Here is a 72,089-nt window from a genome sequence, read left to right as displayed (position 1 = left end):
CATATTCTTGAATTTTAGAAAGAAATTACGAATAGCTCAGATCGACTATGATTAGCGTATGTTTGACAACTTGGATTATATGGGGGGTATTTTCTGATATAATCCAAGTTGTGTAGCCCAAACCCAAAGTTAATTAGGGTTTGTCATGTTAGTTACTTAGTACTCAAGTTACTTAGTTATATATAAATAGATACTTTGTAATTCAGTTTTGTAACACAATCGTAATTCAATAATATCAATCTGTATTCTCTCTCTCTCTCTCTCTCTCTCTCTCTCTCTCTCTCTCTCTCTCTCTCTCTCTCTCTCTCTCTCTCCTCACTAAAAGTGTCTCATGCACTAACATTGTCACCTAGAACAATGAATGTAGTTTTTAAGATGATTGATTTTATCATGCAAAAAGGAATCGCGGGGCAGCTTGTTGTCCGTCTGCCTGCTATTTCTGCATAATCTTAATTATATATAACTTTATACAAAACACCAGTTATTACAAATATAATATATTAAAAGCTCAAGCATTTATATTCATTTTTTATAACACAAAAGATATTTCTGCCTTTTTTAATATTTATAAAAAATGTAGATATTACAGAGAATATGTTGTTAGACGAGTCACATAGTGCTACATTATACCATGTCCCTCCATATGCATTATCTGGATACATTGTACCTGGTTATTAGCTACACAAATCATATGTAATTAGAGTATATGATTTTGTCTTTATTAGTTTCCTCATTGATAGCTTGTACATTAAGTTAGCTTGATTCTTGGTTCATGACTGCTTATCTTTCTCTTGTATATGTATTGTCACTTGTAATGTGAATAGAGATCCTTTTGACCATTCTATTTGTCTTTCTAACTTATGCCAAAACCTGAAGTAATCACTAATGACAAAAACTATGTTTGTCTTATTAAAACACTTGACGGTAATGTAATAGAATTTTTCATGAAGAAAAAAACCTGAGTATAGAATAAAAGGAAATAAAAAAAGTAAAAAACATCAAAGGTAAACATTCTAAAATAAAAAATGAGAAATCATATTTACACAATGATTTTTCTCTATAAAAAAAGAGAAATAATAAAAACACAAATATTTTTAATTAACTCAATATAATACATCAACGTGTTTTTTAACCTAAAAAAATCAAAATAATAACTCTTAGAAACAGAGAGTGATGAACTGAGAATGTGTTTCACACTAAAGAGATATTCAATTCTTTTTTAAAGTTATTTAAATATAAAAAATTATTGATAAAAATATCCCTAATAATTATTTTACATTTTAGAAAAATAAACTTCGTAAATAAGACCTGTAAATTTAAATTCTTACTATTCATGCAAAACAAATGCTTTAATTATAACCCTACTAATGAACGGTAGAATTGATCATCCAAATTAATAAGTCATGTCTAAGATGATTTTTTTTTCAAATAAGAAAATTATTACCACCCAGTAACAATTGAAAGATGAATCCACCAAAACCAGAAAAGAGTGATATCTATCAGAATGTGATTGAGTCGATGATGCACTGTTTGTTGCAGTATTGCATTGCTTTTTGACCTGAATCTCTCCATTTTTGATATTATTCTATCATCTTTCTCCAATAACTACTTTCTTCATTCAATGGACTTGTCTAAGAACTGATAAGCCGATCAAAACCATTATAAAAAAGACACCTATAATAGAAAAAACCAACAATTTTTTTGCACAAGTAGGGAATAATATTTGTGATATCCCCTTAGCCAACTTCCAAAAATATGTGTGAAGGGTGACATGATCACTATCTCCATTTTGGAGGATGAATATCAACTTGGTCGCAAAGCTTATAAACATAACATATATGGTCGGGTCATTTGTCAAAAGGTTTATACTCCTGTAATGGTCACTACCTTCTGTCTCAAGCTTTCAAACTCTGGAAATTCATTGGGTGCAAGACCCTAATTTTGACCATAAGATCCCTTATGGCATCATATCATTGCTCAATGCATTTGCCTTAAGGATCATAGCATGTGTGGCTCCTTAACCCTAGGTTTGGGACTTGTGTGAGATGGTTTGAGACCACCAAGCATGCTTTTATTGTATATTATTGCTTTTCTTATTTGTTTAACTAACCAAAAATACAAAAATATGTCACTAACCTCTTTTGTTTTGAAGCTCAAGTGATTATGTGATCCCCTGCTCCTAGGAGGCTCCTATGCTCAATAAAGTGGCCATATGAAGATAAGGAAAAGCATGACAATGGTCCACAAAGCTCCCAATCATCATATATGTCCCCCAAGGATCTCAGTTTGCCAATTTGATTAAGATAACCCTAAGGGGTTGAGGATTGTTTCTCAAGGAAACCTTAATTCAGTTGTGCATTAACTTTGCCTTGCTCATAAAGCAACCTCAAACTATGATCAAATTCAATCAAGGGAAGTTATTTCATTCATTATTTTATGCATACATGAGCCTATTTGAGTATCCTCAATCATTCATTCATTAAGATTTGAAGTTTGGCCATGAGAAGTTGACCAGTCAAGTCATCTGACTAAACTGAGGATCACTGAGACACAAATTTTGATGTGTTTGTCAAATGAATATGACCCCAAGAGAAACAATGTTATTAAGAACTATATGAACAAATTTCATGTTCATCAAAAATCCATTTGAAACTTGGAAGGTCATCATTCATTTCAAAACATTATAGGTCATTTTGACTGAAACCCTAATTTTTAGTCAACTTCCCAAAGACCTAACTTCCTTATTTTTTATTATTTTGAGATGATACCAATTTCATTGGAAATATTAAGATGTCTACTTCAAATGTTATGTTAGACAAAATTTCATAATCCTAAAAGAAACACATGTGATAATACAAAGCATTATAGGTCACTTTGGACCAAAACCATTGAATTTGAAAAATGTCCAACTTCAAGTGCCCATAGCTTTCTCATTAAAAATCCAAATGATTCAAACTTTAAGTCCAAATTGATCATCTTGAAACTATCTACAACTTTGATGTGGGAGGTGTTTCCATTTGAGGCTTGCATCATTGAAATAGAAGGGCTTGAAGTTGATCACTTTTGGTAAAGAAATTCTAAGGAAACCTAGACATGTTTTGTACCTCAAACTTCAAAGCCAGTTTTCATAAATTTTCAAACTCCAAATGGATTTTTGCCCAACATAGCCTTTGTTCCTTATGTCAAGAGCTTTCCAACCATTACTCACATGACCATGTTTGGATTTCCCATGTGTGATTTTCGAAGGGCTTAATGTTTACGATCAATTATGCAATTCACTTTGTAACTTGAAATGCAAGAAAATGACAGGCCTTGTGCACGTCCAATTCACTTCAAAATGATCTCAGCATGCAATTCCGTTCAATTTTGGGCCTCACATGCGCCTGTACAGGCCCATGCATGGAGGATCCAAAATTCATGCACACGAGCATTACACCTCGATGGGAAAATAGCAAGTGTACTATTTTTCTCACTGTAGAAATAAAAGGGAAATTCCCCGTTTGTCGATCTCAAGGACTGCTTGACGACACAGAGTTTATAGATTGTTTCAATTAGACAAAAGCCTTTGGTTTTTGTGTTGTGATTAATTATACTACCAATTGCAGATAAATAAAACAAGTAAAAAGGTTGAGCGAGATACAAATGAGAGAAGATTGCTAGGGTTTGGTGAATGAAACTTCTTGCAACAGATATAATTTATGAAGGTTTAGACAATATTCCTATCCAATTAAGTCCGGTCCTCCAGATTATCTATTCCTAATTCCTTAGTGAAAAGACCTTTGATTATGTAACCTAATTACTATGTCCATAAATAATTAAGTTCATACTCAAGCATTCAAATATCAAGAATTACCGGTCAGATAGAGAATCCCTAGTCCTAGGTTATTTTTACTATCCAAAGTTCTTATCCAGATCAATGAATAATCGCTGTCCAGCTTAAACTATTCATATTAATCATCATTCGTTGGTCCGACGAATAAAGCATAAAGAACAGTAATAAGAACAAATCAATGGAAAAGAAGAAATAATCAATGCATTCATAAACATCAAATCTGTCACATTCAGAATCAGGGTCACCCCCCTAGCAATGGGGGGTTTAGCTACTCATAATCGAAATAAAAACAAAGATTAACATTGTTGTCATTACAGAATTTCGTGAGGAATCAATCTTCAATCGTCGGAAAACTCTTGAACATATGAATCCTTTGATAATCGTAGAGTCTCCAGCTCTCAAAACGCGTCTCTTTTCTCTCCAATTCGTCCAACCCCCGGAAAATCGTGTTCTGCCCTCTTAATAGCTATTCAGTTGGACTTTTCCTGATTTTGTGCTCCATACGCGTACTGAGCTGTCCCATACGCGTATTGCACGTAAGACAGCCTCTGATACGCGTATTGCCCAGGCTGGTACGCGTATTGCCCAGTCTGGTACGCGTACTGCCCAGTCTCATACGCGTATCACCAGAAGCTTGCTATTTTGCTTGATTTTCCATCCCTCTGGTCATATGCGTATGCTACGTGTACTGGGCAGGTCCATACGCGTATCATGTAAGGCCATACGCGTATGGACAGCAGGTTCTCCAAAAATTGATTTTTTTCTTCCGTTTTCTTGCTCGGGCTCAATTTCGCATCTGACGTTTGATTCCCTGAGCTTCCAAACTAGTTTTTTACCTGCTAACATACCAAAAAGTGTAAAATATCCTCAAGAAACTCATAAGTAACAACACACTTAATATTATAGAATTGAGCTTATATCCAACTAAAAATGCTTCAGTTTACCTGACTTATTTACGGTTAAATAGTGGAATGTCTAGCATAAATGGTGACTGATCACAACCCCAAACTTAGCTTGTTGCTTGTCCTCAAGTAACATTTTATTACCATCAAAGATCATGTCACCCCAAACTTACTGTAAAACAGTTCGTACCACAATACTGCTGAAATCTTTCGCACTGGACCTCTTGATGTTTTTCAGGTTTTCTGATTCTTCCACATAACCAACGAGCTAGAAACTCTTTCCCTCAGAGATATGACTTTACCTGTCAGCTTATATCACACTCTCACCAAGTCTCTCTGGGTTAAAGTGTTATCACTCTCAAATCACAATATGCAATATCAAATCAGAAGTTTGAATAAATTCTCTCATCCTATCAACATGTACAATCACACACACTTTTTGAGGTCTTTTAGGGTTGTAACGGGGCTTTGGTTTAGGTAGGGTATGAAATTGGAACAAGGTTTTTTTTTTTTTTTTTTTTTTTGGGTTGTAACGGGGTTTTGGTTTAGGTAGGCTATGAAATTTGAACAAAGGTTTTTGGGTTCAGAGTACATGAAATCATTCTCTCACTACGTTTCTTTTCTATTATTCCTGTAGGGTTATGCAATCCTCTTTTCCTTTTATATATAGTGAATGTAGCATCTTTCAAAAGCTGTTCTTTTATTGTTTTTCGCTTTTCTCTTTCTTTCTTTTCATGTTGTTGTTGTTTTTTTCTTCTTCTTTTTTTTTCTTTTTTTTTTCCTTCTTTTATACTACATTCACTTACTATTCACGTATGCAAAGCTACCCCAAACTTAAAGGTTGTTATTCCAACAGCAACCCCAAACTTAGATAGAAACGTAGAGATGAAATCAATCCTCACATACTCTGAACAGGGTAGGATAGGTACAAGGTCATGGCTTTTAGAAAAAAAAACGGGTATATCAGAAATAAATGATTAACAGGCTCAACAGGGTAAAACAATGGATAATAATAATAATAAAGGGATGGCTAGAAAGGCTCTAGGTGATAAACAAAAACATGCCTCAGTGTGTGTATTCGTACAACTAATAATAACAAAAGAACGTACGCAAACCAAGATTGATAAAGACATACCTGATATCTCTCATATGATGATAAGTGTTTGGCTTTTTATGATCTCACCAGGACGGGTTAAGCTGACTTGTTCTATCATACCTCTGAGTTCAAAGTTCATGCTCGTGGTTCTGATGTTAATCTTAACCAGTGCGTCCAATCATAAACAACAGTATCTACAGTCAGGGGACTGAAAGAGAGGACGCCCCAAGTATTTGGTGTAAGTGATCAAGAAACCCAATAGCCAGACATAGTCACGTATCTAACGAAATAAATAGGAAAATGGAGGTAAACCAAATCAAATTCATTAGATTAAGACAACCTATAATAGGTGATTACATCAAAGCAAAATAAAATAAAAACTGAATAAACCTAAAAAACAAAAATACATAGAGAAAAACAAAAGTACAAAAAAAAAAAACATAATCAATCACCCAGTCCACCGTCCTGCATATGGGTATCAAAGTCAATCTCATATGTCGGATCCAACATAGTGTGCCCTCGTGCGAAGGCAGAGATAGGTGTCAACGTCTCTGTGTGACCCGACGGAGTATGCTGCTGCTGAGGTGGTGTCTGGTGCGATGGCTGCTGCGGAATCTCTCCCCCTATCTGAACTGGCTGGTTCCACCAAGGAAAGGTGAACTGGCCAAAGTGAGGTGCTGGAGGCGGTCCGGAGAATCTATCTCTAAAGCGCTGTGCCTCCTCCCAAAGATCTGTCTGATGAGTAAGCACTCTCCCTGACAGTCCATACTGAAAGCAGAAGTCCTGCATAACACAAAACTGTTACATCTGCATCCGGTACTCTCTGGAGTTCTCATCAATCGGAGGAGGCTGAGGTGGCTGTGTCTCTGCTGCAGTCGGCTGAGCCTCCTGGGGCGGAGCACTGGTGCTTTCAACCCTGTCTCGTGGTCGCCTCAGAGGTCGGGGTGGATCATCTGTGACCGTCCTCTCCTTCATCTAATGGGCGTTCAGCGGTGCAGCCGATCGCAACATCAGTGAATCAGAGAAATCCGGAACCCCAGCTTTCTTGCACAGCAGGTAAATCACAGTCGCATGGCCTAAGGATTTCTTTGGCGACTGAGCGATGTCATCCATATCAGCAGCGATGATCTGTCCAATATTCACTTGTTTCTGATGCAGGATCTAATGAAGAAGTAGGGCACGCTCTGATATCAATTCCGACCCGCTCCGATTAGTGCTCAAATTATGATGAATGAAATATGCCAATGCCTTAGGAATCGGAGCTAGATCAACTACCATAATCTTCGTCGGAGAGATTTTTGAAGTGGGTGCCCAATCGTGACCTGGCCTAATCAGTGAGTTTTTCATATCAGTGTATGGCCAGTAGTTCTTGTCAGACCGTTTCATTTCGGTAAACGGGCAAACAGAATCATAGAATTTGCATTTCAGCACACTATTAATCGTCTTCCCATCATATTTGATTACTTTGCCCCTTACCAATGAAACGAACGTTGCATTCCTTGTGGGGTCTTCTTCATCAGATGTTACCCGTAGTGCATTAGCGTAGAACTCCCAGATCAGATCAAGTGAAACCGGTTGGATTTTGTCATTGAAGTAGATTAACTTCTGCTTTTTGAGAATATTAGTGACCTCTGGAAACGTATCATTCTGATACATCCAGTGTTTTTCTTCGACCATGCTTCGACTCTTGATTTGCTCATATCTATCTTCATGGTATGTGGTACGGAATTGGTTGACCTCGTTTGGTGATTGAGACATGATATGGATCTGTAGCCTGAATGAAAAAGAAGAAAACAGAGAAAAAACAAAGCAATACGCACAAAACACGTAACGAAAATAGTGAGAAAATGAAGTCCGTACGGACAAAAACTATATAAGCATGCCCACAAAATGATATGCGTATGATACGCAGCCAATACGCGTATCTGGCTCCCATACGCGTACCATACGCGTATTGATCTGCCATACGCGTATCATACGCTGCTCAAACCAGTGCAAAACGTGATCTGCGTAACAGATCACGTATCAGAATGTGATACGCGTATGGCCTGGTCCAATACGTGTATCATACGCGTATTCTTCTCTTTTACGCGTATCATACGCGTTTCACCAGAGGGGCGCATTTTTGTTGTCCAATACGCGTATCAGGAGATCCATACGCGTATTGGCAGATTCTCATTTTCATTTTCAACAAATTTTTTTTCTATTTTAATAAAAAAAATTCTTTTTCTTAAAAAAACTGACTCGGGAAAAATAAAATGACAAAACCAATCAAACCTCCCTTGGGTTGCCTCCCAAGCAGCGCTTCGTTTAACGTCGCATGGCTCGACGGGACACCTCATACTCAGATGAGTTTAACAGTTTCAATTGGTCCCCCTTCACCGGGATTGTATGGTTTCAACCTCTGACCATTAACTTTGAAGGTGTCGCCATTCTTCTCATTTTTAAGCTCTATTGCTCCATAAGGAAGTACTTTGTTAATGACGAACGGTCCAGACCATCTTGACCTCAATTTCCCTTGGAACAGCTTCAACCTGGAATTAAACAGCAGTACAAGTTGTCCCTCCCAAAATTCCCTCTTCTGGATCTTTTGATCATGCCACTTTTTTGTTTGTTCTTTGTAAATTTTGGCATTTTCATAAGCTTGATTCCTGAATTCTTCCAACTCATGAAGTTGAAGAATTCGGGATTCACCAGCTTTGAGAAGATCACAGTTGAGGAATTTGGAGGCCCAGAAGGCTCTGTGCTCGAGTTCGAGTGGTAAATGACAAGCCTCACCGTAAACTAATTGATAGGGGGGACATACCTATTGGTGTTTTAAATGCAGTCCTGTATGCCCACAATGCATCATCCAGCTTTACTGACCAATCTTTCCGAGAAGCACTTACCGTCTTTTCTAAGATCTGCTTTATTTGACGGTTGGATACTTCCACTTGCCCACTCGTCTGGGGGTGATATGGTGTGGCTATCTTATGTTTGACATTATACTTCTTCAACAGATTCTCCAAGAGTTTATTTATAAAATGCGTACCTTGGTCACTAATTAAAGCCCGTGGTACCCCAAACCTAGAGAAGATGTTATGCCTCAAGAACTTCACCACCACTTTAGCATCATTTGTTGGTAATGCCACAGCCTCTACCCGCTTTGACACATAATCGACCGCAACCAATATGTAATTCTTACCAGATGATGGCGGAAACGGTCCCATAAAATCAATACCCCAAACATCAAACAGCTCCACTTCTAGCATGGAGTTTTGCGGCATCTGATTCCGCTTTGTAATGTTACCTATTCGTTGGCACCTATCACATTCTCGGACTATAGAATTTGCATCCTTGAAGAGCGACGGCCAATACAAACCCGATTGGAGGACTTTTGCTGCAGTTCTATCTCCACTGAAATGTCCACCATACTCCGAATTATGACAAGCTTTCAGAATGTCGGCTTGCTCTCTTTCTGGAACACATCTTCTGATCAAACCATCCACTCCCTTTTTATAGAGAAATGGATCATCCCATAGGTATAACCTGCAATCATAAAGAAACTTTTTCTTTTGGTGAGAATTAAAGTCATCAGGTATAACCCCACCTACCACATAGTTGGCATAGTCAGCAAACCATGGTCTCTCCTGAACAACAAGTATTTTCTCATCAGCGAATGTGTCCTGAATAGGTTGTTCCTCCTCCGTTTCTTTGATTGGGGACATGCGAGATAAGTGGTCCGCGACCGTGTTCTCGCACCCCTTTTTGTCTTTGATTTCCAAATCAAACTCCTGAAGGAGGAGGATCCATCTCAAAAGTCTCGGCTTTGATTCCTGCTTAGCAAACAAATACTTTAAAGCAGCATGATCAGTATACACAATAACTTTTGAACCAAGCAAATACGATCTAAATTTGTCAAAAGCATAAACCACGGCCAACAACTCCTTTTCGGTAGTTGCATAATTCATTTGGGCCGGGTTAAGGACATGACTAGCATAATAAATCACATGCAATAATTTGTCCTTTCTTTGTCCTAGGACAGCCCCCACGGCAAGGTCACTTGCATCACACATTATTTCGAAAGGCAAGGACCAATCGGGGGCGATTACAACAGGTGCACTGATCAACTTACTTTTTAAAGTTTCGAAAGCTACCATGCAGTTTTTATCAAAATTAAATTGCTTGTCCTTGACTAGCAAATCAGTCAATGGTTTGGCCACTTTTGAGAAGTCCCTGATAAACCTGCGATAAAAACCTGCATGACCCAAAAAACTCCTTATCCCTTTTTCATTCACCGGAGGTGGGAGGTTAGCTATAACCTCCACTTTGGCTTTGTCCACTTCAATTCCTTTGTGGGAAATTTTGTGTCCTAGCACAATTCCTTCCTGCACCATGAAATGACATTTCTCCCAATTGAGAATAAGGTTAGTTTCCTGACATCTTTGCAAAACAAGAGACAAGTTAGCTAAACAATTATCAAAAGAAGAACCAAACACAGAGAAATCATCCATAAACACCTCCATATACTTTTCAAGCATGTCGGAGAATATAGATGTCATACACCTCTGAAAAGTAGTTGGGGCATTGCATAGCCCAAATGGCATCCGTCTGTAAGCGAAAATACCATAAGGACATGTAAATACAATTTTTTCCTGATCTTCCGGGGCTACAGCAATTTGATTGTATCCCGAATATCCATCCAGAAAGCAATAATACTCATGACCTGCAAGTCTTTCTAACATTTGATCAATAAAAGGGAGAGGAAAATGATCCTTTCTTGTTGCTGTGTTCAGTCTTCTGTAATCGATGCATACTCGCCACCCTGTCACTGTGCGAGTTGGGATCAGTTCATTCTTTTCATTTAAAATTACTGTGGTTCCTCCTTTCTTTGGTACCACGTGCACTGGACTTACCCACGAGCTGTCAGAAATGGGGTAAATCATTCCCGAATCTAACAACTTTACAACCTCTTTCCTTACCACTTCTTTCATTGCTGGATTTAACCTCCTTTGTGGTTGTACTACTGGTTTTTGATTATCCTCCATCAGTATCTTATGCATGCATACTGTGGGGCTAATACCTTTTAAATCCTCAATAGTCCACCCAATAACACTTTTATGTTTCTTTAGTACCTGTATCAACTTTTCCTCATCTATTGCATTTAGCTCAGAACTGATAATAGCAGGATAATTTGTTCCAGATCCTAGAAAGACATATTTAAGATTTACAGGTAATTGTTTTAATTCAAAATTTATACCTGGTTTACATACCTTTTCATTTTCTGATTCTGGTGAAGATCTCAGATCCTCCCACCGGCGTGGTTTGGATTTCATCCAAAGAGGTTGTGTATCCAGCATGGCAAGCACTTCTTTTTCTTTTTCATCATCATTCTTTTCAATCTCTCTGACCGACAGACTAAGAACTCTTTCCAATGGTAATTCAGGAAACTTCCTTTGCATTGTGCTAGTTACCATTTGATCAATTACTTCCACAGAGTGGTTTGTACACATATCCTTTTTATGTTTCATAGTGTCTCGGACATCAATTATGAGCTCTTCATCATATACCTTTAGGGTCAAGGTACCTCCCTCAATGTCTATCATGCATCTACCTGTTTCTAAGAAAGGTCTGCCCAGAATCAGAGGTATCTCTTCATCTTCTGGCATTTCCAAAATTACAAAATCAACAGGAAAAACAAATTTATCAACTTTGACCAGAACATCCTCAACTACCCCAAAAGGTCTCTTCACTGAGTGGTCAGCAAATTGAAGTGTCATTCTGGTATCTTGAACATTTCCAATTCCTAGCTTCCTGTAAATAGACAAAGGCATAAGGCTAACACTAGCCCCCAAATCGATCAGCGCCCTTTTAAAAGACCTATCTCCAATGGTACACGGGATGGTCACAGAACCTCTATCTGGCTTCTTTACTGGAATCTTCATACCCTGCAAAATAGCACTACAAGTTTCAGTTAATATAACAGGGTCAGTGTCAGTGGTGCGCTTCTTGGAGATGATGTCTTTCATGAACTTCGCATAGATAGGCATCTGCTCGAGTGCCTCAGAGAATGGAATATTGATTTCTAATTTCCTGAACAACTCCATGAATTTCTGAAAAATTTTCTCATCTTGCTTCTTCTTTTTGTTTCTTTGTGGGAATGGAAGCTTAATGATGGGTTTTGGTTCTGGTAGCTTTTCTTGTACCACCGGCAGTGTCACACTTTCTTCCTCAGGTGGTGTCTTGTTTTCTAAGATTTCCAGGTCCACTTCAAGCAATTGATCTTCTTCTTCATCCTTCTTCTTAAGATCTTCAACAGATTTCCCGCTTCTTGTTGTTACCGCACTTACATTATTGTGCTCCCTCGGATTTGTCACTGTTGCACTAGGTAATGCGCCTGGTGTTTGGGAATTTGTTATCTGTTGTGCTATCTGACCCAATTGAATCTCCAGATTTTTAATGGATGCATTGGTGCTCTTCTGATTATTCCTGGTTTCTTCCTGAAATTGCATACTCTGAGTTGCCATCTTCTCTATAGCAATCTCCCAATCCGCTTTCTTAGGTACTTGTTGCTGATAAGGTTGCTGTTGGTACGGTGGTTGTTGTTGTGGAGGTCCTTGGTTCTGAATATTACCTTGCTGATCTTTCCAAGAGAAATTAGGATGATTTTTCCACCCCGGATTATAAGTATTTGAGTAGGGATTATTCTGCCTCAGGTAATTTATTGCTTGCACCTGTTCTGCGGTTGCAACACAATGCATGGTAAAGTGTGGTCCACTACAAATCTCACAAATCATGGTCGGAACCGGTTGCACTTGAGCAACAATCTGGGTACCTAAATTCATAGCTTTCAATCTTCTTTCAACCTCAGCAGCAACCTGGTCTTCCATTTTCACTACCTGATTTGCTAATTTCAAGTCAATTTTTCCCTCCGGCTGATTCACAGTACGGTCATATAATTCCAAATGCTCATTCGCTGCAATAGCTTCGATGATCTTTTTGATACCGGTTGCTGTTGAAAAATTAGATGAGCCACCAGCAGCTGTATCAATGAGTTGCTTAGTCTTCATCTTCAGCCCGTTTACAAAATTCTGCATTTGTTCAGTTTCATCTAGATTATGTGTAGGACATGCAACTAAACATCTCTTGAATCTTTTGTATGCATCTCCAAGTGTCTCTCCGTCTTTCTGTTTAAAATTCACAATGTCATACCTCTTACGGATATACACAGAAGCAGGAAAATACTCATTCAAGAATGTTGTTTCCATTTGTTGCCAAGTAGTAATGCTTCCTGCGGGTAGGGAATAGAACCATTCCTCAGCGTCCTCAGATAACGTGAATGGGAACATGACCAATCTCTTTGCCTCTTCAGAATGCCCATCAATTTTTAATGATGTAGTCATAGTCAGAAACCTCTGCAGATGCTTGTTTGCATCCTCATTGATCTTTCCTGCAAAAGGTTTGCTTTCTAACTGACGGATAGTTGAGGGGTGTAACTGGAAGTGAGCAACATTAACAGGTTGGTTAACAATGGTCAACCGCACTGCTGGGTTATTCTGTCTGCCATAGTCACCTAAAAGTCTTTCCGCTGGGGGTGGGTCTGCAGCCATGTTTACAGTGTCTGGATGTGAATCTGTGTCTGACTCAGATTTTTCGAAGTGAACAGAGACTGGTGTGCCAGGTGTGACCGGTTCTTCGGTGTCAGAGTTTGCCAGTTTCTTTCTTCTAGCTTCTCTGAGCTTTGCACGCAATGTTCTCTCTGGTTCTGCGTCAAAATGAAAATCAGCTGAGGCCTTACCTCGCATACACAGATTAGGAAGAAATTAGTTATAATAACAATAAAAATAAAAATAAAATTAGTAGTAAATAAAATTTTGGATGCAGAGCAACAAAATTCTAATTGAAAATAAATTAATAAACTCTATTATCTTTGGCAGTCCCCGGCAACGGCGCCAAAAACTCGACGGGAAAATAGCAAGTGTACTATTTTTCTCACTGTAGAAATAAAAGGGAAATTCCCCGTTTGTCGATCTCAAGGACTGCTTGACGACACAGAGTTTATAGATTGTTTCAATTAGACAAAAGCCTTTGGTTTTTGTGTTGTGATTAATTATACTACCAATTGCAGATAAATAAAACAAGTAAAAAGGTTGAGCGAGATACAAATGAGAGAAGATTGCTAGGGTTTGGTGAATGAAACTTCTTGCAACAGATATAATTTATGAAGGTTTAGACAATATTCCTATCCAATTAAGTCCGGTCCTCCAGATTATCTATTCCTAATTCCTTAGTGAAAAGACCTTTGATTATGTAACCTAATTACTATGTCCATAAATAATTAAGTTCATACTCAAGCATTCAAATATCAAGAATTACCGGTCAGATAGAGAATCCCTAGTCCTAGGTTATTTTTACTATCCAAAGTTCTTATCCAGATCAATGAATAATCGCTGTCCAGCTTAAACTATTCATATTAATCATCATTCGTTGGTCCGACGAATAAAGCATAAAGAACAGTAATAAGAACAAATCAATGGAAAAGAAGAAATAATCAATGCATTCATAAACATCAAATCTGTCACATTCAGAATCAGGGTCACCCCCCTAGCAATGGGGGGTTTAGCTACTCATAATCGAAATAAAAACAAAGATTAACATTGTTGTCATTACAGAATTTCGTGAGGAATCAATCTTCAATCGTCGGAAAACTCTTGAACATATGAATCCTTTGATAATCGTAGAGTCTCCAGCTCTCAAAACGCGTCTCTTTTCTCTCCAATTCGTCCAACCCCCGGAAAATCGTGTTTTGCCCTCTTAATAGCTATTCAGTTGGACTTTTCCTGATTTTGTGCTCCATACGCGTACTGAGCTGTCCCATACGCGTACTGCACGTAAGACAGCCTCTGATACGCGTATTGCCCAGGCTGGTACGCGTATTGCCCAGTCTGGTACGCGTACTGCCCAGTCCCATACGCGTATCACCAGAAGCTTGCTATTTTGCTTGATTTTCCATCCCTCTGGTCATATGCGTATGCTACGCGTACTGGGCAGGTCCATACGCGTATCATGTAAGGCCATACGCGTATGGACAGCAGGTTCTCCAAAAATTGATTTTTTTCTTCCGTTTTCTTGCTCAGGCTCAATTTCGCATCTGACGTTTGATTCCCTGAGCTTCCAAACTAGTTTTTTACCTGCTAACATACCAAAAAGTGTAAAATATCCTCAAGAAACTCATAAGTAACAACACACTTAATATTATAGAATTGAGCTTATATCCAACTAAAAATGCTTCAGTTTACACAGTTTACCTGACTTATTTACGGTTAAATAGTGGAATGTCTAGCATAAATGGTGACTGATCAGCTGCTGAAGTGAAAACCCAACCTCACTTGAAGGAATTTCAGTTTTCATTTTTCAAATTCAAGCTTGAATTTCAACATCATTAGTTGATCTTCAAGTCTTAATTCCTTAGCCTTGCATCCTCATTACATCTCCAAATCAAAATTGGATCAATAACTTGAGCAAATCGTGCTGTTCAAAGTTGCATTTCAGAGGTATATCACTAAACTTGTTTGATCTGGATCTTGAAATACAATGTGAATTGCTTGAGTTTGAACTGTTTTCTGAAGTCCTCGAGCAAGAGGCAGGCCATTGGTGGTCTTAATTTCATGAATCGTGCCATTTCAGTTTCTGCACCTTGATTTTCAAGCTCTAATTTCTCATTAAATAGAAACATGGAGGAAGATCCAAGGTTACAGGGGTGATTGTCGCATCTCGAAAAATACGGTTCCTCGCGATGGTCGCGGAAAAATTTATGTTCGAACAGAGTCGCCACCGAACTTTATTTATCCCAATGAAGGGATAGGAAAATATCGATAAAACCTTTAGGAAATATAATAATGGTCATCGCAACCATATTCGGGTTCGGGAGTGGATTACGTAAGGGGAAGGTATTAGCACCCCTTACGTCCGTTGTACTCAACGGGAACCTTTTAGTTCTAATGTGTGTTTCGAGTGTTAATTTATGTTTGTTTATTATCTTTGGGTTATAAAATATTGAAAATAGAAATGGATGAGAACCTCAGAAAGGGAAAAGGGGAGGTTTTTTATTCGTGTGCTCGCGAAGATACAACAATCTCCTGCCTACGTATCCTTATGGTGCAATAAGGAAGTCAGAGCATTCGTAGTTCGGGGAACTACGGTTGGTTGGTGTCTTTTAGTGAACAACTGTTTAGATCGCATCTTAAAGGCTAAACGTTGGCTTGTCTACTCTTGACGGAGGCTTAAGCACTAGTTTGTTGTGCGCATTAGAAAGGATTAAACAGTGTTCTTTATGAAAAGAGTTTTGATCACACGAGGGTGACAAGTTGGATTAATATGTTGGATATTTTGTTTGACTGGTTATGTTGAGATGTTTTTGGTTGGATGACGATTACTCGGATAGTCGAGTAAGACAACTCGTATCCTAACAGTCGGGAAAGGGAGTAGAAGACTCTAAACCACTTTCTTTTTCATCCTTAATTATAAAAAGATTTGATAGTAGTTAAAGTATTTTGAAAGGATGACGAATACTCGGATAATCGAGTAAGGCAACTCGTATCCTAATAATCGAGAAAGGGAATAGAAGACTCTAAACCGCTTTCTGTTTCATCTGAATATTTATGAAAATAAGATTTATGTATGGTTAACGTTTTTAGAATAAACGAAAAGTACTTGAACGAATGAGTAAAATGACTCACATCCAAGCATTTGAGAAGAGGAATTGAAAACTCAAGACCATCTCCCTTTTCGTATAGCTTTGATTGATTTATTAATTTGTGGAAAAATGACAATTGTTCGACTGACCGAGTAAGAGAACTCATATTCAAACAATTGAGGAGAGAAGTTGAAAACTCAAAGTCATCTCCCTTTTCATTTAGCTTATTATGAAAATAATTTGATTTTATCGGGTTTATAAGTTTGCGGAAGAACAACGATTATTTAACTAACCAAATAAGAGAACTTGTATCCAAATAATCGAGGAGAAAAATTGAAGACTCGAAGTTATCTCCCTTTTCGTTTCTTATTATAAAATGATTTGATTTGATTGTTTAGGCGAATTAGAAATGACAATTATCTGACTAACCGAGTAAGAGAACTCATATTCAAATAATCGAGGAGAGGAGTTGAAAACTCAAAACCATCCCCCTTTTCATTTCTAAATAAAATGGTGTTTAATCGGAGTAGGTATTTTTAAATTAATTTGAATAAAAATACTCGATATTGGATCGAGATTTGAATTTGTGTTTGTAAACAAATTATATTTTAGTGAATTAATCACCTAATCGATCATCTAATAACCGAATAGGTCTCATTGTAAGAAAGCCCAAGAGTAAGCTATGTGAGGTTGATGGTGATGCTTAAAGTGATTGACTTACAAAGGTATTTGAAACCGGATTCAACATTGAATTGAGAATTGTTTGATTTTGGAAATTTGGTTTTATTTAGGTGGACCAATCTAAAAATAAAGAAAGTTATATTCTATTAAAATAAGTTAGCTGCACTCATGTTAGGAACCTTTCTCTTGGTATATGGAAATAATTCTATAAAATTGGACAAAATTGAGTAGATAATCAAATATTTACATCCTAATAATTTTACTCAATACTTTTCAAGGTGAAAAGACACTACAACGAGTCCTAAGTAGCCAACATCCCACATTGAAAGATCTCATAAAATATTCTCATAAAATACTTTTTCAGTCAAAAAGAAAAACAACATAATGCAATTGGCCCTAACTATAACATGTGAGTTTACTTATTAGAATATTCATGGCTAACTTCAACATATTTTATTACAGTTAAAATTCCTTATGTTCATTTCTAGTTTTCATTAACACTTACAAAAGTAACCACCTTATTTTCATTGCACTCCCTATTTCAAATACTGGTGTTTGTATATGAAACAATGAAAGCCTTTTAATTATTTTTGAAAACAATGAAGTAATAATTTTGTAGAAACTTGTAATTATTGGTAAACACAAGAAACATTATCTCAAACCAAACAAGTCCTAAATAACTTATATCAATAACATTTTCTCATGCCATGACTAATATTAAACTCAAAGGAGGTTTCTAGCTGAAAAAGTGAGTGTACTATTTTCTTAGTATGAAAAATGACGACATATGAAGATTCATAACAAAACTGTCAAACGTAAAGTCTAAGCATACCAATATATAAGCATGTTATAAATTTAAGATGGTGTTAACACAAGAGAGTGATTGTAATTTACATGCAAGTCAAACTAGCATCAACACAGAATATATTCTCAACATTGCATAAGTGTCACACCATCATTATTATAGCATCAAAATCCAGTGCAAACATGGAATAATTAGACCGCAATAGATAACCGAAATACGCACATCAATACAAACACTAACCCAATCTGAATTGACCCAAATAAATATCACCACCTTAGCTCAACAGAAGCCCCTATCAAGATTAATATGAAACTGAGCAAAACCGAAACCTGTACATTCGAGAATCATAACATGTTGAAAACAACAACAACACTCTTAAACCAGTGACATACATATCAAACACTAAAAGAATGAAACGAAAAATGCCGACATGATACGCACAAACAGCAAATGAAAAATAAATTAGAACATGGTAAACAGAGATAATCAAATTGAAAAAACCACTTGAACCTCGATGGATGACGCTGATCTTGCTGCAGATCCAGTTGTTTTCCGTATTGAGCTCGAGACATTGAGCATCGTTACACACAATAATGACGATGAAGACGGAGTAACTTACCGTTGAAGAGAGGTTGACAGCGTGAGATGCAGATTCAATACCGTTGGTGGTGCGGTTGAGTTCGGAAACAGAAACAATGTTGTTGTGCGAGTTTAAATGATAGTTTGATTCATTGGTAGGTTGAGTGTCTAAAACACATGCAACTCTCTCTATTAGATAATAAACTAACTATATTTTCATTGACTCCCTTGAAAATGAGGGAGAGGATTGAATGTATATGCGCCGCTCAGCTCTTCTGAGTTTCTCCTCCTCTTTCTCAAGCTAATGAAACTAATATTATATACTAGGGTTTATAAAATTAACAAATGTCGAAACTAACCTTAGTCTAGATATTTTAGGAGATAAAAATGAGTTTCAATAATAAAATCAAATCAAATTTAAAAAAAAAGTTAAAATAAACAAAATAAAATCAAACTAATTAATTACTTAATGCTATTTAAATTTACTAATTATTTTAACTAAAAACAAAAAATAAAATAATCAAAAATGAATAAATGTCGGGCGCGAAAATTTGCTCGAAAAATTAAATCGGATGCACTAAAATGATCAGCACAAAATATACTTACTGAAAAAATACAGCGTTTCTTTAATTTTTGAAATAAATTTTCACCGGTTAAAAGGGCTCAGACGGGTCAAAACGCAACTGAAACAGCCGCTGAAAAATACAACGAGCACACCAGGTTAAACTACATGAATCGTAGATTAATAATACTGGCGTCTGTAATTTTAATTTCGAAACTTTTTATCCGCTGATTTTGTCCGTACTTGAGGAATGATTCAATCGAATTGTCTGTATTTTCAATAAATTTATCCTGACTGATATTTCAGGTATTATTAATGATAAAATGCATGTTATGATGTACATATGATGTAAAATGAAAATTAAATCGAATTTATGAAAATTTAAAATGCCAGGACAAAATTGGGGTATGACAGTGATGTACATCACCCCAACTTCATTTTGATACCTTGCTTGTTTATTTTTATTAAGTTTTAAAAACCCGCGCGTGGTGGTCGGAGTTGGTTCTCTGGCCGGAGAAGATGGTGTTTTCCACCACCATCCCCACTGGGGAGCCTCTGAGTCCTTGGATGATGCTCAAATGATCTAATCATGGCCTTTGCTTTTGTTGACTTATTTTAATTCATTGTGTAACGCGCTTGACCAAGGCATATGGTATAACCGCGCCTCTGAGCCGTGTGATGATGCCACGTCAATTAATGAAACAAATCCAATGGCAGCGCATTTTTGCTATTTTCTATTTTCTGTTTTAATTTCTTTTAATTCCTTTTATTTTCAAAAATTCATAAATATTTTATTTGAAGTCACAAAAATATGAGACCAACACCAAAAAATTTCTTGAAAAATCTAGTTTCATATTTTGATTTTTATTTATTTTTGTGACTTCATTTAATATTTTTTGTGAATTATTTTGTTTTTAATAGTTTTTAATTCATTTTAAATACTTTTTGATATCTGAAAATTCCAAAAATATTTTCTTAACACATATGGATCATGATAAGCCAATGAAAAATAGTCTCATCAATTTTTTAATTGATTTGAGATTTATTTGAGATTTTAATTCATTTGTGTTATTTTTCATTGTTTTTAATTGTTTTAAAATAGTTTTTGATTTCAAAAATTGTTGAGAAAATTTGTCAAACCTTGTTTGACCATGTTAGACCTATGAGAATTCTACTGGACTTGTTGAAGTTTATTTGAATTGAATTTGATGTTTGACCATATTTTGTCCATTTTTATTTTGCATTTATTTTAATTCCAAAAATACAAAAAAAATATGTTTGACTTGTTGACTTCTAATCTTCATTTCTCTTCTATTTTACATTGGTTGATGATGATTTGATTCACTTTTGACCAATTGTGTTTGATATTTGATTGCTCTTTTATCCATTTCATCTTCATCTCATTTCTTCTTTTTATTTTGGCCAATGAGTTAATGTCTTATGGTTGGTCTTGACATATGAGAGGTTTAACTTTCTTTGATCCAAATCAAACTCAACTTGATCCATGATCAAGTGAGTTGCTTTGTGTCCAAGATGGGTTGCTTCTTGGTCAAGCAAAAAGCCTAAAGTCCATACAAGGCCTTTCTCTTTTCTTTTTGGCATGGCAAGTTTTCGGAGCTTGGCTTACTAGTCATGATATCTAACTTGTGTTTATTTGCCTATAGTTTTATTGACCGACCTCAGATAGGTGTGACTACTACATTAGTCCACTTACGATTGCTTAACATAGCGCTAAATTGTCTTATGACACACTAACATACGTAACCACTAATTACTAACTTTAATTTGAGCATTTAATTTCTTGCAATTTACTTTAATGCACTTTATTTCTTGCTCATCTATTCATATTGCTTTTTACTTTGCTCACTTTAGCACGTATTTTATGTTTATGTCATTTTCTTTTTGCTCATTTGAGCTCATTATTGTATATAAATATATTGTTGCTTTGTATTTATTTTGTCTTTGTTTGTGTGAACCCAATGCAAAAAGGAGAAAGGACTTAGAATTAGGACCTTACCTATGCTTAAAGGAGTTCAAGAGAAACTAGGCCTCATGCCTTTAGAATTCTAAATTGGTTGAATAGCAACTAGGCCTCATGCCTTTAGAATGCTAAAATCTAAGAGTTGACTTCAAAGGACTTCCTTTCCAAAACTTATTCTTTGTCCATTCCTCTTATTGTGTTGTGAACTTTTTTATGTTTTCTCTTGTGTGATAGGGATTCCACCTTGAGATAGTAAGAAGGACCATTGTCATGGGTAGCCAAGTTATGAGAGACAAGCCAATTGGAGATCCTAGGAGCTTGAATGTATATTTGTTTTGATTGCTTGTTGCTTGCTAAGTCCAAAGGAAAGGAGCATCTTGAATCATCTCCATGATTTCAAGAAAAAGGAATTCCAAGGGTTTTATCTTTTCTCTTATCTTTGTATGCTTTAGGACTAACCCTTCTCTTCTTCTCTCCACTCTAACCCAAGCCAAACTCATTTTGTGCAATCATTGACGTTGTTTTCAAATTAGAAACCTAGGCCTTATGCCTTTGACTTTTCAAAATCATTTCATTAATACTCATTGTGAATGAATCTTAATTCAACTTTGACTTCATTTTGTAAGTACTTCTAACTTGTAAATACAACTCACTTTAAGTTGTTTTTGTGGTTCCAATGGCCACCTTTGTTAAAACATTTTTTCATAAACATTAGCCATAAGTTTGAGTTATCATAGTGGTTGATGTAAACCTCACCTTATCCTTAGTGATTGGACTATAAGTTTTCCATACTTATTATAGGGTTAACCCCTCACTAGTATGTTGAAGTCCTCCTCACATGGTGGATTGTTGGTTTAGGTTGAGTTTTCTCCCTTTGATAGCAAAAGACCTCAAGGCTTTTGGTCAAATCAATTCACCAATCTTTTTGAGATTTCTACCCCGAACTACGAGGTTTTGATCCTACCTTTTGTGATGGTACGTAGGAAATGGGTTCATCCATTCAAATAACAAATTTGTAAATATAATCTATTCTCTTCTCATCCCTCCAATCTTGTTTGCACAAATATTTTCACAAATACCAACCTACAAAACACATTTGCAAAAAGGGCTCCCTTAGAGTACTAAGGATGTTTTGGGTGCTTAAAACCTTCCCATTTCATAACCAACCCCCTTACCTAGATCTCTGACATTTTTATTATTTTTTGATTTGATAAAACTTCTTACTTGATAAATCTAAAGGTAACGAATACCCCGCTACATTGGGAAATAAGGTATTCCTTTGCTATGGAATGACTACTTAGAGTTCTCTGTCTCCGTTTTAAAATATGTCAGAAGAGTTAAATTTGTTAAATCTTGGACTCTATCCCCTAGTTTGTTGAAACTATTTTCTTAGACTAGAGATTTTATTCCTCCAACCCTTAAACAAACATCGACACAAGTGTGGGTTAGGATTCATGGTTTGTCCCAGGAATACTAGAGACCTAAAATCCTTTTTTCTATAGCTAGTAGCAATAAACTCCATTGTGTATTGACTCGAAAGCTAATAAGCCTTACTCTGATAGGCCATTTGGAAGCTTCATGAGAGTGCTTATTGGTATTGACCTTACCATGTTAATTACATATAAAGTGTTAGTTGAAAGAGTGGGATTTTGTTTCTTCGTTGAAGTTGAATATGAAAATTTACCTGAATTTTATAGTTTATGTAATTGCACGGGTCATGTTAGGGTTCATTGTAATAACAAAACCCTTCTAATTAAGCCGATTGCTGACAAATATGGTCCAAGAAATAAAAATGTGCCACCCAAAACGTATGTGCAGGTTGAGCATAAAGGCAGAAATGTGGTCTCTGAGCCTGACACAAAAGTGATTGAAAAGTAAAATAACATAAAACTCTTTTTTGGGGGAATATAATTGAGGGTCACTAATTTGGTTTGTAGTGACCCTCATAAGGGGTCAACTATTGAGGTTGTCTCTAAGACCTAAGTTGACAATGAAACTTAGTTTACACCTACTGCAAATATTGTTGCATTCCTTAAGGCTATGGAGTTCCTTAAACACTCATGGCCAACATGGTAGACTTGGAAGTTAAGGACTCCCACATTTGCAAAATTACGATCACCACTACAAATTATATTTTTAATGACAAAGTTTTCACTTCGACCAACCAAAAACCGAGGTATATGTCCAGGGAGCGCCATGTTTAAATTTTTAAAAATATATATACAACCTATACCTTCAGTTTTGCCCAAAACCGAGGGAATATAACTACCAGGGATCACACTTCGAATCTTAGATATTGCATTCTATGTTTTTTTTTAATTTTTAAATTGGTTTAGGGTCACTATTTCTCACTTGGCGCATTTCCCTTGTCCTTTTTATTTATTCAGTTACATGCCCCAACCGAGGGATGATATCTTTTGCATCAATATTTTTAAATTAATATTTTCAAATGCCATTTTTATTTTATATTATTTTTAATTATTAAATGATCTACTCCCTCAGTTTTGTATAAAAATCGACGTGATAGTTCTTTTACTTGAATTCCCAAAATATGACGCTTTTCTATTTTTTAAATTTCTAATTAATTTATTCCCCCGATTTTCCTAAAAACTGACGTGTGTGTTCTTTTGCATATATATTTCACAAAACTAGACTTTAACTTTTCATTTACCTATCGTGTTTCATCATTATTATTTCAACAAAAATCCTAGGCAATTTTCATCAAAACTCGTATTCCATCATCTCTTTTGAATATCAACTATTCCAACATCAACTCGAACATCAACTCTTCCAACCTTACTCGTTGAAGCTTCGTCATCACGTTTGAGGTGTGTAATTCACCACTTAGATGTTGTTTATCACTGAAATGGTGTTAGTTTTATAAATATTCATAGAAATGGTGTTATTTTTATAAATGTTCATAGAAATGGTGTTAGTTTTAGAAATGTTCATAGAGATGTTGTTATGCACTATGGTGTTATATACTAACTGAAATTGTGTTAGTTTTAGAAATGTTCATAGAAATGGTAATACTGTTGAAATGCAATATCCGTATATTTTATTTTTCTTGAAATGATTCATCATAACTTATTGTTTTAATATTTAATCATGTTCATGCAATGTGTTTGTAACTTGTCTCGGAAATAGTCATTGCAACTTGTGTTATAAATGTGTTAGAAATAGTAACGTTGTGTTTTATTATTACCTTATCACTTGTGTTTAAATTTGTGTTAGAAATAAATCTTGTGTTGTGTTATTATTTATGTGTTAGAACTTAGAAATATTCATTATTGTGTCTTCTTATAACTTAAATTTGTGAATCATTTTACATGAAGTGTGGTGTATATTTCTAGTTAGTATGTTTCTATGGTCTCTCTCTCTCTCTCTCTCTCTCTCTCTCTCTCTCTCTCTCTCTCTCTCTCTCTCTCTCTCTCTCTCTCTCTCTCTCTCTCTCTCTCTCTCTCTCTCTCTCTCTCTCTCTCTCTCTACTGTATATTTCTAGTTAGTTTGTTTCTATTGTCTGAATCATTTTGGATAAAGTGTTGTGTGATGTGGCTTTGAAGTTCATGTTAGTGTCTCTGTTATATGTTGTTATTTTTCTTAATTTACACAAACATGTGAGATTCGACAAGAAGCTCTCATACAACCTCTGTTAATACAAAAAGTAAATGAAAAACTAGAGGTGTCACGATATTGACTAAGGTGAAAAAAGCCCATGAAAGAGGTGTTCTCTTCCCGGTTAATTTTAATGTAAGAACCCTAAGGCTTATGGTGAACATGCTGGTGACTCTAGGGGTTACTTAGCATTACAAGGTAGAAGCAAAGTGAGTATTTTGATAGATAATTGGCAGGAAGTTGATGGTGATTTGAAAGATATCATATGGACCGATATTACGGTATTTATTATGAATTTTATTATTTGTTTCACAAGTATAGATGACCAATTATTTTTTTGGTTTAATGTTAATATCAATTATATTATGTAAACATATGAAGTGTTTATTATTCCAGATGATAAAATGCTGAAAAAGAAATGGCTTGGATATGGTGGTGAGTGTTGGATGGGCTTTAAGACACATCTCACACATGATTATATTAAATATCCAAGTGATTCCATACGTGAAGTGTCCATTTATTGATAAAATTTTTTGGGAGGATTTTGAAAAATATCGCATCACTCCTGATTTCTTGGCTAAGAGCCAAAAAGGAGAGAAGAATAGAGCTAAAAATATCTATCCACATAGATTGTCTCGTGGATGATGTGATAAACTTGAACAAAAAATGATTAATGAAAAAAGAAAATAAATAGAATTAGAGTTGGGAGATCCTTATAGAAGCCTTGATCATAATCCATCTCCATCATGCCATAAGAAATGGAAGAGGAAGCCTCAAAGACCACATCGTGAGTTCACATCAGAGGCTACATGGAAAGTGGCTGAAAAGATTGTAAGTAGATACTTTTTTCAACATTACTTGTTTTATTTAATTAAATTGGGTAAAGATGAAATTTTATATATGTTGTAGGATGTATTGGTTAAACAATCCAAAGTTGATATCTTCATTCCACGAGATCGTCATGACATCTTGGTATAAGTGATTGGAACCAAGGAGCATGTAGGGCACGTTCGTTGTCTTGGAAGACGCGTCGGCTTGAAGTTATCTTTTAGACCATCACAATCAATTAACGAAGTAAATCATAAGAGATAAATTGAAGAGATAGTTGCTCAAAAGTTGGGAAGGTATTAGAACAGGAGCGACAAAAGTGGACTCATGAGGCGACGAAGAAGTGAACTTATGAGGAACATGGGAGGGTGAATCTGGATGAGCGAGAGAGGATGTTATAGGAGGTGAGAGAGAGAGTCCAGGAAGAGTGAGAGAGGTTGGCTAAGGAGGAGCGAGAGAATTTGTCTGAGGAAGTGCGAGAGAAGTTGTCTGAGGAAGTGAGGGAGAAGTGTACCCGTGATGTGATTGAGGCATACGTATAAGTTAAAAAAATTGTGTTGTATGTTGTTGTTATTGTTTGTGTATTTTAATTTTGTATTGTGTTTTGGTTGTTTTTATGATGCGGCTATTGAAATCAATGTGTGTACTCAACCACCCAATTCCATATCAGTTGGACTTACCTGAGAAAGTAGTTGAGAAAGTTATTATGGATGGTTAAGCATGAAAGATAGTTATTCTACCCCAATTCATAATATTGAGAGAACACCATCTCAACTAGATAATACTCAGAGACTATCAAGAATGATAGTGAAGACTCCAGACATCTACAAGTCTATTATATTAAAACATGAACCATAACAAGCTTATATGATTCCTAAGAGTTGTATTATAGAATTTTTAAAGGATGATGATTGGTTGGACATAATCGTACTATAATTGTGGTGCTCGTAAGTATAATTTTTACACTGATTTCAATTTATATTCATTTGATCTCATACTTTAGCATGAAGATTTGACTTTTGCATTAACTTTTAATTAGGTTCATGCATGAGATGTGTGTTGAAAGAAAATTAAGAAAATATTGTTTCTTAGATCCATTGAACATTCAATTTCAAGATATGGTAGCAAACACTATGTAGATTTACATACAAAATAAGTTGGTTAATGAGAATAAAGAATGTCACTTAAGACCGTTTTACCATGCATGAGTATATATTAATTTGTGTTTTCTTTTATAAATCAATTATGTACACATTATTAATTATTCTAAATGTTTATGCAGTATGTATTGACAGCTATTTATTATATGTCTGAAGCAAAATGTTGTAGTTATGTTATGTTCGTCACACTATAAAATTAATGAAAAGATGCATGATATTTTGAGAGGGTAAGTGGTATTATTTGTAATACTCAAATTTTACCTTTAGTTTTGAATAATTTTTATTCATCTTTAACTTTTTGTGATATGTAGAGCTATGGAGGGATACAATTTTGTGAAACGTGATCTACAAGGTAAAAAGTCAAGGTTCCTTTTTCCAAAAGTAAGTACTACTTGTGATTTTTGACATTATTTTATTTTTGCTAATGTATTACTTGTGTTTTTTGTGTATTAATTAGTAAATTTATTAAAATTATTTATAGTCACAAAAACAATTTGACAGCTTCTTTTGTGGATACTATGTTATGAGAAATGTGTTAAACATTATCTTCGGAGGCATTATCAATTCATGCCTTAAGGTATTAACTTTATCTATATACATGTAATGCATTTATATTTGTTAAGTTAATGTTGTTGTTGTTAGCTTATCATAATTTAAATTTTACTCAAATTATAGGCATTTAGCAATGAAACATCATTCTCACAAGAGGATATAAATGACATCCGATCATATTGGGACGGTACCTTCCTATTTTATTATGAATCTAAACAAAACTAATTTTTCTTGGTTGTTGTAAGCACTGTATAGAGGTTTTGTCATTTTAGGTGCAAATATGTATATGTTCAAATATATATGTATAAGTTCTCTTGGTAGAGGTTTTGTGTATCCCAAATGTCATTATAGGTATTGTAAGCATTATATGATTCTGCTTTCAAATATGTATAGGTTCTCTTGGTGAACCATTTTGAATATGTGTACATTTGGTTTTGTAAATTTGGTTTTCTATGTTTATGTTCTATATAAAATAAAATCATCTGATTTTGTAACAAAATTTATAGTTTTTATGTATAAAAATGACACAGGCCAGCCAAAATGAGATTTAAAATAAATTATAAATGACAACAATATGTTATGCCCATCGATTATTATACCAAATTGGCGTAAATAATGACTCGTTCCCCTCGGTTATTAACAAAAACCGAGAGGTATGTGGCGTGCGCTACATAGTTTTGAAAATAAAAAAATGTTATTGTTGAGGATTGAATCAATGACCATTTCAACTATCCCCTAAGTTATTTCAAAACTGAGGGGTAAGGTGACAAGTTTTCATGTCGCCCTTCGTTACCTTGCTTGTATAATCGAGGTAAAATCTCTTTCGCGTCCAAGTGTCAAACCCTAAATTTTTCCCTTAATATTCTTCACTTGTTGATTGCATGTAGTTCATATTCATCATCATTATATTATGACCATTTCATTGGTCATTAAGTTCCATTTTTATTGATAATTTGGTACCCATTTAGGTGTCATTTTAGAGTAAAAAAAGAAGATCTATTTGCTTGTTTTCATTTGTTTTTGTCTTTGTGCATTTGCATTGTCTTACACTATAAGTATTTAGTCCTTCATCATATGATTATCACTTTTAATTTGAAAAAAGTTATTGTTAAAATTAACTCACTTATGTTGTCACATAGCATTATCATCATCATATCACCATCATCTAATTTTAAATAAAGACAAAGTAATGTTAAGTTTAAATCATTCTATTGTTTTTGTTTTTTAATAAATCACTAACTTTGCATAATGCATTGATATGGTACATCCCTTTTTTTTCTTCGTAAAATCACGTTGTAGAGTTAAAAATAAGTTTCAAAGTAATTTAGGTGTGTCCTCAATATCACATCCATTTTTTTCATACATATCCATTTGAAATTTGAAAAAATAAGATTGTTGATTCATTGTCCATAAGGCTTAAAAAGCAATTTGATTTAAACTAAAATTGAACTTGAACTCTTGTTTATTACATACACTAACATCACAACCCATGAGTTTGAAATAAAATTCAATTGAAAAGAAAAAAAAGAGAGAAAAGTAGTAAATCCAAATTTAATTTGGACGTGGTCATTTGCAAGGTCATGAGATTACACACATTGCATCCATAATCATATATAAACTTGAGTTGAAATGAAAGGAATTGAAAGAATGATTTGAACTAAAGTGAAGATTTTGTTTTCATTGCATTGACAATATGAAAGTTACATGGCCTCAACCTAATATCATACACAAACAGATATCCCCATTCAAAATGAAACAATAAAATGAATATTAACTTGAACGCAAAAAGCATGAGCAATAACAACAGCTAATTACACCCATCATCATCCACATATGCATAACGAACCAATTAAAGATAAAGTTGCAACAACATACATACAACATACATAACCATCTGCAACACTCCATACATTACCATGGTCATCCCCTTACAACAACATACGTACATCAATCTCAACTCACGCATCTTTGGCCTAACATAATCTCACTCTTATCCATTACACTCACGCCTCCCTCACCTTACCACACACTCACTAATTCCATCCAAAAATCATCCCACACGAGTCTCATACCACCCTGAATCCTTATCCTATAAAATCCCCTCTTAATCCATTCATTGACACGCTAAAAAATCCCTAACAAACCTCAGTTGCAACATCATCACAACCCCTAACAAACCTTATTCGAAGCTTTGAGCCTCACCTCAAGCTCCTCTTCACCATCAGCATACAACCAGAGTGTAGAAGAAGAATTTTGTAGGAAAAGAAAGGAAAGCAGTAGGAGAAATATGGAAGCAGAATAAGAAGAAAAGGCTTACCTGAGTCTTTAGGTAAATAGAAACCATTGTGCCCGAGGTAGGAGTTGTCGTTAGAGTTCTTTTTCGTTGTTTTTTATTTTTTTTACTATTATTTATCTTCAGGATTTATGCTTCCCCTATATGTTAAATTATATGTAATTGGTTGTAATTTGAGGAAAATTAATGGATTGGGGTAGGGATTGTGGGTGAAAGGGTTTTTCGATCCACTTTGCTGGCTTATGTTTTGCTAATTTTGATTGTTGATTTTGGATAAGGGCGAGTTTTTAATGAGGGTTCATGTTGGTCATTTTATGATTTAGATGCATTTGGAAAAACTAGAAAAATAGTGATGAACACCTTCATGGTGTTCATTCGTATTCTTGTTTTTTTCATGTGTTTGATCTATGTGAATTCAGAGGAAGTGTTGAGAGAGTGTTTGTTGAGAGAGGTTAAGAGAGGGTAAGTGAATGGTGGAATGAAACCACATGCATGCATCCCCTCTTTTAGTGGCATCTTCATCTCTCTCTGAAGGTCACACGTGGCTTGCCCGTGACCTTTGATTTTGCTTACATTTTTCGTTAACTTAGGGTCCCATATGGGGACCCCCATCATAATTCAGCCCTCCCTCTAGTCATCACCCTTAGATGAGTCACCTTAGTTGACTCTCCTGAATCCTCTATGCTGATGGGTCAGCACCCTTTGGGCCCTTGCACCCTAGGTTTTTCTAAGCACACCCCTCCTCTTAATCGGAGCGTTGAAAATCTTTTTCTCAAATAAATCGGATGAAAAAGGATTAATTTGGTGTAGGCCTTTTTTTCCCCAGAGTGCTTGGACACTAGTTGTATCATTCACATTAAAATACAATAATTAACCGAATTTGATTCGTTCTTTTATAGAAGAAAGATGACTAATTGGATGTAGGCCTCTTTCTTTCTCAAGTGTTTGGATACTGGATGTAGAGCTTGTTGTGTGAATACTCGTCTTCCATTAAGGAACCATTACTCAATTCACCTCATATCTTTTAGAATAAATTTGAAAAAAAAAAACTAATTGGGTGTAGACCTATTTTTCCCCGAGTATTCAGATACTGGTTGTAGAGCTCGTTGTGTGAATACTTGTCTTCCACCTAAAAACAATCCACCAAATCAAACTTATCTTTTACCCCTTAGCGCGATGTCAAAACCTTTCATAAATGAAATATACTTCGTCCATTCTGAGACGTTGGAAACAATGTTTCGTTCCTATCATGTGCAAGAAGTTAGAACGTTTTTCGCTCGAGTGCGATGAGAACATAACTCTATGAGACTCCAAGTTATGTTGTCCATTTTGACGTGATGTCAATGTTCACTTCTCCATATTTTAGGTGGCAAGAAATGTCTTTTGCTCGAATGTGACTAAGTATATTTTAGGTGGCATAGCCTTGAGTTCTTCATCGCACCTGGAGATACGCATGAGCGAGATTGAACGTCTCGTCAGGCACCCTAATAAAAAACTTATTTTAGTCTTTTTCTTTTTTGTTTTCATACTTTTAACAACTAGAAAATACAAATAACGAAAGCTAACATTTATTCGCAAAGCTAACTAAATGGTTCCCGTTGAGTACAACGGATGTGAGAGGTCTAATACCTTCCCCTCGCATAATCGACTCTTGAACCTGAATTTGGTTGCGACGATCTTTTTTTTTTAAGGATTTTATTGATATTTTTTATTTCCTTTTAGAATAAATAAAGTTCGAGGGCGACTCTGTTATCATCACGAGCGTGCGAACACCCGTGATCATTTTTTTCGTCTATGATAAGCATTGAGATAGCTAACAAGAAGGATTTGAAGAACACCTTCTTTTTCTTTGAGGGTTTTATGTGCAGAATTCATAGGGACTCTGATAGGCATTAAGATAGCTAACAAGAAGGATTGGAAGAACATCTGGCTAGAATTTGATTCCCGGTTGATAGTGCAAGCTTTCTCAAATCGGTCTTTGGTGTCTTGGCAATTAAGGACCAGATGAAAATAAATTATTTATTTCACTAAATTCATGAACTTTATGATTTCTTTTATATATATATATATATATATATATATATATATATATATATATATATATATATATATATATATATATATATATATATATATATATATATATATATATATATATATATATATGCTTAATTTTAGAAAAATTTCTTTGGTTGAACTATGTACATAATACCATTAAACTAGATTATTTGCACAAGAAGCAAATTAAAACTTGCTTTAGATTTAAACACTAAGAAGGATTTCGATTTTGGTCCCCCTCCAATGTATGTTCCTTCCACCTTTCTATATATATTTTGGCATTTGGCCTTTTGATTAAAAAAGTATGAATTCACCTAGTTTCAAGTCTCTTCAATACCATATAAACTTTTTCTCCCCAATACCAATAACAGTATAAATATTGAACTAGTGCTCTTCCTCACCCATTTCCATTATTTTTGTTGTGACCAGCATTTTGTTTATTAATTTCAAGTTTTTAGTTATGCCAACCACATATTTTCCTAACATTATCTAGTCAGCTTATCCTTTTTTATTGTGTTTTTCAAACAAATAATATCCATTTAAAATGGAGAGAGAAAATTTGTCAAATTTTAAAACATTCCAAATTATAAATTAATTTGATAATTTTATAAATTAATAAAACTTAATTATTGTTACGTAAAAAAATTATAAATTACTTCACAAAATTAATATTTTATTAACGGTAGAAAAAATCAATAAAAAATAGAGAAAATTCTAAATAAGACTATTTTTCAATAACTAATAAATGAAACATTAATTCTCAGCTCCAAGTTATGAGCATGAGAAGAATGATAGATATGGTACAATTATTTCAGTATCATGCTATGTATATATACAAATTCAACATGATTATTTAAGCTATGAACCCAAATTCACTTCAATGGAGATTTCAATAAAGAAGAAATGAGATTCTAGACAAAGAACAAATAATTCATCCATAATAATTAACCAACATGGACATAGGAACCAAGCATAGTCCCTTTTTCTCCAAACCTGTACAATCAACATTTTTTCCATTGAAATTTATGTCACAATCATTTGTTTCCACCTTTGGATAATGCTCTGATTTAAATCCCTTACCCTACAAAATTATCATCATAAAAAATAGTATTTAGTTAACATCAAAATCCAAAACTATTTCCTAGATAGAAAATAAAAACATCAACTATTAACCATAGTTGATTACCCTAGAAATTGAGACATCAAGTTGATCATCAATCTTCCTTGACATCATTTCTCTTGCATTCATATCACTCACCTGCAAATAACGAGTATTTAAAAAAAACAATGGTATCTGATATATTAATTATTTAAAAAATTTAAAAAATAACATATTAATTATTTAATAAATCTAAAAAATAAACTGTCTCGGACTATATATTTACATACCCTTGGACTATTGACGGGGGAGCTAGCGGTGTCCTCTAAAGGATCATCTTGTGAAATCTGTTTGGTTCTTGTTTTCTTCATAGAAAGTTTCTTGGAGAGGTTTGATGAGTTTCTAATATGATTTTTATGTGAGAATTTCCATGCAGCAGAAGAAGCAGCATCTGAGACCAAAGAGGAACCACCTAAACTTGAAGAGCAATAACTTGGTTCAATGTGTTTAGAGAAATCTTCAAAGTATGAAGTCCAACCACTTTCCTCAGGTTGGTAATTTCTGGTTTCATTGCCACTGGCTGATACTGTTTTTTCCATGGAAGAATTCAAAGAACGGTTTATAGTTTTATAGCATAAGAAGAAGAGAAGAAGAATAATAGGAATGTTTTGTCAGAGGTTGGGAGAATTTATAAACCCAAAGATTATAATCGTACCATTATTAAAAGAGAGTGCAATTATTTATTTTGTATCGTGGGATAATGTCTCTATATATTTATTTACTTTTGTTATATGAGTCATCTTTATTAAAATTTAATTATGTATTTTTCAGTTTAGATTGGTCACAGTATTTGTTTCAAGATTTACATTTATATATTTTGAAATTATATTTTTAAGATTAATATTTTTTGGAATATTATTTCAACTTGTTTGTTTGGTGGAAATTTAGATTCTTAAGAATAATTGTTATATTAATTTAATTTAAAATTATAAAACAAAATAAAAATAATAGTAAATGCGAGTGATAATAGAAAATTATATTGATAGAAATATTATATTCTTAGTCTTTAAGACTCGAAATAAAACAGAAAATTTAGGTGTAAATAAAATTTCTAAAAAATAAAAAATATCTTAAAATAATTTTTTAAGACTTAAATTAAACATTAAAAAATGCATTTCCATAATCATATTTTCAAAAACTACTTTTTTAAACCTTAAAACAAACCCAATCTAACTACAATAATACTTGTGACTAGTACTCAACACGATCCTTGAGTCATGATAATTTTTAATTTTTAAAAGATGAACAAAACTTAATTTAAAGAAAAACAAATGCAAATGAAAAAGTTAATAAAATTAATTTATTCGATTAAATTATAGTTTAATCTTTTTATTTTATTAATTCAAATTTATAATATTTTATCATATTGATATAACTACTTCTCTTATTTTAAATTCAGGTGATTTTGATTTTCTTCTCAAAATTCTGGGATGAAAATTAATGATTTGTCCATTTTTAATAATGTATAACTCGTATTTATTATTTTTAAAAATTTTCAAATATCTTTTTGTCTCTCTTGATGACAATTTCATTTTGTATTGCCGTTTAACTTTTTTTTTTAATTTTATACATATGTTCATATAATAATTTATTACATTTGCAAGTAATATATTATTTTAAAATAATGAATCAGATAATTTTTAAATAAAAATAATAATAAAAAGGAATCAAAATTGTTCAAATTTAAAATAAAAAATTATTTCAAGAAACCTTTATTTGTTTGTATTTTTTTATTTGTTAATTCTTGGATTTCAAGAAGAAAACATTTATTTATCTCATAAATAGCATTTTAAATTTGTGATGAGAAATATAGAGCATATCAATTGTGGGTCCATATACTAATTATTGAGTAAAACATGGAGCAAAAGGGGGCCCGTATTATAGAATCTTGGGGTGGGCCAGGAATATGTAATGAAGAATTTAAATTAACTCTTGTTGTTAGAAGCCTACAACACAAAAACTAGGCTAAAAATGAGACAAGTCAAGTATAGAACGTGCAAGGGGAAAAAATTAGTATATAAAGAGAATAGGGTTGACCTTTGTGCTTGGGAAGAGATTTCCTATGGGAATTTGATACCATTTCATGTATTAAAACATACCTTTCAACCAAATGCATTTAATGAGAATGAAGAACAAAGTATAAATAATTGGACTACTTGAATAAAAATAGCCCTCATCATGAGAAAAATTGATGCCATTGTCTATTGTCTAGTGAGGTCAAAATTTAGATCTATCTTAGAATCATGATGGTGTAAGTTTTATAGGTTAGATTCATATTAATAGATTTATTTGGTGAGTTCTCTTTCTAGAATGTTATCTTTTTTTATAGAGTTTGTAATCCATTATTATGGTGTAGTTTTATTCCTTATAGGAACAATCAATTATAGAAGATAAAGCTGATCACGGTAAGATTTTTGATTTTGATGATAAAAAAAATATATTTGTAAAGTTAGCATTTTGTTTATTGGTATTTTTGTCAACAATCAAGAATTTTAATTTAATTGTAGGATAAACTCGAAATTTATTAAAGAATACTTTGTGTTAAACGTTTGAGAAAATATATTAATGCTAAAAGGTGTTTTAATATAAAGATTCAAAGAATTAAATGCATAGGTAAATGGATAGAGCAAATAAAAATATATGTAATAATAAATTGGATAAAAATGTTTGAATTAAGAGTGGAACGCAAGTTATTACATCTCTTACAAATAATTTATCTTTGTGACTTAGATGTGTGAATTTTAAAGAAAACATAATGAAATGTGACCCTCGATTACAAAATCAAAATCTACTTATATTCTAGGTACATCAATAACTGTCAACAACGGTTATCTCTCAAGAGTTCGACATGTATCTTACTACGTAGATTTTTTTCTTCTGATGTGTTTCCACGTATCTTTGGTTTTTGAATTGCTTCAAACTGTTATTGTTGTCAAAAACATCTTAGCTACCTAATCATATATGTCGAAAAATCCATTTGTCGAATTTGTGAAAAGTCCACTTAGTGTCGAAAACATAACTTAGTTATCTGCACTTAGCATTTATACACATCTCACATCTCATATTCATGTCGAAAACATAACTTAGTTATCTGCACTTAGCATTTACACACATCATCGTCATCATGGCTCCGATTTCCAAGCCCATTGTGGACCACAAAAATTAACCGTATTAAATAAAAGAAAAATCATTAATTAGTAATGATTTAAATCAAAAATCAAAACGCCATGTTTTAATTTCAGAGGAAAAAAGAGAAGAGCCTCATTTCAAAAGATATATAATTTTCTTTTCTCTTTTTCCTTTCGTTTCACAACATCACTCTTTCTTACACCCTAAAACTTTCATTTTCTACAACATCCATGTTCATCTTTTCTTCAACTCGAGTTCTAGAAAAAATGGCTTCCTCTTCTGGTATCGAAAAGCAACCCCAAATCTCTTATGTTGCTGATATGTTGGATGAAGAGGTTCAAACCCTAAAATCTAAAGACTCCATGAATGATACAAGGATCAAGCTTGCAAAAAAGCGCTTTGAAAAGATCAAGACCGAATTTCCCTTCTAAATGTTCGACTTCTTGTTTTCTGTTGTGTAACTGTGTCATGACAATTTATCATTTTAGCACTTTTAAATTCAATGCCATTTTAGTACTTTCATTCCCTATGCATTAGGTTTATACTTCTTTAAGTACTTACCATTTATCCTCAGAGTTCGAGCTTCATAACCCAACTCTTTAACTTTATAGCCATTATTAAAAAAACTTAAATGATTCGAAATGGGTCTTCCCAATTTGGTGAACATTTACCTAAAGTTCTATATTTTTGATCCACATGCAAACTAACTTTTCAAACGTAATCATAAACTATAAAGGCTTTCGACTTAACCTATTTATTGTAGGTCTTAGCTATTCATTCCTTTTGTCTTATTAGAATGTTCAAAGCAGTTATTCTTTCCTCATCTAAATCAACTAACTCATTTAGCATCATATTACAATAATGATCAAAAGGAATCTCAATTTGCCTTTGAATTTTAGTTGATTGTAAATAAATTTCGACAAGCAAAACAATGTCAAGACCAAATGTTAATTTAAACGAAGTAGTATTAGTTACCTCTTAGGAGAATTTCGACAAGCCCATAATATATTGTCTAAATGCCAATTTCTTGGTATTTGACCATCATATTGTTTAATCAAACCAATTATAATTTTGTTAGTTGGTTCAACTTGGCCATTGCTTGAGCATAATAAGGAGTAGACATTAAAAGTTTGATTCATAAAATTGAAGCAAATTCAACCATTTTTTACCAGTAAAAATTGTACCTTGATAAGTGGTTAGAGTTTCAGGTATTCCAAACTTCTATATTTTATGGTCTTGAATAAAATTAATTACTGCTTCCTGATTGAAATTAATCAAAGGAACAACTTCCACCCACTTGGTAAAATAATATATACCAACCAAAATGTACTTATGATCCTTGGTTGATATAGGTCAAATTTCACCAGTTATATCTAAAACCCAACCTCTAAATGGAAAAGCCTTGACAGATGAGTGCAACTCAATTGTAGGAACATGTTGAATATATGCATGTTTCTGACACTCTTTACAACCTTTTGCAAATTTGATACAATATTTTAACACAGTTGGTCAATACAAAACTTTTCGGGAAAAAAAATACATTTCATCTTGCAGCCTGCTTGATGAGCGTCACATGACCCTCTATGGACAGTAGAAGTTGCCAAATAAGCCTCACTGTCACTAAGGCATTTAATCAAGAATCCATCAGGAGTCTTTATAAACAATTGGTTCCCAATAATCACATAATTTAATGTCTTGTATTTGATTTTTTTATTTGTTCCTCCTGTCGGATTCTCCCAAAAAAATCAACTATTGATTTTTGCCAATCATTATTCGACAGATTGTCAATGCAAATTTTTTTACATAGTTATTTAATTCATCAAACCCTTCTGCCCCCACCAGTTTTGACTTTGACAACTCAAATGGGAAAGGATTATTAGAAATAATCTTTTCTTTTACCTCGACTAATTCTTCTAACTTTTTCTTAGAAACTCAGTAACCATAAGTAATTTGCATTAAATCATTAGCTTCTTGGTTCTCAACTTAAGGCACATCTATGATGTTGACTTCATCAAATCTTCTTAATAATGAGTTGGTTGTGACAAATTACCTCAGCATATTCTCTTTGATGCATTTATACTCTTTTGTCAATTGTTTCATGACTAACTCTGAATCACCTTTAATTTCAACTCCTTTGGCACCCAAATCCAAAAGAATCTCAAGGTCTGCAACCAGAGCTTCATACTCTGCCTCATTATTGGAGAAAAATCCTTTAATCTTATATTTGAACTTCGTTGGAATATCTTGAGGAGGGACTAACAAAATTTTAACATCAGATCCATTTTTATGTCTGGAACCATCGAAGTACAATTTCCAAGGCTTCAGACCAACATAATCTTGTTTTACGTCAACTATTAAATGATCAACAATAAAACCAACAACAACATGGCCTTTCATAACCCTTAAAGGGGCATATGTTAAAGAGTATTCAATCAAAGCTAAACCCCATTTTCCAATTTGACTATGTAAAGTAGGTTATGTCAACATATGCTTAATGACATCAAAATGAGAATAAACGAAAACATCAATAGGCTTTATATAATATTTCAATTTAGTACATGTGAAATACAAGCAAAGGCATAACTTCTTTATTGGGTTATACCTATTTTCTACATCATTTAAACCCCGACTAAGGCAATAAATGGCTCTTTCAACGCCATCGTCATTCTCTTGCGCTAACATACTTCCTATGGTTAATTCAGATGCATAAATATACATTTCATGGATTTATTTCTCATACGAGGAAATAAGATAGGGGGTTCATCAAATAACTCTTAATATCATCAAAAGCTTATTGATGCTCAGATCCTTATTTGAATCCCTCTTCTTCTCCAAGCGCGCCAGTGGAAAAAAAACCTTTGTTCTGCAACTTAGATTTGAAACGAACCTCCTAAGGAAATTTATCTTTCCCAACAAAGATTGAAGTTGCCTCTTATTTGATGGAGAGCTTGTAATCAAGATTACCTTCATTTTGTTTTGATTAATCTCAATTCCTTTTTTGTGAACCATAAAGCCAAGGAAGACGCCTACATTAACACCAAAGGCATTGTTAAAAGAATTCATTTTTAGGTCATATTTCCTCATTCTTTCTAATGATCGTCGAAGATGGTCTGAAGGACCATTTTTTGATGAAGATTTAATAACGATGTCATTAATATAGACATGCATAAAGGTTTCAATCAAATCATAAAACATAGTGTTCATTACTCTTTGGTATGTTGCACCAGCATTCTATAGGCTAAAAGGAATCATTACTCATTCATATGTTCTTAAGGCTCTAGGACATCAAAATGTCCTTTTTGGCACATCTTCTTGTAGTTCGTATAAACTTGTTCTTTAAGAGACTTTCAATTTATTTTATCTTCAGCACCACTTCTGACGCAAATCTTCTTGGTGTTTGCTTCACCGGCCTCTTATCATGTCAAATTGGCAGCTTTAGTTCTACCACATCTTGACTGAGACCTGTCATTTCATCATAATCCTAGGAGAACACAATCCTTAAATTCTTTAATCAATTCAATCATCTGGATCTTTAGGATTGGATCAATCTTGGCACTTATGTATGTTCAATTTTTTATTGTTCCATCTGCTAAGTCGACCTCCTCTAGTGGATATTGGGCTTGCATCCTCTTAGCTGAAACTAATTGGTCTTCTTTGAATCCCAAAATCTCATCATCATAGATACAACTGAGTCTCTTGGTTTTTGATTTATCTTCATGCTCTTCAGCTATTGTTGAATGGTCTATTTCGACCAACTTGGAAACGGGATTCTCACCAATCTCCGTCACTTTATTAGTTTCAAACAGACTAGCTTCAAAAGCCATTTTTTGTTTAACATCGACTTCTAAAGCCTCATTTATCTGATTTTCCACTAGATAGGTCGTAATTCTAACTAACACGCTCAATTCATACATCACTATTTTCTACCATGAACCACCCCATATTTTTGGCGGAATCGTCATCAGACTCACTCTCCTTGGAGTCTTATTAACACATGAATCCATGAGTAGGATATAACTATATCAAGTAAAGGACAACTCCTCGCATAGAGGATTCCTTTCCATCAAAATTATAGGGTGTAATGGTTGCAAGTTTCTTTTCGAATGTGCCTTTATCTACATGATCCACTTCAGCAACGAATTAGATTTGATTCGCTTCAACATTCTCCATAATGTTATCATGCCTCCAGATTGAAAAACTTTTATGTTAATTTGAGGGGAGTTTCTCCATATCATGTATCCATTCTTGACCCATGAGTAAATTATAGTTGTCCCTAGATGGAATGACCACGAATAAAGTTGGTCTAACCATTGTTCCTACAACAATGTTAGCTAAAGTAACTCTTAAAGCTTTACGGGTCTTGCCTTCATAATCAGACAAGACCATATTATGTGGTCTCAATTTTGTATCTATCTTTCCTTCTTCTTCAACAAGAAATGTCTCATCAAATTGAATACAACTCCGTCATCTACTAGAACCTTGTTCATGCCTACCCCGTCAACTTTAGCATGAACGAAGAGTGGCTTAAGATGCTTTTTCATATCTTTATAAGGTTTTTTAAAGACAACATCTTCCTCTTCCATGTCGCAATTACCCATAACACAGTAGCATAAAGGCCATCGGTTTGTTACTTCTTCAGCAAGGTAATCATCCTCGCCTCGCTGACTTCATTCATTATGTCGAGTTCTATGGGTAAAATAAAAACAACATTATATATAACGTCAAACTCATCATCTGACTCAATTTCAAAGTCGTCTGCGAGCATGTCATCGTCTTCATTGGAGAAGGGTCCTTTGTCCTTAGGCTTGACCACTGCTGGCTGGGGAATCGAGATTCTTTCTGCCATGGGTTTTTTCCTCACTTGAGCAAATGTCAGAGGTGGGAAGTTTTCACTTCTACTTGGTTCTCCAGCTTTGAACTCAACTTTCTTTTTTAGTTGGTATCTCCTCAATTGTGTCATGGTCATATGGTTCTTACCCAGGTAGTTTTTCGAACTATAAGATTAGTTTTTTGAACTATGGGAATTGCCATGTATGACGAACCTTAACCAATTTCTATCACCTTCCATTTTGGCTTTTTGGCATTAGACTTGACGTTGGGTCTAACCTATTTGTCAAAATGTACACTTCTGTTGGAACATATTTTATCCTTTAATTACTTCAATGATGTGAACTCCTTCGCTAAATCTTGCCAGATGCCCTCATTTGCTGACGCCAAACTCTTTCAAGGTCCTTCGTTGCTTATTGTCGGAAATTGAACTGCAGTGAGGACATATCATCACTTCTGAATCTCAGACTTGGAAATGTTTTAGAAAATCCATAATATCTTCCTTAACTAAGGGATGCACCTTTTCGACTTTTTTTATAATCATCCATCTTTGGATCTTTGACCATTGGGTTGGGATCCTTAGCACCTTCGACCATCATGATCTCAACTGGTTCGATGAGGTTCTCATTTTTTACCTGCAGGGGATCTGAGTCAATTTTCATGGATGGCTTAGGTTTGTCACCAAACTTCAACCTTTCTTCCTTCAGCGTATCTTGCGCCATATCCTTGAAAATAATACACTGGGAAGTATAATGACCAAGGAAGTTATGATATTTACAAAAACCTTTTTTCTTCATTTGTTCCAATTGTGGCACCCTTAGGCCTTTTGGCACTATGATTTGACCATCAATCACCAACAGGTCAAAAATTTCATCACATTTAGTTACATCAAAAGTATAAGTTTTTGTAATAAATTTCTCATTTCTACTTTGGTTCAACAAGATTCTCCCCATTTGATGGTCGCAAAATTTTATAGAGATATGAAGGCATTGGCTGTAATTCTACCAGATTAGCCTCATTTTCTTCTACATAGTAAAAAACTTGTCCAGTTCTTGATCATTATCATCTGCCTCTATGTAGGAAATATTGTACTTCCTAGAGTGTCGATTTATTCTAACCTTTTATGATCTAGCATTCTCTTCCTTTAGGAGTTCGACTTGTCTAACCCTATCTGCTAATTGGACCATATCCCTTAGGTATTTGTTATCTAACTTCTTCCTAACGGAATAGTCTAAACCACCTGCAGCCATTTCGAATAACTTATGTTCAGACACTTGAGTAAAGCACCTTGACTTCATTAATCTGAATCTATTGAGATAATCGTTTATTGGTTCAAACAATTTTCGTTTCACACTAGCTAACTCCTTCAAGCTAATTTTCAATTGTACCATATAAAATTGCTCATGGAATACTCTCTCTAATTGATTCCAATTATGTATGGAGTTAGGAGGGAGAGTAGTGAACCATGTGAAAGCATTTTTTGCCAAGGAATTTGGGAAGTATTTCATCTTTATACTTTTGTTATTAGCCAGGTCATCGACTTTTAACTGGTATTGAGCAATGTACTTGACGGTAAACTCACTAGTGTCACCTGCAAATTTAGTAAAGTTAGGGATTTTCCACCCCCTTGGAAGTTTAGTTTGCAAGACATATTCAGATAATGCAGAAACAAAATTTGGCCTATGAAGACCAATATTAAGATAACTTTGAGTTAGAATTTGTTCAACCATATTGGTTATGTTATTTTTTTCATCCAAAATTGTTCTGTTGGACTCTCCTAACTACATGGTATGCATCTTCGTTCCTGTTTGCCAACCCAGCATCTTCGACTACCCTGGGTCTAGGTTGTTCGATTGGATGGGGAGCAACTTAGTATCGTACTTGGTTATTAGGAACTAGATGACTGGATGTTAGAAGAGCACCAAATAAGTCAACAATTTGACCCATTTGATGTGCTAATTGTTGGTAACTATGATTTATATTTTCGATCAAAGGATTAAACATCGTACCAATTTGTTGGGTAAGCATGTTAAATATATCATGGTTCCTGTCATTCATCAGTTGCCTCACAGTCAAAATAGAATTATTATTTAAGGGTGGCATAACCTGAGAGATGTATCTCAATCCTTTCTGAGATTGACCCATTCGACCAGGGTTGTTTATAGCAGATCCTGACGCCATGTATGGATTGAAAGGAGAAGCAATAGACATTGTATTATTTGTATACATTGGCGCGTTAGTCTACAAGCATACCATCATTGTAGTGGGCATTCCATATGGATACTCCCTACCACTATGGGGAAGTGTAAAACTTGGGAGGAATGGAAGTTTGATAACTCCTGTCGTGGTTTGTGTAACCACGGGATTAACATGAAAATAGTTGGTTGTAATGGTGGTATTACAATATATGGTGTCGTAGTCGAAACTAGCATCTGATTCACGAGAGGAGTAGTTACTCCAACAATTGTTGAAGTGCTTGAAACACCAATCTTCATGTTGATTGGTTGTTCTTCAACATTTGGAGTGTTGTTTTGGGGAGGAGGAACTCTTTGAGGGGATTAATTCCTTTATGGGCAAGACATACTAACAAACTTGTCACTCATCGAAGGTATAAACACTCAATAATTGACAACATTTAGATGTGAAGAACGAAAACAAACATAACAACACATACACTTTCTGTAAAAAAGATAAATTCCACACAAAAGAGTCCCACCGAATGTGCCAATTTTTTTATTGGTGTTTTTAGTAAACAATCACGAGTTGTAATTCACTTGCACGATCAAACTCAAAAATTCATAAACGACACTTTGTGTTAAACGTTTGAGAAAATTTATTAGTGCCAACAGGATTTTTTAATGTAAATATTCAAAGAAGTAAATGGAGAAGTACTTAAATGGATAAAGCAAATAAAGAAATATGTAATGATAAAGCAGTTGGATAAAAATGTTTGAATTAAGAGTGAAACACAAATTCATACATTTCTCATAAATCCTTTATCTTTGTGACTCGAAAGTGTGAATTTTAAAGAAAACAGGATGAAATGTGACCCTTGATTACAAAATCGAAATCTACTTATATACTAGGTACATCAATAGTTGTCAGTAATGGTTATCTCTCCAGAGTTCGACATGTATCTTACTATGTGGGCTTTGATCGTCTGATGTGTTTCCATGTGTCTTTCGTTTTTGAATTGCTTCAAATCGTTACTGTTGTCGATAACGTCTTCAATTTACCTAATCATATGTATGGAATAGAAATATTTGAACCGCCCAAGTAAAGAATTGTTACAAATAATGAAGAAATTAAAAGGTTTAAATAGGAAGCAACGTAAAATAAACCAAATTGAATACCTGAATATTTTGTTTGATAACCAGCTACTAATTCTTCTTCTGCTTCTGGTAAATTAAAAGGTAATCTTTCATATTCTGCTAGCGAAGAAATTAGAAAAACGATGAAACCCATAGGTTGACGCCACAAATTCCAACCCCAAAAACCATATTTTGATTGTGCGTCAGCTATATCAACTGTACTTAAACTGTTAGATAATCCTAGTCGGTGATAACATTACTGTTCTCATCTGTATTACAGAACCGTACATGAGATTTTCATCTCATACGGCCCCTGGAAAGCCTTAAGTAAATCTAAGGATCAGGTCGATTATTTATCTCTTGATATATCACTGAGATATAGAAGATAAAAATCTATCGAACAATTCTGAATTAGACCAATTCAATTCTGTCTGTTCTACAAATAAGAAAGAGAAATCTATAAAAGATCCAATTAATGCACTTCTGAATTTATATCATCCCTAAAAAATAAAAATTTATTGAATAATAACTGAATTCTTCAATATAATATTCTTTTATAATTCTCAATAACCCTCGTGATTTTGAATGACGAAAAATAATTACACATTCGTTTCTTAATTCTTAATTATGATCGAAAAGTCCATTTGTCAAATTTCTAAAAAGTCCACTTGATGTCGAAAACATAACTTAGCTATTTGCACTTAACATTTATATACATCTCATATTCATGTCGAAATGCTGAACAAAAATCTCAGGCTAACACACTTCGATACTCATATCAATCAATGAAAGAAGTGAAATTTACAAACTTAAGTGTGGCTCAGAGTCACACTTATATAAAAACCACAATTAGAATCATCATCAATTAGTCCAACATGAGATGCGGAAAAATGTTACATAAAAATTAAAAGTTAAGATGAAGACATACTTCGATGTAGTTTAGATGTTCGCCAACTAATAGAATGCTTTGTTCGAATTCAACCTCTAAATTGAAATATTTATTGCACTTCTAAGAATTCTATTTTTAAGAATCATTTTTGGAGAATTAAAAATGAGCATCTTATTCTCTGTTTAGTTTCTTTTTAATTGGTTTGGTTAATAATAGTCGCATTTCAAATATAGTAAATATATGAATAGTTGTTTAAATTTAATTATCATTTTCTTGAAAATAAAGTCGTTAATTTTTTTCACAGGAATGTCTCATTCTTAAGTTGTTTTTATTTAGAAGTGAAAATCTTACTCTCATAATAATAAAACATTTCAATCACTCCCACATTATTTTAAAATATTTTATTATTATTTTGTCCATGCAGAATTATTTCCAAATTAAAGATAAAAATTGGAGATCATACCATCCTATAAATTACACGATTTAAATATATTATATCTATAAAACAGAAAGAAATAGAAGATAGGAATATAAACTATCGAATTCAAATTATGTGGCTAAAATGAAGGAGGTCTTCAAAAGTTTTATATGACACAAAGATATTATCAAGCTTAAGAATTTTTTTTATCGAACTGTAGACTTGCAATATAGTATGAAAATGTTAAGCGGTCAGAAATTAAATAAAGTAAATGTAATAGAGATAATATTGTATTGAATGTATATTAAGATTAGACAGTATAAAATTAAAAATGACAATACAATATTAAAATGTGTTAGGATATAACCTAATAGAAAAAATAGTAGATAAAACAAACTTAAATTACTTCAACATTTAAAGAAAACTATATAGATTATGTAATAAAAAGAATAGATAGAATGATAAAAAATCAAAGAGTTAGAAGTAAAGCAGGATCTAGATACTCATCCCACACTTAATCAAGGCTATGGGTAAATTTCAACCCACACACTTAATAGGATAACGTAATGTTGTTGTAAATTTCAATATATAATTACTCGCCACTAGCATTCTTAGGAATAAAACTCCTAGTAATAATAATCATTAAATATTATTCCTAGAAAATATCATTAGAATTATACTAAATTCCTGGGGGAATAATGATATCTCTACACCATAGGAAAGATTATCATAAGAATTATTCTTAATTCCTACTCATGAATATTTGCAGTGCAATAGGAGTAATATTCCCCCTAAATAATTTGCCATGTAGTGAGTTTAGGTCCTCTAAAATAGGTGACTACCCTTACAGGAAAAAGCAAGAGATTATACTGGTTAATTAAGAAGAACCAACATCTAAAATTCAAGTTTTGTATACATATAATCAATGTACATATTTCAATAATAAACATCTCATTTTCCTCTCAGGCGAAGGAATCAAATGACCCAGCACAAATCCCATATTTGTGTAAGTTGAAAGAGTATGATTTCATTTCCCAGTAGGTATGTAACTGTGTTACAATGCATTTCATGAGTGACTTTCTTAAAATACTGTTACACTAAAGTAGACAAGCAAAGGACAGTGGATAGAGCTACAAATGTTCCAAAACAAAAGACACAGTCCAAATGTCCAAGTAGGCAGTAGCTCGCGGCATCGAAGTTAGTGACCGTATTTCTGAAACTCCCACTCACTGTTATCTATACCAAGCGAAACAAGAACCAAGTAAGGAACACTAATCAATCAATTTGGGTTCGAACAGAAACAGAAGGCGTGAAAGGAAATTGGCCAACATACCTAGAGGGCAAACTTGACGGGTCTTGAGCCATCGGCTAATGCAATGGAAATGAAATGCATGGTTACAAACCCCTGTATAAGATACCAGCCAGAACAATAAACATTTGAGTAATCCTGCTCTTGCAAATCACAATAACTAGACAAGCATACACAATTAGAATACTGACCTATGAACTAATTATAGATGATCTAACTAACAAATAAGTTCAACTTGATTTTTAAATTAGATTTAATTGAGATGCAGTCAGTGTAAACATATTTATACTTTCAATCAATTCTGTGTCAGATGATTAAAAATAAGCAAGCCTAAATGTCACACTCGATTTGTCATAATTAATTAATAGTATAAAAAATTCTACACCGACAATACATCAAAATTAAACTCTTAAATTTTACCCAATGCAGCTATGTCAGTACAAGTACCAAATATGATATGCAAGTATGGTAAAAAAAATTAAAGTTTATACTATGTTATTAAACTCGGCCGTTCTGTATGGTAACTAATGTATGTTATCTAACAAAGAAAACCACGTCCGACTGTGTTGTTCCGTCACAGATGGGTGACTCAGTTGGAATGGTCGTAATAATGAGATTGAATTCTGAACAATGCCGCTCTAACGCAGCCGGCCGCAGCCGCATCAGCCGTATATGAAATTATCCAAAAAAATTTAAGGATAGCAAAGTTCTTTTATTGAATTTTATTGGCATTTGCATGTATGTTTTGCTTAAGACATATGCTTATTTCTATAAATACTTCATAAATTTTGATTAATTTATTTGTTTTTAACAACTGTCTTAATTAGTATTAACTGTATCGGTCTCCGCGTCACTAAAATATTGGCTGATCCGCTCCACGCTCCCGTTGTTCCATTTTTAGAGATGGCCGTGCCACGCCGCTATCCGAGATTGATGACATAGAAATTATACAGGAAAGGCAACCCAAGTCCAATGCATTCTCACTCAGTATTACAACTTCACTACCATGCCCACCTATGTCTGCTCTCTCCCACTTAAATATGTATCGTGGGTTTTTGGACTGACGGTAATAAACACTTAGGGGTTGCGTGTAGATCTCACTGAATCAAAAGATTTTACCTCAATGATGAAATTATCTCTCCAATATATTTATGATAAAAGAACAAAATTGAGAATTTGAATATATAAATTGGATCAACCTATATTAAAATGTTTGAAGTGTCGATAATTAAGTTCATGGTTCACTCTAGAGAACTATGCCCATACAAAAGATAAATTTATAGCAAAAAAAAAAAGAAACATGATCAACAAAATGAGAAAGCAGAAAAATGAAAATCATCATAATTGGCTTATTGTCATAGTTCAAACCAGTCTCATGGACAAGGAAAACACATTAGTTTAAGAAATCTGCAAGTATTTGAAATTTAAAAAATGAAAACTGATCACATTATGAAGTAGAATTATCCACAATCTAGATATAGATGCAAGTATAATCAGCAAGTAATAAAACCTCAATAATTATGACAAACAAAGACGGGATAATTAAAACAAACAATCAACCTGGTCACATTATGAAGTAGAATGATCTAAAATCTAGATCTAGATGCAAGTATAATCAGCAAGCAAGAAAACCTCAATAATTACAACAGAAACAAAGATGGGGTAAATAAAATAAACGATAAACCAGGAGTTGCACAGTACTAACTGTTAGTAATGCTTAGTATCTCATTGCATCTATTGTTGGTAGAGATGGACATTTTAGTAATTAGTGGTTGGTTGTCTACTTGAACATGTTTATAAGTTTGTTTGTAGTTGAATTTTGAGTTGCGTTCTTACAGGATAGCGGTATTTAATTATTCACTACCATTAACACTAAATGTTCCCTATTGATATGTAGATAAATGAACACAACAAAAGGCAACACGATGCTATAAAGCTCCTGTTATGGCAAGGTTCAAGGAAGGGTTGGATACTTGGATCAATTAATAAATTTCCTATATGCAGCCTGATCTTGCCTTTTCAAAGGGCTGATTCTACAACACAAACTCGTGACCCGCTTGCCTCCGGGAGAAAAACTACAACTATTGTGCCCCCAAAGCTTCTAGTCCTAAAAAGAAAATACCTGTTCACAAAGTCATATTGCTAGAGAGGTGATGTCTTTTAAACAATCCTAAAAGGCTAAGTCTAATAGTCAGCAACTTTCTTCATTGATGGATGAGTAATCGAATAACAATAACTGAAAATCTTCTAAAACTAAATTTCACTTGAAATCTATAATCATTTTTTGAATAACAATACAAGCTACAAAAGGCACATTCAGTTGAATTACAAAGTTTAGGATCATACCCCAAGCAACTGTGCATTCCTCACTAGTTGCGCTAGCTTGATTTGCCTGACACTCAATGCCTAAAACAATCATCAAATTCAATTGAAATTAGGTTATTATTCTCTAACGAAAATTACAACTTCTACAACAACAACAAAACTGAAATAACATGCTTACAAAGATCCATGATATGATTCCTGCAGATAGCGCAGTTATCAACAACAATGTCTGCATTTCAAAAAAATCAAAACAACAATGAATAACAGCAAGATCGTTAGAAACAAACGGTAAAGGAGAAGGAAATTAGGGTTTGGGAGAGGGCTAAGATAGAGACAAACCCCAAGCCCAGAGAGAAACAGCATTCCACTTCTTGATCTCGAAGCGCTTGGGCTTCTTGGAAGAAGAGGGACCGTGAGAGCAGGAGGACTCGCCGGCGGCTACCATAGGGACGTCGGAATCTAGGGTCGCCATCTCTCTCTGTATTTTTCAATAAACAAAGGTTTCTTCTACTTTTGGATTCTGTTTCGGTTTCTTCCAACTCTGTACGAAGAACAAAAAAGACTTTAGAATGGGTATTCATGAATTTAAATGATCTGGTTGGGCTTTTAAAGTTTGGACTTTCATGAATTTACAGACCTGGTTGGGCTTTTTAAATTGGGGATTTCTTATTCCACCCCCTTTAAGGTGGAAAAATATTATATGAAAAATTCAAAATATCCCTTAAATTTTAGAGATATATCTTCGGACGCACCTTATCTTAAATCAAAACGTTAATGAATTACAAAGATGCATCTCTATAATATTTCAAAACACACCTCATACATCCCTATCAGAAAATTGAAAGTTAAGTTAGTTTTAGAGTTATTCAGATGAAAATGACGATTTATAAATAATAAGGACTTTGTTGTGTGATGAGAATTAAACCATACAATCGATAGGTAAAAAATGACATATCTAAATCCAGATTGTCAAAATAAGTCATCAGTCGATACACAATGGAGTCAAAATACACAATATAATCTATACAAGTCAAAATAAAAATAAAATCGATAATAAATCAAAAGTACAAATACTATCAACCAAGGTTGTCAAACTCGCGAGTCTACTCAGACTCGTAAAGGGTCCGTAAACTCGACTTGCAAACTCGTACGAGTCTATGAAAAATTAAAAAATGATTTTAAAAAATTTGTATGTGACACACACATATATTTTTAAATTTGTAAATGTGTCGTATATGATACAAATATATATAATAGAACACCAATTAACATCAAAATTTAAATTTCATACTCTATACCAAATTTCTTAACAAAAATACTCAATAATAAAACAAACAAAACAGCAAAGTATGTAGTTAAAGACGTAAAGAACTAATTTCTTCTTAATTGGCTACTACATAAAGAAAAATAAATCATAAAACAAATATGCTAATGGATTTTAACATCCAAAACTCATGTGAAATCATAACCACCAATATAATCACCATTATCATCATCGGTATATTGAGTATCATCATCAAACTTTGTCCGAGATGAAACATCTTCTTCATCATTAACCAAAGTTGGATCGCTTAATGTTCCACTTCCACCTAATTCAACATTGACACCACTACCACCACTTTGCACAACATTAGTAACAACAAGATCAACTTCCACAACATTGTTAACAATAACATCATCTTTTTCAACATTAACTTCAGTTTGCACATTTTTGTCATTAAGATCATCAGTTATCCATTCATCATCTTTACGCAAGAGAATATATAAGAGAAACTTCCAAGTGAAAATATAAAAAAACACTTACACAACGAAAGATTGATTACGGGGACGAACGCGAACAAAGCAAGAGACGGGACAAATGCACACCACACCATCGATGAAGGGAGGGAGAAACATTATTGAAACAAGAGACTAAAAGAGAGGCTTTCTAATTCCCGTACAAGTAAAAAATGATTTTTTTAAATAAAAAAATATTATGGGGAGTTTGAGTCTTTTTTGGGTTTTAAAAAAAATAAATTAAAAATGTATAGACCCGTAAACCCGCCATAGACTCGTGAGTCTATACGAGTTTGTGCGAGTCTACCAGAGCCTACTCATTTTTGCTTTCTAGACTCATAAATTCGTACGAGTTTGCAAGTCTACCTGCGAGTTTGACAACCATGCTTGGAATCTTTCCAATAGTGCTCAATTATATTACTTGCGGAATTTATTGAAAGGTGCGACATGTTTTGAATATATAAAGGTCGTCAACAATGTGGTCCTCAATACTTTTAAAGATGCATCTTATGCAAAAGGGTCTTTACAAGATGAGAGAGAGTATAATGATGCTAATATAGAAACATCTTATTGGACACAACTATTTTAGTATTTATTTATTTGTTTATTGATTTATTATTATTTATCTCATTATCTAGCTTTTTTTCAATTTTATTAATTTTATTATTATTATCTAAATATTTATTATAAACCTATCATAAAATAAGCATAACCCACATTTTAAAAAAAATTAACTACCCACTTTTAAGTTGAGTTTAATAGTCGAACACTGTCAGTGTAAAAAAATATTACACATACATTCAATCAAAATAAATTAAAATATTAAATTATATAATTAATTTAAAATTTATAGACTGACTTGACAGAATACATGGTTGTCATTGATTGACAGTATAAAAATAATTTATATTCTTAATGCAACATCCTTTTTCTCATTTAAGTTAACTACTCATTTATTTTATTTTATTTATTTATTATAAACTAGACACTAACTACTCAATTTTTAAATTGTTTTTAAGCTCACTGTCCGTTACTTTTGAAAAGATTGAGATTGGGATATTATAAATTTAAATTTATTTATTTTATTTTATTTTAATTCTTAAAAAATTTAAATCATCTATAAATTAAAGAAATAGAAAACAAATTATTAAACATGATTCTACTATAACATTATTTATCCCACTATATTTAAATTATATTAAAATTAAAAATTTAAATAATTTTTTGGTCCTTATAAGTTGACATCCTTTTGTTTTTCGTCCATGTATTTTTATTTTTTTAGATAAAAATTTTAAATATGGAATTTCATTTAATTTTAATCCCTAAAACAGAAAAATATGCGGATTTTCTTGCGAACTTTATCTTTAGGAACTAAAAAAAAAATTAGCATTCTCAGACTATTTCTAGAAGAAAACAAATACAGGAATAAAAAAAAAACACACAAATTTACCAAAACCAAAACACTATTTAAATTTAGATTAAAAAATTACAATAGAAAAGGATATATATATATATATATATATATATATATATATATATATATATATATATATATATATATATATATATATATATATATATATATATATATATATATATATATATATATATATATATATATATAGATAGATAGATATCACAAACACGGATTAATGGAAATATAAGAATTTGAAAGTCAATATAAAAAATACTATTAACTAACTATTTGTTAATAATTTATTTTATTTTATTTTAATTTCCAAATTTTTGTAAATGATCTAAAGATAAAAAATAATAGAAAACAAATTCTTAAACATTATTTATTCCACTATGATATGGTTTATCCAACAATATTTAAATTATATAAATATTAAAAATACACAATAGGAGAAAACGTGGTTTAATGAAAATATAAGAATTTGAAAGTTAACTTAAATAATACTACTAACTATTTATTAATAATATTAAAATTAAAATTAAAATTAAAATATTAAAATTACTAATCCACTGTCTCCTTCACCATCCACTAATTCTAATAATTTTTTTCACTTCACATTTTAATAAATCATTCACCATTTATTAGGTTTAGTCAAACAATAAAAAATAACTAGGCCAACATTACTTTAAAAACCTAAAAATTATTTATTATCTCTTCCTTTCACAGCTATTTTTCTTTTTTATAATTTTTTTTATTTTATGGCGTTAGCCATTTTATAATAATGTTTTTATAATTACTTTATAAAATTTAAGAATATCAAACATCATAGAAAATTTATTGAATTAGGGGTTTTTTACACCATAGAAAATTATTAATTATATAGTTATTAAAAAGGAGACTCTTTTGTTGATAACAAATTTGTTATACAATATAACATGTATTTTTTGTTTAAATACAATGCACACATAAATGTTGAGTAGTGTAACCAATCACTTTTCATAAAATATCTCTTCAAGTATGTAAACAAAGATCATGATCTTAATATATTTTATAATTGTGATGTTGATCAAGAGCAAACATCTTTGTTTGATAAAATTAAATAGTATTATGACTGAAGATGTTTGTCAACGTGTGACGCAACATGAAGAACTTTCACTTTTGACATTAATTATAGAGAATCATAACTTAAAAGATTGTATTTTCATTTAGGAAACAGACAAATGAGTACCTTCTTTGATCATGAGGAAATTTGTCATGTGATAAATAAAGCAAAATTTGAACATTCAAATTTTTTGGCACGGATAGATGCCAATAAAAAATTTCCTAAAGAAAAGAAGGTTAAATATAGTGATTTTTCTTCTAAATTTGTTTAGAATCAACATTCTAAATAGATTGATTTTACGTTTTCCTGGTAATCAAATTATCTCTTTTTTTTACAACTTTTTAAATATTATATTATTTTATTGTCATAAAATTATAATTATTTATTATTATGTATATATTAAGTTTTCATTACTTTTTACAGATGATTTTGTCAGACCAGGAATCAAAGAATTTAACTTTATTTGAGATAGAATTATTGTTGTATAGCAACAAAAAATGTTGGACATATTTTGCAAATATGCCTCAAGCAAACAAGTATTTGATTTCAAAATGTAATAACCGCCTTATTTATGACGAGCTCAATTATAATCGGTAAAGTCTACGCTTAAAGCACGAAACACTTACTTCCACAATGAGTGGAGAACAAATGAGTATATTATTATAAATTATTAACATTTAATAATCTTGAGTGTGTTCTAAAAATGAAAAGAAAATATGGAAGTGAAGGTTAATTTTTTAATTCAGAAATAGACTATCCTTGTGAAGTATTGTAGTAGGCAATTTGTATTTTGAATTCGGAAATAGGCAACACTTTGTGAAGTGTTGTAGAATACGAAACAATACAGTATTTGAAAATTGTTGATGTAGACTAAACAATGCAATGTTTGAAAACTGTTGTTGTAGGCGAAACAGTGCAACATTTAGCAAAAGTGTTGCTGAAATGTATTTCATCAAGGGTCACAACCTTATGAAACACCACCACTTTGGCATATAAATTGAACATTAAGGATTCAGAAAATTAAATAAGAAAAATATATTCTCTTCACACAAAATTCTGGATTTCATCCTCCCTACATTCGAGTTTCATAGGTCTTGTGCAAACTCGAGTATATGCTGAATTATCCTAAGTATTCATGCGTACAAACTCTGAGACAATTCGATAGTGCTTTGAATACTATAAGGAAAGTGATTCGTTCACGATTCTAGCATCAGTCCATTTGATTTACAATCAATTTTCTAACAATCTTATCGCATCAAAAAAATGTCAACCGAGAATTCCGTTTCGTGCATTAAAGAACGAACTGCTATGTCGTGGATACATTCTAAACAAAAGAAAATTAATTGATATGAATTCCGATACATATTTATCATTTCTCATAAAAAGTTAGAGCATTATGAAAAATATTATTTCAAGATTCAGATTCAATTTTAGTAACGATTAATATTGGAGTATGATTATCGATATTATAACTTTCTGATAATGATTAATTTATATGAAAGCATATTGAATTAAAGATAAACAAAATGATTTATCGTTGATGGTTTTCGTAAACAATATAATATTCATAATACATAACTGTATTTTAGTCCACTTTTCAAATGTATTTGTATATTCTATATGCAAATGAAATAATTAAAAATAAGGTTGTTTTTTCCTTTTTCCAATAAGCATAAAGATGGATCATCATGAGGGGAAGTATTTACATTGGGTCAAACATTTATCCAAATAAGTGAGAGAGATGTCACATATTCACCTAAAACCTTAATATGATAGGTGTATGAATATAAGAATTTGAAATCTAATTTAAAATATACCACTAACTAACTATTTGTTAATAATTTATTTTATTTTATTTTAATTCCCAAATTTTCTAAATGATCTAAAGATAAAAAAAAATAGAAAACAAATTCTTAAACATTGTTTATTCCACTATGATATGATTTATCCAACAATATTTAAATTATATAATTATTAAAAATACACAATAGGATAGGTCACATATATATATATATATATATATATATATATATATATATATATATATATATATATATATATATATATATATATATATATATATATATATATATATATATATATATATATATATATATATATATATATATATATATATATATATCATAAACGTGGGTTAATGAAAATATAAGAATTTGAAAGTTAACTTAAATAATACCATTAACTATTTATTAATAATATTTAAATTAAAATTATAAATATTAAAATTACTAATCCACTGTCTCCTTCTCCATCCACTAATTCTAATAACTTTTCACTTCACATTTTAATAAATCATTCACCATTTATTAGGTTTAGTCAAACAATAAAAAATAAACTACGCCAACATTACTTTAAAAACCTAAAAATTATTTATTATTCTCTTCCTTTCACAACTGTTTTTCTTTTTTATAATTTTTTTTATTTTGTGGCGTTAGCCATTTTATAATAATGTTTTTATAATTACTTTATAAAATATAAGAATATCAAACATCATATAAAATTTATTGAATTAGGGTTTTTTTACACCATAGGAAATTAATAATTATATAGTTATTAAAAAGGTGACTCTTTCGTTGATAACATGTATTTTTTGTTGAAATACAATGCACACATAAATGTTGAGTAGTGTAACCAATCACTTTTCATAAAATATCTCTTCAAGTATATAAACAAAGATCATGATCGAATTATATTTTATTATTGTGATGTTGATCAAAAGCAAACATCTTTGTTTGATAAAATTAAATGGTATTATGACCGTTGATGTTTGTCAGCGTGTGATGCAATATGAAGAACTTTCGCTTTTGACATTAATTATAGAGAATCATCATTTGAAAGATTGTATTTTCATTTAGGAAACGGACAAATGATTACCTTCTTTGATCATGAGGAAATTGGCATGTGGTGAATAAAGAAAAATTTGAACATTCAAAGTTTTTGGCATGGATAGATGCCAATAAAAAATTTCCTAAAGAAAAGAAGGTTAAATATAGTAATTTTTCTTCTAAATTTATTTAGAATCAACATTCTAAATATAGTGATTTTACATTTTCCTGCTAATCAAATTATCTCTTTTTTTTTACAATTTTTTAAATACTATATTATTTTATTATCATAAAATTATAATTATTTATTATTATGTATATATTATGTTTTCATTACTTTTTACCGTTGGTTTTGTCAGACGATGAATCAAAGAATTTAACTTTATTGGAGATAGAATTATTGTTGTATGGCAACAAAAAATGTTGGACATATTTTGCAAATATGCCTCAAGCAAACAAGTATTTGATTTCAAAATGTAATAACCGCCTTATTTATGACGAACTCAAATTTGATCGGTAAAGTCTACGTTTAAAGCACGAAACACTTACTTCAACAACGAGTGGAGAACAAATGAGTATATTTTTGTAAATTATTAACAATTTATAATCTTGAGTGTGCTCTAAAAATGAAAAGAAAATATGGAAGTGTTGGTTAATTTTTTAATTTAGAAATTGACTATACTTGTGAAGTATTGCAGTAGGCAGTTTGTATTTTGAATTCGGAAATAGACAACACTTTGTGAAGTATTGCAGAATGTGAAACAATACAATATTTGAAAACTGTTGATGTAGACGAAACAATGCAACGTTTGAAAAGTGTTGTTGTAGGTGAAACAATGCAACATTTAGCAAAAGTGTTGCTGAAAGTGTGTATTTTATCTAGAGTTACAATCTTATGAAACACCACCACTTTGGCCTATTAATTGAGCATTCAGAATTCAGAAAAATAAATAAGAAAAATCTATTCTCTTCATACAAAATTGTGGATTTCATCCTCCCTACATTCGAGTTTCACAGGTCTTGCGCAAACTCGAGTATATGCTGAATTATCCTAGGTATTCATGCGTACAAACTTTGAGACAATTCGATAGTGCTTGAAATACTATAAAAAAAGTTATTCGTACACAATTCTAGTATCGGTCCATTTGATTTGCAATCAATTTCCTAACAATCTTATCGCATCAAAATAATGTCAATCGAGACTTCCGTTTCAAGCATTAAAGAACGAACTGATATGTCGTGGATACATTCTAAACAAAAGAAGATTAACTGATATGAATTAGGATACGTATTTATCATTTCTCATAAAAAGTTAGAGCGTTGTGAAAATTATAATATCCACATTCATATTGAATTTTACTAACTATTAGTATTGGAGTATGATTATCGATACTATAACTTTCTGATAATGATTAATCAATATGAAAGCATATTGAATTAAAGATAAACAAAAATGAATTATCGTTGATGGTTTTCGTAAACAACATAATATTCATAATATATAACTGTATTTTAGTTCACTTTTCAAATGTATTTGTATATTCTATATGCAAACGAAATAATTAAAAATAAGGTTTTTTTTCTGTTTCCTTTTTCCAATAAGCATACAGATGGATCATCATAAGGGGAAGTATTCACATTGGGTCAAACATCTACCCAAACAAGTGAGAGAGATACCACATATTTACCTAAAACTTTAACGTGATAGGTGTATGAGTCCTCTCGTTTATAAAATGCTCAATTGAGTTCACTTTTCAAATGTATTTGTATATTGTATATGAAAAATAATCAATAACATGGAGTGAGATAATAATCTCAGTGGGTTCCCTATCTTATGGGTCCACTCGGCTCTACAGGGTTTTCTAATCAATATCAACTCATATTCAACTCAAGTCAACAAGGGAACGAAGACTTGAGCGATAGGGAAACTAACTCGCAATGTATGGCAACATGCACCTGAGTTCTCACAACTCAACCACGATCATTATTCAGATCACAAAACATCAATTCCTGAACGGACTTACGTCTAATCCAGGCTCGGTTCATGCATGCTCATATGATTTGACTTTCGCGGTGGATATCGGGTCCTCTATGAGGCTTAATCCCCCGTTCAAGAGACCGTCACCCGTATGGGTCTCTAACCCACTTCGGGTATCTTTCACCGTACGGGCCTCTAACCCATTTTGGTGTCCACCTTTCCCCATGTCTGCCGTGGTTGGCGCTCAAACCCAATTGAGGCTCGAATCATCGGTCCCACATCCCAATGCTTACTCATTTAAGCATACCAAATAGAGATGTGCACCATCACAGAAAAAGACACATTCTGAATACATGATCGGTTCCATAAATCACTGGTTCCACGAACCATAACAAAATCCATCAATCACAGGTGACTTCATTCACCATAATATACAAACAATGATCTGGCATGTTCCATATAATGCGTCTCATTCTCAATCAAGGCAACAATTCGTACATGACCTCCACATAAGCGTCGTACGAATGAATACCATCATTCAATGTTATCTAAGTTATAAACCTCACACATGACCTAATACCAATCCTAGGTTAACTTACTATATTCATCATGTAATTTTCTCCATTAGCATGTATTCAACATAAGCATAGCATCACAAATGATTAATGGTTGGAGGAATGCATTTAGAAACACTTAAGAAATGGATTTTGAAGTTTTTAACATAAGTCAATCGATTGGTTGGGGAGGCCCAATCAATTGGTTCCTCTCACATTTCTGTTTTTTCAAAGTTTGCTGAGGATCAATCGATTGATCCTGAGTGTCAATCGATTGGCTCACTAAAATTTTCCACTGTTCATATACAGAAAGTTTATGCAATCGATTGTAATGCACTTTCAATGGATTGGTCCTGTAAAAATCACATTTTTCTGCAAAATAAAAGGTTGTGCAATCGATTGGTTGCAGGGACCAATCGATTGGTCCACTCACATTTTCACATTCTCACTTCACAGAACACCACTTTTCTTCTGTCAATCCATTTCCAACAACCCCCACTCCTTCTTCCAACACACCCATCACACTACATGCTCATATACAGATGTATAACAAGAGTTCCAAGTTCATAACCATAAGTATTTCAAGGTCATAACCACAACCAATCATTTAACCACAATCACAACAAATCATGTAATCACAACAATCATAAGAACACATCAAGCACATGTTCATGAAAACAACAACATCAAGAGAAATATTCATCACATAGCATGGATTTTCATGATTTATCTATGATTCTACAACCCCAATCCTCTAGAAATCTAGGGTTTCTAACTAGAACCCACCTCAAGAATGGAAGAGGAGAAGTTGTTGAAGATGAGATGATGATGATGGAGATGATGGTGTTGGTTCCAAGCTTTCTTCTTCTTCTTCTTCTCCACTAGCCTTGTTTTCGCTTCTTCTACCTTTCCCTTGAGCTACTTATTTCTTTCCATCCTTTCCTTTTCTTCTGGTGGCTCTACTGAGAGATATACATAATGCAAGTGTGTTATAACATGTGGTGGTGAGTGAGTCAAAGGTCATTAACAAGTGGTCATGATTATTTGTGTGGTTAGTAAGTGGTTTCTAGTAGCAACAAATATCTCAAGTGGCACCAAACTTGTAATATTTGTTCTACCAGAGCTATTGACCCATTATTAGTGTTACCAAAATGTCCCAATTAATAAAAGGTCAGTCCTAATTAATATTAATTAAGTCAACCTGAACTCACTATTTACTCTATTTATCCCAATTGACAACTTTTAAAGCACATGGGAACTCAATTGATCTCAATTAATAGGAATTTAGGTATTTAAGGAAATACGGGGTCTTACATCCTCCCCCCCCCCCCCCTTAAATAAAAATTCGTCCTCGAATTTAAATATTACCTGGAAGAGATGAGGGTAAGCTTTTCGCATTTCTGACTCCAGTTCCCAGGTAGTATCGCCCGGATGTGATTCATCCCACTGAACCTTAACAAGAGGAATATCCTTATTCCTTAATACTTTAACTTCTCGTCCTGCAATGCGACTTGGTAGAGGTTCGAAAGTCAGATCTACTTCTACTTCTATTGAATCTGGAAGAATAGGCTGAAGAGAATATGGAATGAACTTTCAAAGTTGAGATACGTGAAAGACGTCATGCATTTTTGATAGAGAAGGTGCTAAAGCTAATCTGTAGGCTACTTCCCCAATCCTCTCTATAATCTGGTATGGCCCTATGTATCTCGGACTTAGCTTATGTGATTTAAACGGTCCTTTCAGTCTCATCCTCGAAGTCACCTTCAAAAATACATGATCACCTTCATCAAATTCCAATGGTCTTCTCCTATGATCCGCATAGCTCTTTTGGCGATCTTGTGCTTTCTTCACCTTATCACGGACCATCTTAATCCTTTCGGTAGTCTCTTGAATAATCTCCAGTCCTAAGATCCTTTCTTCACCAACTTCCATCCAACATAAAGGTGTTCTACATTTTCGTCCATACAAGGCTTCATAAGGAGCCATCCCAATACTTGCATGATGTTGCATCTCGAAAAATACGATTCCTCGCGATGGTCGCGGAAAAAATATATGTTCGAACAGAGTCGCCACCGAACTTTATTTATCCCAATGAAGGGATAGGAAAATATCGATAAAACCTTTAGAAAATAGAATAATGGTTGTCGCAACCATATTCGGGTTTGGGAGTGGATTACGCGAGAGGAAGGTATTAGCACCCCTCACGTCCGTTGTACTCAATGGGAACCTTTTAGTTCAATTTTGCGATTTGAGTGTTGACTTAGGTTTGTTTGTTTTATTCGAGTAATTAGAGTATTGAAAAGAGATGGATGGAAACCTCAAAAAAGGGGAAAGGGAGGTTTTTTATTAGTGTGCTCGCGAAGATACAACAATCTCCTGCCTACGTATCCTTATGGTGTAATAAGGAAATCAGAGCATTCGTAGTTCGGGGAACTACGGTTGGTTGGTGTCTTTTACCGAACAGCTGTTTAGATTGTGTTCTAAAGGTTAACGTTGGGTTGTCTAGCCTCAGCGGAGGCTTAAGCACTAGTTTGTTGTGCGTATTAGAAAGGATTAAACAGTGTTCTTTCTGAAAAGAGTTTTGGTCACACGGGGGTGACAAGTTAAGTTAATATGTTGGGTATTTTGATTGGTTGAGATGTTTTTTTTGGATGACGATTACTCGGATAGTCGAGTAAAGAAACTCATATCCTAATAATCGAGAAAGGGAATAGAAGACTCTAGACCACTTTCTTTTTCATCTTTACCTGTAAAAGGAGTTTGATAAAATTAAGGTGTTTTAAATGGATGACGAATACTCGGATAGTCGAGTAAGACAACTCGTATCCTAATAATCGGGAAAGGGAATAGAGGACTCTAGACCGCTTTCTGTTTCATCTGAGTAATTATGAAAATAAGGTTGTGTATGATTGATGTATTTTTAGAATAAACGACAAGTGCTCGAATGGCTAAGTAAGACATCTTATATCCAAGCATTTGAGGAGAGGAATCGAAGGCTCAAGACCATCTCCTTTTTCGTATAGTTTATTATGAAATGATTTGATTAGGTTATAAAATGTCAATCGTTCGACTAACCGAGTAAGAGAACTTGTATTCAAACAGATGAGAAGAGAAGTTGAAGGCTCAAAGTCATCTCCCTTTTTATTTTTGTCGTTATGAAAGGTAGTTTGATTTAATCGGGGTTTGGAAGTTTGTAAAGGAAAGACAATTATTTGACTAACCAAGTAAGAGAACTTGTACTCAACTAGTCAAGGAGAAAAATTGAAGACTCAAAGTTATCTCTCTTTTGGTTTCTTATTATAAAAGGATTTGATTTGTTTGTGCTTAAGTGGATTAAAATGACGATTATTCGACTAACCGAGTAAAAGAATTCGTATTTGAATAATCGAGGAGAGGAGTTAAAAACTCAAAACCATCTCCTTTTTCATTTTCAAATGGAATGGTACTTAATTATGATTAGATATTTTAATTTATATTTAATAAAGAATACTCGATGTCGGACCGGGGTTTTGAATCTATGTCTATGAATGAAACAAATTTTATTTTAATGTATTGTTTTTCTACTCGATTAAATAAAATCGAATGGGTCTCATTGTAAGAAATCCCAAGAGTAAGCTATGTGAGGTTGATGGCGATGCTTTAAAAGTGATCGACTTACAAAGACATTTAAAATGGGCTCGACTTTGAATCGAGAAGTTTAATTTGTTTAAAAATTGGTTTGAATTGATGGTATGGAAATGGTTTGTCATAAAGGTAGCACGACACGCATATAAAATCGAACACTTATACAAATGACTAAATAAATATTAATACAAATAAATCTCCTAAATCCCAAAAAAATGGATGATTATATACTTAAAATAACTAATGATGGTGATAATAATAATAGATAATCAAATAATTTTAATTATTTTTAGAAATGATAATAGAAATTTAATTAATTGGTAAAACTCTATTTAAATCAAGTAAGTAAAATAAATGGACTAAATAAAAATAGAACAGTTTGGGCCTTGGGATAGAAACCAAGCCCAAACAGAGTCTGTCAAAAATGGGCAAAGGGGGGGTTTTAATAGGAAAACGAGTATAGGCCCAGGTTGAACTGGCCCAAAACGAGTCACACAAGGCCCTAAAAAACCGGTCAACCGTGTTGACTCGTGGGGATGCCTTGGACCGTCAGATCAGGAAGTCTAACTTGGCCCTTAGATCATGCGATGGAGAGGGGAGTGTCGCATTTCGCGAAAAACCGGTGGGAAAACGAAACAACAGAGCCGCCACCGTGCGTTATTTATCCCAAAGGAGGGAAAGGAAACGCTCGAAGTAAACCTGGAAAGGACATGGTCTCGCGACCAGAGATAGATGGGATCGGGAGTCGGTTATGCGAAGGGAAGGTATTATCACCCCTACGCATTCGTCGTACTCGACGGGATCCACGCACAAAAGAATAGAAGAAAGGTTGCTAGAAACTGCTCACAAACTGCACACACGCTGGAAACAGACACAGAAAGACGGAAGAAACGGGACTCGGCAGGATATCGCATCCTGGGCCTACGTAGTCTGTCAGACACAGACATCAGAGTCGACGTAGTTCGGGGATAGGGGAAACGTGCTCGCTAGGATGTCGCATCCTATGCATACGTATCTTCTCTAACCAGAGTAAGAATCAGAGCACTCGTAGCTCGGCTAACGCACGCCAAACAAAACACAAACACTGGAAACCGACTGCCAATCGCTGGACTTATGTCAGACTCCACACAAGCAGGCAAACATGGAAACCGAATGCCAATCGTTGGACTTATATCAGACTCCGAACCAACAAACACATACAGGAAACCAACTGCCAATCGCTGGAGTTATGTCAGACTCCAAACAAACAAACACACACAGGAAACCAACTGCCAATCGCTGGACTTATGTCAGACTCCAACAAACAAACACACACAGGAAACTAATTGCCAATCGCTGGACTTATGTCAGACTCCAACACACACAAAGGGTTGAAAAAGAAAAAGGGCGCCCGGAGAGATCAGCTCATCTCCTGCCTACGTACCTCATCTGGTATGAGGATCAGGGCGACGTAGTTCCCCTACACAGGGAAAGAACTTCTAACCTAACCAAAGACAAAGGGAGACACAAACGTCTAGGGAGACTACGACTCGAGCCTAGAAGTTGTCATGCATACGATCCCTATGTTGAGGTTTCTATCCTAACTTGCACAGGAAGCAAGCTAGCCTAAACAACACAACCAAGCAAATACAAGCACAACAAAGCAAGCACACACACTATATGCAAACAATTGGGCTCATACAAGGCTAGGCTACAAAAACAAGCCAACTGGAATGGGGTGTTTTTAGCTCTTAACCCTAACATTGAGAGTTAGGGTGAAGCAGATGAAATGGGAAGTGAGGGTAAGACCTCACAGCTCTTATCCCTGGCCTGGGAGAGCTTGACTCACAATAGAAAGTGTGGGAGTTCAGAATGTAGGAACTCTTCTCCACAGATGACTGACACAACAAGATCTTGGATTCTTATTCACAATGCATCAACACATGGTGTGAGCAAAGTGAATGACACAACTGAATAGCAAGGGATGGATTACACATCCCTTGTATCTACCAATGCCTCTTCACTTAGGAGGTCTTTGAATGTACAGGGCACAACATTAAACAAACACAAGCATTGCCTCTTAAGGAGGGCTTCAGACAGGTGCCTGCCCACATAACAGGACAGGTCTTCCAGACTACATGAAGTCAAGAGATTATACCTCAGTGGTATGCAAACCACAAGCAATGTCAAGCAAGTTCAAATGAACTCAAAGCAACTTAGGTACCTGTGAAAAGAACTAAACCAATCAATTCAAATGTACAGACAAACAATCAACAGTTAATATCACACAGACAGACAAATCCAAACAGGCAACAATGGTGCAAGGCATTAGGAAAACACAAATGAATTATCCTCAAAGCCTACAAAACAAGCAAATGTTAGCCAACATCAACCAATAATTAAGCTCAAATGAAGGAGCATCATCACTCACGGAGATGTGTACTTGAACCTGAAATTCACAATCCAAATGGTAAGTCCAAACCACTAGGTCAAAGCCTAGGGTCAAAAGAGGATCAAAAATCCAAAACAGAAGCTCAAATTTAACATGAATCAACTTCAAACACATATTAACATATCCTAAAAAGGCTCACATCAAAATCATTAATCAAATGCATTTCATGATCAAGTGAAGTCAAAGGCAATTTCAAAGTTCATGTGTGATCATGATGAATGAAAAATTCAAATCAAAATAGAAATGATTCACAAAAATCTGGAAAAAAACATGAGCAATCAAGACATCCATAACATTCATCACACAAAAAATCAGGAGCATTGGACATCATTTGGCATGGCAATCACATTGTACAAGTTAGACATCAAAAGGTGTGACACAAATTGTCACACCAAGTTAGCACAAGCACAAAACAGAAATGGCACATGAGAAAAATGTCAAACCAAAGCCAACATGTCTAGAAATGTGTCTAGAAATAGCATGCAAAATTTCAAGCTCATTGGATAAGAAACAAGCATTTCACAAAGGGATAAGCAAGGCAAGGTCAAAAATGGATACATGCTCACATAACCTAGCACCAAATAAAATCCAGCCATGCACAACTTGTAAACTCATGCTCATAAAAAACTAGACAGAATAAGGAGCATTTTGCCAAAAATTGGAGATCAATTGGAGCATTTTTCCATTTTATATGATTTTTTGAAGTTGGGAGAAAAATTGGATTTCAAAAATGTACAAAGCATGAGTAATGGAGGGAACATGTGAAAAGGCTAAACAATTTGAAAATATGCGCTCGGTGGGACTCGAACCTCAGCCAATTTCAAATATGGGCGCGCTCACCAAAACGACACCGTTTTGGTCTTAAAACCCTAAGCGCCCAGAATTCGTAGCAAACTCAGGATTTCGTAGCTAAACTGTGGCTGGCTAAAGAACATTCGTAGCAAACTATGAAGATTCATCATCTTCATCACGAAGAAGATGAAGATTCATCTTCAAATTCCAGAAATCCAAAAAAACTCCAGAAATTAAAAACAAGCATAGCATTCAAAAGCATTTTTCACGTGGATCATAGATCAAGAAACATTTATTCCTAATTCCTAATAACATGATCAAATCGAAGAAGAACATTCTTGCACTTCAAACTTCAATCATGCATAACTTCATGGATATTGCATCATTTTAAGTGATTTTTCCACCAGAATTCTCAACAACGTGAGATCTACACAAACATACGCATGTATTTGAGAATTAGAGAGATCGAATCCTGACCTCTTTGAAGAGCAGAACCTGGAATCGTGCGCTACAAGCTCAGCAATGCCTCAAATCTCCTCTACAATGCTTATGGAGTTGATTGATGGAAAAATGGAAGCTCAAACGCACTTGAATCCAGTAAATTTTGAAATTACCATGGATGCTTCAAGCTTCATGTATGAACCAAACTGCCACGATCTGCTTCGAATTCACGTCCAATTCCACTCAAAAATGCTTCATGATCATGAATCAATCAGTAGAAATGGCTCTTGTGTGAAGAATTGCAAAATATTTTTGAGAGAAAAATTTGGATGATTTTTGAATCTAGATCTGAAAATGAATGTTCATCCTGAAAACAGTTGTGTTTAACCTTATATATGCCATGCTAATCATACTGAAATCATGTTTAAGCCAAATGCAATTAAGATTAACAAATTGTAAGGTGTATGTGCAAAATGGTATTTTCACCTCATGCACTTCATGCATGCGTGAACAGTACCAACACAAGGCCCAAAAACACTTAAAAATATCCCATGCAATCTTTTGAATTGGTATTTTATGCTCATGATCATCCAAAATGATTTTATGAAATTTCCTTCAAAAATCTTCATGAGTGAGCACATGATCATGCAAGGGGATTTCATGCCATGTAATGAGATGTTTGGAAACTACAAGTCATGATGAACAAAATGCAAAAAGAACCACTCATTTTGGAGCTTTGGTTCAAAAGTTATGCCCATTTGAATTTTCAAACACACTTTGCCATGATTGGATCATATCTCCTCAACCACACATTAGAAATTCATGATCTTGGACTTTTTGGAAATGGGAGAGAAAGATATTCAACTTTCATGTTAGACAAAATTTCATTTGAAGCTTTCTTGATGATGTAAACTTGAGTTGAAGTTGGTCCAAAACCTTTCCATTTTTGGAAATTTCAAATTATAGGTCACTTGCTATTTTGGGAAAGTCTTGACCTGACTTCAAATTCTTTAATGTGAGTGCTTGAAATGTCAAATGAGACTTGTTTGAACATGAATGAAGCATCTCTAACCACTTCCCACCTCCAAATCCACAATTGACTTTGCAGTTGACTTCTGTTGACTTTTATGGGCCTCAGATGACTTGCACATGCACTGATGAGTTCTGAGCCTTCAACACTTGGCCAAGCTACTTCAAAATGATCCTTGGGTCATGTAAGCTCAATGGAACCACCCTATGGCTTTGATCTCATGGAAAATGCTCTTGTTGCCTTGCACAGTTGAATCTCCTGACCAGTCTTGACTGATGAGATGTAACATGATATGCAATGCTTATGACCTAAAAAATGAAATGATTGTACAAATGGGAGGTCCAAATTTGAGGTGCTACAGCTACCCCTATTCAATCAAATGGGAATCTGAGCGGATGAGAGCAACGACTGTCAGACCTTCAAGGTAAACAGGGATTGAATACCAAAGAACCGTAGAAATTTGCACTCTGCGGGATATGATACAAAGAAAAGCGAGGCCATTTACCGATGGTGACTTAGCCGGGAACTGGATATTTACCGATATCAACTTCAGCGAGACCATTTACCGATGGCTAAATTACTGGAAACTTGATATTTACCGATATCAGCATCAACGAGACCATTTACCGATGGCTAAATTACTGGAAACTTGATATTTACCGATATCAGCATCAGCGAGACCATTTACCGATGGCTGCTGGGAAACAGATGTCACAGAAAGCAAGGCCATTTACCGATGGCGGCTAAACTGGGCATTCGATATTTACCGATATCGAAGCAAGACGAGGCCATTTACCGATGGCATCTCCAACTGGGGAGGAAAAAGATATTTGCAACTGGAACCAGACAAGACGTTTACCGACGACTCTACTGGGGATTTAATTTTTATCAAAGGAAGGACACACGACCAGACATTTACCGATGACTGGGATGAGACTCGATGTTTACCGACATCGGAGGATGATGTTTACCGACATCCAAAAAAAGACGACCATACATTTACCGATGACTGGGGAACAAGATATACAACCAGACGTCAACGGACGAATGGGAAAAACTCCACGTTTATCGACACCAACAGAGAGGTGACCAGACATCAACGGATGAATGGGAAAGAATACAACTATACGTCAACGGACGAATAGGAAAGACCCAACGTTTATCGAAACCAACGGAGAGGCGACCAGACATCAACGGATGAATGGAAAAAGATAGATGTTACAAACATCGAAAGATGATGTTTACCGACATCAAAAGGGGATAACCAGACATTTATCGATGACTAGAGTGGGACTCGATGTTTACCGACACCGAAACAATGGTGTTTACCGACACCAAGGAAAGAATACACATAGGTGCAAACATGACACTTACCGGTATCACAGGGATGACATCTACATATGTCAAGGCAAGGCTAAACACTTGCTCGGGATATCACTGGGGAGAATCAAACTTTCCTTTCACGGACGGGTGAGGAAATAAACCTCTCTAGGGAATACCAACCCTGAATGCTGTCAGGAGCAACTGTAGCAAATGTGTCATACAGATATTGAACAACGATCCGCCTCTGCCGGGGATATGGTCTGATTAGGTTTAACACATGAATGCATATGTTTGAATTTTTCTATGGCGTAATGCTCCATGTTGAATGGAAATGCTACGCGTTTTGAGGATGCAATGATTACTACATGCAAGATGCAAAATGATGAAAACTCCTGCTGGGGAGCCAACGGACTGCTCTACTGAGCACACAAATATGAATAGATTCTCCAACTCTGTGGGGAGACGCACTGCTGGGAGTGCCTTGCTGATCTAATACTCTGGGGACGGCAGAGAAACCAACTCAACTGGGGAGTCTCTGAATGGGGAACACACCAACCTCTCAACCGTGCTGGGGAATAGCATCGCTGCTGGAGAAAGGATCCCACCGGGGACAACCTTCACCAAATCTAATCCACTTGGGGATCTCGCTAGGGAAACAACCAATGCTCACCTCTGCCGAGGATAGCAGCCAATCCACAGGTATGATAAACTCTACTGGGGATAATTTTCACCGAACCTGATCCACTCGGGGAACCTGCTGGGGAAAACCATCAACACAAACCTCTGCTGGGGAGATCTGCTAGGGGAAACATTCACAACCCTGACGGGGAAAGGCATCCGCAACCCTGCTGAGGATTGCAGTACTCAGAAATATCTCCGCTAGGGAATAAACTACTCACTGACTCCTCCACTGGGGATACGACAACCTTCAGACTCGGTGGGGATTAACAATCTTCAGACTAGCTGGGGATAAATCCACTTTCAGGCCTGCTACCCAACTGCTGGGGAAGAACAATTCTAATAACTTTCAGACTTGCTTGGGGAAACAGCCACTTCCAAGCCTACTAGGGAAACATCCTCAATCCTGCTGAGGAATTCCTGATCTTGAATATGCTGGGCAGACAAGTCCTGAACTTGCTTCATCTGCTGGGATAGATCCCCATCCTCTCATACTACCGGACAGTGCTGACAACATCCCTGAACAAACCGTAGATTGTCTGCTTTAGCCAGGAACCCAAAGGTGATAACCTGCAAACAACAAGACAAACATGCCTCAGGGGATTGCATGGACAAGATACACTCAAGTGTACTCAACATTCAAAATGATTTTCAAATGTTTTATCTTTCTGCACGTTATTGTCTAGCCTTCATGTTTTTATATGCAATGTTTATCAAAAATTCGGACGTTTTTGCAAACAAAACAGTAAAAATAAAAACAAGAGAGCAGCTTATCTGAATAACGACTTTTTATTGATTGAAAATGGGCCTGAAAAGGCGAATACATCAGGAAGCAATTCCTAGGAAGAGGTAATTGCGCACAAAAGGAAAAATCTATCCTAATGGCAATGTGAATACGACATCCACTATTTCCCAATTCTGTTATGACTCACAGATCATCAATTTCTCCCCAAACTCCTTGCTTTCTAAGAAGAATGACTGGACCGATCCTATCTTTCGAGATGGCAGACGATGCAGCGCGATGAAGTACAGATAATTCAGACTGTAGTCTTCGCTTTAATCCCTCTTTTGGCTGGATCGCCCTTTCGGGTTTTCAATCCACCGGGATACCCATTTTTGCCTAAGCCGCCCTTGCGGGTTTTCGACTTACCGGGTGTACATATTCTTTTTATTCTTTATCCCTAACTTTTGCCCGAACCTTTCTTTTTTTTTTTGGTTCGCCGGGATGCCCTTTTTTGCCTGGACTCTTTTATTCTTTTTGTCCACGGGTTAATTTATGCGAAGTATTTTTTGACTACATCTGAGTTAACAGGGGATGGAAAATCTTCACCATCCATAGTTGTAAGTGTTGAGACAGTTTTTAAGTGTCGGGTTTTTGTTATCGTATCCACAGAGATTGTAAGATATCACTGCCGTTCAATGGTTGAATTAATCTTAACTTAATGTAACACAAGGGTTTTGGTTTTAATCAAGTTATCTTGCATACAAAGTAATTAATTGCGGTAAAAGTTACGTTTTGATTAATATGAGAAATATTGTCAAAGTTAGGTTTCAATGATTACATTTGCTTTGCATGTATTTGCTCGGTCAACAATCTTATAAACTCCTTTAGATGATAAATAATTTCACAAAGTCCTCTCAATGCGTTTCTCTCGAACACCCATTGTGAGTTTTGTCATTTTGATCCATTGTTTCTCTCGAACACAATCTATCAAAAAGACAACGTTTTGGTTCAACCTTATGGTGAACAAAATCATTCGTTACTATCTCTAGCTAACAAACAAGTTTGGATGAAAACCTAGGTCAAGAATCGGTAAACATCTCTCGATCAAATACCAACACAAAGAGTTTTAAATAGAAACAAAGTTTTCATCATATATTTACTGTTAAAGAGTTTACATATGAGGATCCTTACATTTACACACAAAGCTAGCAATCACCTACATCTAACCTTGACAAATGGAAGACTTAGCTACTCATTTTCATGGTAGCTTGGTCGGCAAGTAAGGAAAGAGGGTTGATCAACATCCAAGTCGAATAATCGAAGTTGGATGGGAATCCACCTTCTTTTTGTAGAAGATGGTTGCTAGATGAAGAGAAATGAAATTAGGGCATAAAATCTCCCACAAAGCAATGCTGTAAAATATCTAGGAGAAAGTACAAAAAATGGAAAAGTTGGTAAAAATGAGGTATGGTGACCAAAAGTGGCACCTGCTACTTATAGACAAGTGCAGAACTGTCATGTTCGCTAGGCGAGCAGAATAGCTCGCCTAGCGAGGTCCTAAAATGGGCACAAAAAAGCCCCTGCGCCCAGAGCAAACAGGGCCTGCTAAACTGTCATGTTCGCCTAGCGAACATACCTTCGCCTAGCGAAGGAAACGCTTCAAGCTCGCCCCCAGCGAGGTTGAGAGGTTTTGCTACTGGAATGCTCGCTGGGGACTCGCTAGAGCCTCGCCTAGCGAGTGAGTGCTGGCTGCACTTTTTCACCAAAACAGAATGAATTCGCTGCAGACTTCGCCATGAGCTCGCCTAGCGAATTAATTTGCTAATTTACTGGAGCTGTTCGCCAGGAGCTCGCCTAGCGAACCCATTCTTCGCCACAGCCTCGCCTAGCGAGCAGGCAGATGAAATGCTCCTTTGCTTTGGTTCCTTTGCCAATTCTCTTGTGTCTTTATTATCAATTAATTCATGCCTTTCCTGCACAATAACAAACACATCAAAGGCACCAAGCTTGTTTATCAATGTACGCATTCCATGTAAAATAAATGTGATTTTGACAATTTTAGCAAGGCAAAAGAGTGAAAGATGCCCACATATGATAGCTCAAATAAGCACTTTTGGGCATCTAACAGTAAGCATCAAGGCTCCTCCGGAGAAAACCTTCTTAACAACATATGGACCTTCGTAATTAGGAGTCCATTTGCCCCTGTTATCTGTACCGGGAGGAAGGATCCTCTTCAGAACTAGATCACCAGTCTGATAGCTACGAGGACGCACTCTCTGATCAAAGGCTCTCTTCATCCTTCTCTGATACAACTGCCCATGGCATACAGCTGCTAACCGTCTCTCTTCAATAAGGCTCAACTCATTAAACCTTGTTCGGATCCACTC

At 34.2% G+C, this 72,089-nt stretch overlaps 2 protein-coding genes and 1 long non-coding RNA gene across 3 annotated transcripts; all 3 read right to left on the bottom strand.

Annotated features, from left to right (window-relative positions):
- Positions 1-14,343: 14,343 nt before the first annotated feature.
- On the bottom strand, positions 14,344-18,871 carry LOC127086753 (uncharacterized). Its single transcript, XR_007789598.1, has 2 exons — positions 15,118-18,871; positions 14,344-15,000 (listed from the first exon to the last, which is right to left on the bottom strand). It is a non-coding gene; the product is annotated as an uncharacterized LOC127086753 (long non-coding RNA).
- Positions 18,872-32,331: 13,460 nt separating this feature from the next.
- Positions 32,332-33,459, bottom strand: LOC127086752 (vascular-related unknown protein 1). The gene is made up of 3 exons (XM_051027553.1): positions 33,009-33,459; positions 32,806-32,877; positions 32,332-32,700 (listed from the first exon to the last, which is right to left on the bottom strand). Exons 1-3 carry the CDS (start codon positions 33,315-33,317, stop codon positions 32,551-32,553), a joined length of 531 nt encoding a protein of 176 aa, XP_050883510.1. The 5' UTR covers positions 33,318-33,459; the 3' UTR covers positions 32,332-32,550.
- Positions 33,460-46,245: 12,786 nt separating this feature from the next.
- Positions 46,246-49,562, bottom strand: LOC127086751 (RING-box protein 1a). Its single transcript, XM_051027552.1, has 5 exons — positions 49,326-49,562; positions 49,165-49,215; positions 49,008-49,067; positions 46,686-46,757; positions 46,246-46,588 (listed from the first exon to the last, which is right to left on the bottom strand). The coding sequence occupies exons 1-5, from the start codon at positions 49,456-49,458 to the stop codon at positions 46,551-46,553; spliced, it is 354 nt and encodes a 117-aa protein (XP_050883509.1). The 5' UTR covers positions 49,459-49,562; the 3' UTR covers positions 46,246-46,550.
- Between the last annotated feature and the right edge of the window lie 22,527 nt (positions 49,563-72,089).

This window comes from Lathyrus oleraceus, chromosome 5 (assembly GCF_024323335.1).
Source record: "Lathyrus oleraceus cultivar Zhongwan6 chromosome 5, CAAS_Psat_ZW6_1.0, whole genome shotgun sequence".
NCBI classification, from domain to species: Eukaryota; Viridiplantae; Streptophyta; class Magnoliopsida; order Fabales; family Fabaceae; genus Lathyrus; species Lathyrus oleraceus.
This window is presented reverse-complemented; position numbering and strand designations above follow the sequence as displayed.

Excerpts from the sequence above, each read along its gene's own strand:
- LOC127086751 (XM_051027552.1), bottom strand. The coding sequence starts at position 49,458 with ATGGCGACCCTAGATTCCGACGTCCCTATGGTAGCCGCCGGCGAGTCC. Across the intron at positions 49,068-49,164 it reads GAATCATATCATGGATCTTT|GCATTGAGTGTCAGGCAAAT; the intron begins GTAAGCATGTTA and ends TGATTGTTTTAG. Across the intron at positions 46,758-49,007 it reads GGAATGCACAGTTGCTTGGG|GGGTTTGTAACCATGCATTT; the intron begins GTATGATCCTAA and ends TATCTTATACAG.
- LOC127086752 (XM_051027553.1), bottom strand. The coding sequence starts at position 33,317 with ATGGAAAAAACAGTATCAGCCAGTGGCAATGAAACCAGAAATTACCAA. Across the intron at positions 32,878-33,008 it reads CCCCCGTCAATAGTCCAAGG|GTGAGTGATATGAATGCAAG; the intron begins GTATGTAAATAT and ends CGTTATTTGCAG. Across the intron at positions 32,701-32,805 it reads TTGATGTCTCAATTTCTAGG|GGTAAGGGATTTAAATCAGA; the intron begins GTAATCAACTAT and ends ATAATTTTGTAG.